This window comes from Dysidea avara, chromosome 2 (assembly GCF_963678975.1).
Source record: "Dysidea avara chromosome 2, odDysAvar1.4, whole genome shotgun sequence".
In the NCBI taxonomy this organism is placed as follows: domain Eukaryota; kingdom Metazoa; phylum Porifera; class Demospongiae; order Dictyoceratida; family Dysideidae; genus Dysidea; species Dysidea avara.
Genome location: NC_089273.1, coordinates 50,764,802 through 50,836,890, shown reverse-complemented (window position 1 = coordinate 50,836,890; position 72,089 = coordinate 50,764,802). Strand labels below are relative to the sequence as shown.

The following is a 72,089-nucleotide window of genomic DNA, read 5'->3' as shown; positions in this document are numbered from 1 at the left end:
ATGTGGAAAGTTTCGTGGCTTTATGAAAAAGTGCACAATATTGCCAATTTTGGGGACTACGCCACTATACTAGTAGACTCTATTATCGCAAGCGAGGGGTCCGCCACGACCTTAAAATCCTGTACGAGATTCCGAATCCCACGAAATTTCAGGCAAGATTCCGGATTCCAAGAAATATTTAAATTACTGAAATCCAATTAACAAAATTAAAATCCTGTACTCAAACAAAATTAATGACACGCTAGCCCTACAGCAATGTGTGGAAAGGTAACAGCTACCTCGAGCTACTCTCTTGGATAGACGATCAGTGCCTCGGACACTCTCCTCGAATGCCGGCGAGCTCAGATAATGCTGCTCAACTTCGTGTTCAAATCGCACCTAACTCGGCACCTAAACTTCATTAGCTACTCATTGTACACTTCGCTGTACCTGGGATAGGTTCTGGATTCGCCTTGTGCTTCGCTGTTAATCGGAGACACAACTACAGACTCGGCAAAACTCGAGACTCGACTATTCAGCAGTTCGACTCTACACTCGTGCTCTGTTGAATCCATAAAAGCTCTTAAACACCTATATAGACACAGTAAGTTTAAAACGAAGTGAAATTAACAGCTCAAGGCAAGTTAGAACAGGCCAACAAGCTTATAGCTGCATCTCGAGCTGCATACCACGAGTTGCACGCTTTAGAATATCCGGAATTATTCTGAAATTCACGGACTTTAATCAACCAAAAGATTCCAGATTCCAAGGCAAGATTCCAGATTTTGTGCGAGATTCCGAGGGATTCCAAATGACTTGTACGGGATTCCAGCCCGTGACGGACCCCTCGATCGCAAGAAAACCAGCCGATTTTGCCGAGCCTAAGCAGAAACAGCCGTGGATGATGTAAGTAATCTGAGTGCCGGAGTAATGTGATTCTAAAGCAGTTATACGGGCACAATGTGGAGTCTGTGAAATTTATAAACCCTCAGGCCATTAGTAGCGCCCTCGCTTCGCTCGTGTGCTACAGCCCAGGCCTTCGGGTTTATAAATTTCATAGACTCCACATTGTGCCTATATAACTATTGTGTATATCCCATTCAGAAATGAATGTCACATGGTACACAGCTCAAATATATCAGGTAACCAGACACTATATGCTGCAGACGAACAAAGTGTATAGCATGCTACAACCCAAACTACATGTACATACAGTAGTGCTTTGAATTTTCAAGTTAAAAAAGCATAAATTACCAGAGCCATTTTTGTTGAATACATAACACTTATACATTGAAAACACATGTCTGCTCATCACAGGAATGTTGCCTTGCTATAAATTTTCAGTAATGATTATCTTTCATAAATTTGTTAACACATGATGTATACAATGAAGGTATCACAATACATCTGGTTTATAAGAGTTCACATTGTATAGATACTAAAACACCCTAGTATCATAACTATGCCAGGTACCCACAATCTGATGGTTATTAATTATAGCAATTGTCCACTGTAAATATATAGCTGTTATGGTGACCAATCATCTTACCCTACTCATGACAGATCTTGACTAATATTGGCTACACTGGAAAGAAAATGGTGTCACTAATTTAAGGAAAAGTACAAGATGAAACAAGCATATCATCTGACCTTACTCTGAAGGGATGCTATGTAAATAAGGCTCTAAGAGAAGAACTAAATTGACAAAGAGAAAATGGCAAGAAAACTGAATATCATAATAAAGGAGGAAAAATTGTATCGAAGAGTATCTTAAGCTGATGAGTAGCAGAATTACAACCCCAATCAAGTATCTATACAACTGTTCATTGAACAACTGTAAAAGTCTTGCGATAGATACAGCCTTTTATAGGTGTACAAAACCACAAATTATAAAATGATTTAACCAAAATAGGGATAATAGGATGTGACTCAGCGCATTGGAATTGGTACAAGTCACAAGGTGCATGCATGATGAAATGCTCAAAATGACTTGAGATGACATTCCCCCCAGTAACCATCACTGGGGAATGGGATTTGCTTGCAGTACTTTCTCTTGGTTTTGACCTCAGGCGACCTTCAGTTACTATTTCTCTTGGGCTCTCCCTTTCCCTCCAGCCTGTTTTCTAGCTTCCAACCCACATCAGCAGCACACCAGATGAAGTGGTGTTGGCCTTCTACTCTCCTAACAAAGTTCGGTGGATAAACTTAAAAATCTTCATACACCTCTCTGCTGTACAGAAAATACAAGCCAGGCTATCTTAAATCTTCTCAGGGTGCTTTATTATTCATACCACTGTGAAGAACGTTTGCATAAGACATTAATCATTTCAGACTCAGCATCTATGTCCTGAATTAATACGTATCTGTTGCCAGCTGAGTGTATGTACGTGTTTCTATTCCCCTAGTGACTAAAGACAATGTGCATAGTACATCACTGGGGTGCTGCTTCTTCGAAGATATTTGGTTTATAATTTTCTTGTTGAAATACACTTAATGTTCTATCTATTGTGTAATCTTTATGGTTACAATTACCTCCTATGATCTCACTCATCAGCTTGTATTTCTGTTTCTCTTATTAATAAGGCAGCCAAGAAATACTACCAACGGGTGCCTTCTTTCATTCTAAATATGAACACCACCTAGAATTGAAGGGGTGAGTGCCATTGGCACCTAACTTTCTGCAAATCAGAAGGTGACTACTATAAGCAGCTGTTACAGTGTTCATTAATTTTGTTTGACATCCACATTTATTACAGAGTACATACTGTGACAAAACGAGGTACAGATCAACAGTGCGCATGCGTCATGTGCAATATAATTAGAACATACGCTTACAATCATTATGGGTGTGCGTGATACATAATCAGTGTGGTGTGTGCATGTGCAAGTTCTCAGTCTATTCCACATCTCCCCTTCTCAAGTATATCGGCGGGGATGCCTAACAGCTGTGCCAGTCATGGAGCGAGTCCTGATTGGAGACCTTGGTGCTTCAAGATGAGGTTCAGCCGCAGGGAGGGCTTCTGGAGAGACAGTGTGCGAAACTGGCGAGTCAAATCTGAAATGTTCATTGCTGTTGTCTTGACAGATCTCAAGCCTGGGTGCTAGATGATGCCGGTTTCTCCGTTTTCTCCCAGTAGCCGTTTCGACGACATATGATCTAGGCGCATTAGCCTTTGCAATTACTTTTCCTGGTTCTTGGTGCTTCCCTGTCCTCACCCACACTGGAATACTTGGGGGCAGTTCCGGCAATGGCCTGGTACGGTGCCTTTGATTGAACTGAACTTGCTGTTTGGACTTGTGGGCACTATCAGCTTGTCGAAAAGCTGCCAGGTAAGGCCAATCTGGTGATAGCTGATCATCCGTTTGTGGTAGGTTTGTGGCAATCTTACGACCAAATAGTAACTCTGCCGGGCTGATTGAGCACCATGGAAGTGGTGTGGCACGATAGCTAAGTAAGGCTAGATGTGGATCAGAATTGTCAGTCAAAAGAGCTTTGACAGTCTTCACAGTCCGTTCAGCTAGCCCATTGCTTTGGGGGTATCGAGGGCTGCTGGTAACTTGCTGAAAATGATACTGGGAGGAAAAGTCCTTGAAAGCTGTTGAGCTGAACTGGGGACCATTGTCAGAAAACAGTACTGATGGGACTCCGTGCCTCGCAAAGATAGCTTTAAGTACTTTGACTACACTAGCTGAGGTAGTTGACTGCAGCTGACATACCTCCGGATACCTGGAGAAGTAGTCTACGACAATGAGGTAGTGACTGCTGTTGAGCTCAAAGATATCTGCAGCTACTCTGTCCCATGGACGACTTGGCAGTGTTGAAGAAATGAGGGGCTCCTTAGGCGGCACATATCTCTTCTGACAATGGGAGCAGTGCTTCACATAGGTTTCCACTGCGTGACTGACACCTGGCCACCAAACCGAAGTCACTACGTGGGCATGGCACCTTTGGATGCCTTGGTGGCCTTGATGGATTTTGGCTAAAGTCTCATTGCGTAGCGTAGATGGGATAACAATGCAGCTACCGTAAAGTAGGAGGTTGTCGTATAAGCTAAGTTGTCCTCGTACAGCCCAATATGGTCTAAGGTTCTCTGGAATTTGGAGCCTGTGGGGCCACCCTGACTGGCAGTAAGTAATCACTTTACTTACAATTGAATCATTGGCTTGTCCTTGGCGATAGGTGTTTAGGCGTGGTTCACTGGCTGGCAAATGGTGTGTCACTGCTTGTATGAAGTACTCAGTTTCAGCTTGTTGGGCCAGGGTACGCTCATCAGGAGTTTGCAGTGGTGACCTGGATAACATATCAGCAGTATAGAGATATTTACCAGGCACATGAACAACATCATAGTCAAACCTCATTAATCTGAGACGGAATCTTAGCACCCGTGGTGGCAGATCATCCAGTTGTTTGTAGGAGAGTATTGGGACCAATGGTTTATGGTCTGTTTCCAGGATGACATGTTTCCCAAGTATGTAGCAACTGAATTTCTCACAAGCCCAGGTAAGTGCCAGGGCCTCCTTTTCTATTTGCGCATAATGCGACTCTGTGTCAGACATCGCGCGTGATGCATATGCAACTGGGTGCCATTTTGAATTGCTTGATTGAAGCAGGACAGCCCCAAGGCCGTATGAGGAGGCATCTGCAGAGATCTTGGTGGGCGCCATAGGATTATAAAAGGTGAGGATTGTTGGAGTTGTCAGATCGGATATCAAGTGTCTGAAGGACGTTTCTTGTTCAGGTCCCCACAGCCATGCCGTCTTGGTACTTAAAAGTTTCCGTAATGGGGCAGAAGTTTCTGCAACATTTGGGGAAAACTTCCCTAATTGATTTACTACCCCCATGAACCTCCGAAGCTCTTTAACGTTTGAAGGAGGTGACATCTGTTTTATGGCTAGTAATTTCTGTGGGTCAGCAGATATGCCTTTCTCATTAATGACGTGACCAAGGAAGGTAATAGAACTTTTCGTAAATTCACACTTACTAGGATTCAAGGTGAGCCCAGCAGAACGGATCTTTGCTAAGACCAATTTCAGTCGAGAGTCATGCTCTTCTGTGTCTTTGCCGTACACTAAAATGTCATCTAGATGACAGAGTACTCCTGGCAACCCTTCTAGGATGGTGCTCATCTGTTTCTGGAACACTTCTGGGGCACTGGAAATTCCGAAGGGAAGTTTGTTAAACCAGTAGCGCCCGAACGGTGTTATGAAGGTTGTGAAATGTCTGCAGCTGGGTGTCAGGGGTATCTGCCAAAACCCACTGTTGGCGTCCAGTTTTGAGAAGATTCTTGCTCCTGCCAGTTGTGCAAGGGTGTCATCGACATGGGGCATTGGGTGGGTCTCACGAAGTACATTTTCGTTTAGTGGCTTCATGTCGACACAAATGCGTACGTTACCAGATTTCTTCTGGACCACCACCATTCCAGCACACCAGTCAGTAGGCTGGCTGACTTTGCTAATAACCCCTGTGGCTTCCATTTGTTTGAGCTCATGCTCCACTTTATCTCTTAATGGGATGGGAATTCGTCGCGCAGTGCTGAGGGCATATGGCTTTGCCTCACCCTTGAGTTTTATCGCATATTCCATCTTCAGTGTGCCCAACCCTTGAAATAAGTCAGGAAATTCTGAAGGGATGGTAGAAGTGGAGCTCAGATCATCCACTCTTGATAGAATGTTTAGAGCTAGTATGGCTGGTAGTCCAAGTAGGTTCTGGTTAAGTGAATCGATAACATAAACGTGGTGACGTAAACTGCGTTGTTTGTATACCAGGTGAACTGTGATGCGACCAAGTACATTCAGTGGTTGCTTATTGGGGCCACAGAGTACCTTGCTCGGGCGTTGTAATTTAGGGTGACCAATGGCCTTGTACACATCCTTGGATATAGCTGTTACCTCGGCACCTGTATCGATTTTGAATACCACTTCTTTGCCATTAACTTTAACACGAATGTGCCAGGTTGTGGTTGTTGCAGACTGGTCGGAGACTGCATCTAGAAAGTGAGAATCTGATGTCTCAGATGAGTCATCTGGGAGGTTCTCCTCTGATACTGTAGCCACTGTCTTGGAAAAACAGTATTTGCCAAAATGGCCACGACGCTGGCATTTATAGCAGGTGATGTCCTTGGCTGGGCACTGGTTCTTCTGGTGAGTCTTGCCGCACCGTGAGCAGTTCGGCAGTGAGCTTCTGTTGGCTTGCCGGCCTAAAGGTCTTTTCCCCACATAATTGAGTGATGAATTCTCTCCTCTTTTAAGGATGGTCTGCTGCTCTCTGACCGCATCTCTCTGTCGAATCAATTTCTTTGCTTTGTCCAATGTCAAGTTTTCATCAGTTTGGAGTCTCTCCGATAAAGCCACATCACGAATTCCCACTACCAATCTGTCTCTGATCATCTCGTTCCTCATCTCGGCATACTGACAATCTTCAGAGAGCTGGTACAAGCTGGCAATAAAATGTTCTACAGTTTCGCCTTCCTCCTGCTCACGCCTGTTGAAGCGTGCCCGCTCAAAAATAACATTCTTACGGACTTTAAAATGGCCGTCAAATTTAGTCATCACCTCAGAACATTTCTTCCTGTCGTCATCTGTAATGTTGGTGGAAGTTAAAATATCGTCGGCTTCCTCCCCCAAGCAATAAAGGAGCGTGCTAACTTGCCGAACATCATCCTCCTTGGATAGACCTGACGCCACGCGGAACTGTTCGAAACGGCGTCGCCACTTGGGCCATTGGTCAGGTTCGTCAAAACAAAATGTAGGAGGAGGTTGAAGCGATACGTTGTAGCTAGTAGCTGCCATATCCCACTTCTGACACCATGTGACAAAACGAGGTACAGATCAACAGTGCGCATGCGTCATGTGCAATATAATTAGAACATACGCTTACAATCATTATGGGTGTGCGTGATACATAATCAGTGTGACGTGTGCATGTGCAAGTTCTCAATCTATTCCACACATACGAGTGATATCAATGAAGAAGTGCAAAGGAAGAAAGTACCAATCAGGGACTGTAATGTTCATAACTTCCATATACTTGTATGCTGTTTATAATGAAGATATTGGTGTAGGGGAATGGAAAGGAAGCACTTGTGGGATTTTGGGTTACGGCACATATACACTGTTAACAATGAAAATAACCACCATGTAAGGAAGATTTAACACCCCTGGTGAGTAACCAACACTCTAAAGAGAATAACCATTACTCTGAAGAGTAAGTGACACCACCTTCAGAGCATGTGTTACTCCTTTAGAGTAATGGTTACTCTTCAGGGGTGTTAAATCCTCCCTATTATGGGAACTCTAAGAGTTGTAGTTACTCTTCATTTTAACAGTATAGGGTTAAAATTATATAATATATATAATAAAACTATATACCGGTAGATAAGACATCCTAACTAGCTATTGCGTTAGTCAGTTTAACTGATAGCTACTATAATGAAGTTTTTTTTTTTAAAGTGACGAAACATGAATTTCAAAAAATATTGCAATGATCCTGGTCCCCTTGCTCACTTCGACGACGTCCTTTCCTTTCTAGCGCTTCTGGTTTTGATGCATCGTAAACTTGAATCTTTAATTTGATGAGACTGTGATACACCTTGAAGAGCTATTTCTTGCAGTGTAAGACGACTGGATCGAAACTCTAGTTTCTCGGCTTCCAATCGTTCACAAGCATCAAGCCAATCAGAGCGTCCATTCAACACCCACGATTCCAGTTGTGCATTCTGTCTTAGCTCTTTCTCCAGAGTAAATACACAACATGCTAGATGTCTCACAGAATACCTTTTGGTGTCATTAACTTCTTCAAGCCATTGCACGCGCTGATGATTATTCCATTGCATAGTTTTGGCATCAGATCGTAGTGATTCCTCAAGTCTTTTCAGACTGCTGTAAAGTTCTTTAAGTGTACTTGGCATTGGTGTACTAAAATCTCGCTTAAATTCCACCCTCTTGATGCTATTCTTCAACTCTTCTATGAGCCACCACAAATTATTAAGCGCTGAACTTGGAATTGACTGAGCATTATTAGAGGTACTTCGGTTACCCATTACTACTGCCTGGGGTATGTATTATCTATGCTACTGCGAGCCTGATTTTGTAGCGTATAACTCACGCTAGACTACAAAACAGGATATGTACCGGAGTCATCTCGACCGCGATACCTTGTCCAGACCCTACTCTCCGCGCGGCGCTTATCGATTGACAATAATAATAAATTGCCTAGCAGCTTATTAGTCTAGCGCGGCCGCCCTTTGCAGAAAGAAGAAGGGTCTAGTCAATCTAGTATTCAAAATTTGTAGCGCGATAACACCAATCAGATTGTGTTATTGGTAACGCACTTGTCAATTTCATGCCCCACCCCCCGGACGTCCCCACACCCCAGGTGGGGATTTAACATTGCTTCTTGTCCCCACCCCTGGGGCAATTGACAATTGTCCAATTAATTGACCGATTTTCGGTAGTTGCACTTCTAAACAATAAAATCGGACTTGCTATAATTTTAATAGCTACAGGGCAGGTTTATTACTAGTCTCATGTATGAAATATGCGCTTAGTCATCCTTGAGATGTTGTCAAATCCCCTGCTATGGGGGTGGGGACATAGTGGGGATTTGACAGCCGATTTTGCCCCAGTAGTGGGGAATTTGACATCGCGACTTGTCAAATCCCCTGTATTCCCCCACCCTCCCCGGGGGTGGGAGGGGGGTGGGGCATGAAATTGACAATGCATAATTAGAAATTTTTTTTCAGACGTCTGTTTTGGAGTTTAGTTACTACCATACTCTAGTCAGTGTTACGCAACGAGAGAAAGCGTTTAGCTATGTTGGAGTGAAGTTTTGTAAAGATGCGATATGATTTAGGCTACTTTTAGTCATCAATAGGGTTTTAATTCAGGCCTGCCAACCCTCACGGATTTACCGTGAGACGCACGATTTCACTACCAAGCTCAAGCAGTAGCTCTAAACTCACAGATTTTTAGTTATGCCTATCAAATATCACGGATCATCATCGTAAAACTCACAATTTCTGTTACTTTCAAGCTCAGGCCAGAGTCAAAGCTCTCAGAATGCCCTTTTCCTAGCCTTTCCAATTCTCACTCAGGGGATTTCCCCGGGTTCGTGGTACAATTAATAATAGAGGCAAGATCACGTGATTATAAAGGTGGGCATAGTGGCAAGGATTCGCCTTCCCATTTCTATTACACTGGAGCAAGATCTGGAGTTGGTTTTATTTTTAAGCAGTCACAAAACTGATCAGAATACCAACCATGAAGCGCTTGGTTTGCGCGTCACACATCTGCACCTATAGTCTTGAACCCTGAACCCAGACCGGTCTGGGTTCAAGACTACTGCACCTGCTTCCTGGATTTGTAGCCTATACAAATGGTATGTAATATGTTTGTGGTTAGTATTTTATTTGCTTTCACCTCTAGGATCTAAGTCATCACGAGATATTATAAGCACTAGTGGCTTATAATATTATCAAGAATGTTCCATAGTCCAATCACGTGTTACAACTTCACAGCAATAAAGAGTAACTGTTTCATCCCAGTGGCTTCTGAGTAAGTACATTTAGCTGGCAAAAAAAGGCTTGTATACACATTTCTAGCTATTCCATGCATAGATTGGTGATGCACAACATGCTTTAAATGCTATATTGATGCCCATATGAAGATGGGTATGAGTATATGTGTTGCATGGTAAAGATAGCCTACCTGCCCATTGAATGGGCATGGGGGCTGTTGCAACTTGCTATAATAACGTGCAGTCCATTCTGGGTGTCAAGACCAAGTCTCAAGGTTTCTCTGTTTCCTAGGTTGGCAGGCCTGGTTTTATGTAAAAGAACAAAGGATGGAAGTTGTTTAACGTGGTAATGCTGCATCTTTGATGGCCATAATTCCATCAACACAGGATTGAGCAGAGTCTGCCTCTTCGCCCACAGTTTGAAAAAAGCCGTTAGTATGTTACCATGCATTATAACTTAGAAAAGATATGACACCAAAAGGTATAAAAAACAAAACAAAAAAAAAGCCACAAAGGGCACTCAAACCACAGACCTCCTGTTTGAAGAGCAGTATTCCCTAACCACTGTACCACTGGTGCTAGCTGCCAGCTCTACTTGTTTTTGCCATATTTAAATGTCACGGATGTAAATCACTATATATCTAACCTTAATCTATAATGTTTTAAAATGTTATCCTAATCTTACTCATGCTTCTTCCTAATCCTAAGGGCACTTTTCCTGCACTGGTCCTAATCCTACTGGTGCTGTTCCTAATTCTAGAGGCGGTTTCCTAACCATAGGGGTGCTGTTACTAATCCTAGGAACAGAGCAAGAGCAAAATTATGCGAAATTATGAAAAAAGGTCAAATGGTACATACTAACATACTGTAAGTAATGGCTAGTCAGTTTGAACGCAAAGACTTTTGAAATGCTGTATTGTGAACTTGTTCTCATGTGAGTGTGTGTGTGTGTGTGTGTGTGTGTGTGTGTGTGTGTGTGTGTGTGTGTGTGTGTGTGTGTGTGTGTGTGTGTGTGTGTGTGTGTGTAGGTGTGTAAGTGAGTGTTAGTAGCCATTATAGTCTATAGTGACTAACCTGTCTATATAGTCTATAGTGACTAACCTGTCTATGTACTGTTAAAAATGAAGTGCTATGGTAGCACCTAAAAGTGCTAAATTTTGACTGCTCCATTCAAAAAATAGCACTTCATTTTTAACAGTGTATAGTCTATAGTGACTAAGCTGTCTATATAGCCTATAGTGACTAACCTGTCTATATAGTCCATAGTGACTGCCCTGTCTATATAGCCTAAAGTGACTAACCTGTCTATACAGTCTATAGTGACTAACCTGTCTATTTAGTCTATAGTGACTACCATGCAGGGGCGGAGGAAGTAGTTGATATGAGGGGGGGGGGCTGGGCTGACCCAGACTTAGTCTCTGGTTTGGTATGGTGAGACCAAAAAAAAGGTCGCAACCAGCTGACAATAGCTGCCCACCTCACCAGCTACACATTCATAGCTGATAAACTACATAAAAATCCTTACATAGCTCGCTACACACTGCTTTAATACTGTGACTGCTCTATTAGAGTATCTCAATCTTTATCGCGGTTTCAGCCCCACTCCAAGAAGGATAACTTTGGCGTGGTATCATTCTGAGGGAGGGCTAAACCCCCCCCCCCCCCCCCCTTTTCCGCCGCCTATGCTACCCTGTCTATATAGTCTATAGTGACTACCCTATCTATATAGTCTACAGTGACTATAGTGACTAACCTGTCTATATAGTCTATAGTGACTACCCTGTCTATATAGTCTATAGTGACTAACCTGTCTATACAGTCTATGGTGACTAACCTGTCTATATAGTGACTAAGCTGTCTATATAGTCTATAGTGACTACTCTGTCTATACAGTTTATAGTCTATAGTGATTAACCTGTCTATATAGTCTATAGTGACTAACCTGTCTATACAGTCTATAGTGACTACCCTGTCTATTATAGAATGTCGTTGTGGACAAAAAACCATTTTTCGGTACTGTATAAATCATTGTTAAGGGTTAATGTTATATGTGTGTGTATGTGCTAGTCCAACTTCTGATAGTTCATCTGCAAATGGTCCAACTTCTGATAGTCCAACTGTTATCTTATAGTCCAACTTTTAATAGTCCAATTGCAAATAGTCTAACTTCTGACAGTCCAACTTCTAATAGTCCGTCTTCTGATAGTCCAACTTTTGATAGTCCAACTTCTAATAATCCATCTTCTGATAGTCCAACTTTTGATAGTCCAACTTCAGATAGTCCAACTTCTGATAGTCCAACTGCTGATAGTCCAACTTCTGATAGTCCAACTTCTGCATGATAGTCCAACTTCTGACAGTCCAACTGCAAATAGTCCAACTGCTGATATCTTAAGTGTTAATAGTCCATCTTTTAACAGTCCAACTGCTAATATTCCAACTTCTGATAGTCCATCTTCAAATAGTCCAACCATTGACAATAAAACATTACAACTATATATTATACAACCCTCTGATCATAAATTATGTAGTCCAAAGTCCAATGTACAGTATGACAGCTCAACATACGTAAATTTTAATAGCTGGCAAGTTCAGTTTTTATTATAGCTCTACACATAGCTCAGCTATTATACAAACTCTATAACTCTCTTGTGTAGCCAACCAGCCATAACACCATAAATATACAGAATGAAATTTTCAATTATTTTTGCTTGTGTGGTTTTGATTTATTAAGTCATAAAATCACTCTAGAGACATTAGCATCTTTCCGATTTGCATGTATAAACCATTTGATAGGAATTTGAACCATATAATTGTAATAAATGTGTTCATTAGATGGCATTTATCTGTATCAATGGCTGATTATTATTATAATTATACTGTAGCTCATTGGGTTAGGAATCAGCTATATAATTATTTTGGTTTGCATGATGAATCAATACAGAAAATGGTATTGTTTCTACAGAACTTTTAAAAATAAAAAGAAAGTGAAATTAATTAAAAGAGCCATTAAGCAAATTGAAATCGAAAACTGTTGCTTCTAGTTGCAAATTAGTACATATAGAGTGGGACTGCAGTTACCCGAGCCTCTAGATACCACGTGATGTTTACCTGCTGTTCAGGTAACTTAAATGTTTATAACTCTGAAGGCTATTTCACACTTTTATTTACAAGCAATAAAAACTTTAAATTATTATTACTACTCTAATACAACTGAAAAGTTGGTTAAGAGTTTGAGTTGAGTTTCAGTATAGTGAGTATTGCACACTCACTATACTGAAGTTACTTTTGATCTCTGATAAACTTGAAGTTCTGAGTGTAGCTCCACTGTACTGAGCAAAACTCTGGGATTTGTTGAATCTCAGTTGCCTTTCAGTTTGTCAGTTACTTTGCTTAGAGCAAATACGTTTGATATACTGTAGTGCACAATGATTGGAAGCTAGCAACTTATAAAAATGAGAAGTGTAGGTGTCACAGTACAGTGATCCAACAAGACACAAGGTTGAGTTGTGGTTTCCATTATACAGTCATTTTGAAGCTGGCTTTGAATTGTGACACAGCCATAAGAAAATTGTTGTGCAGCCTAAAAATCTTTAACCCAAGCAAGCTACCCATTTATAAGCATGTAAAAGTACATGTTTTGAAGTATTCTGCACACACTACAAGACTTTAAGAAATTACAAAACTAGTCATATCATAAGCACTAGCAAAATTTTAAGATTCCATGATGTTTAGCATATTGACAAAGTCCATTCCTTAATTGGAGCTTGGATGATGGAATAGTCACAAGTTTACACAGAACGTATGGTGGGTAGAATGTTACAGCAGCAGAAGCTGCAAGCACAAATGCTACCATAGGATACTTAGAGATTTCTGCATTAGAATTAGTGTTTCTTTACTGTTGTACTAGAGTAAGTCACTACTCTATTAAAATATCTCTTTGAAAAGTGTGAATATCCAATCAAGATAATGTTGAATAAATATGAAATACATACACTAATACCATACCTGTTTCACTGCCCATACAAAAGTCTCAATAGTAGTAGTGAAATTTATCCTGTATTTCACTGGTAGCTGTGAAAAAGTTGTAATTGCAATTTCATTGGCTAGAATTTATGTTAACAATGTAGTGCCAATTAGTGTTGACACGTGTTTAGCACATAGTGACAAATTGCGTACATAGCAACGCTAATGCACAGCATGCGTATATGCAGCGAGTATGGTATTAACTGGGAATAGCATGGGTATAGCAGTGAAATTTGGGATAAATACCACTCTTGTTGTATTGGAAATGGTAAATTTCACTCGGCTTCGCCTCGTGAAACTTATCCCCATTTCCAATACAACACTCGTGGTATTTATCCCAAATTTCACTGCTACCCATGCTATTACTAGTACGTATTAATTGTGGTCAATAGTTATTTACTTTCTTTTACGTGCACACATTGTGCATACGTAATTTAAATAATTGTCCCTATAATGCTGGCATTGTGTTTGAATCGTTTGATGCTTTTGGCCACCTGTTATGCTTTAAATTATTTTTACATAATCAGCTGGTGCCCAACATAATTATTATCTAATCCAAAACAGCCAAGCTGTAAAAAAAACAGTGCGGCCCTAAAAAAGGCTATGGTTAAAAAAAGATGTGAAATCCAAGGTGGCGGCCAAGAAATGGCTGTGATGGTAGGTTAAAAAAAGTTTAATAATGACAATTAAGGTAAATTTTTGTGCCGCTTGGTCTTGGCAAAAAATTCACCTAAATTGCCGTTATTAAAATTTTTACCATTAACCTACCATCACAGCCATTTCTTGGCCGCCACCTTGGATTTCACATCTTTTTTCACCATAGCCTTTTTGAGGGCCGCACTGTTTTTTTACAGCTTGGCTGTTTTGGATTAGATTTCATTTCTTTTTGTATTTGTATACCACAAATAGGCCGGCTTTGGGACTTTTTTAACCTGTCTTTTTTTTCTCTACCACAGGAAGAAGAAAAGATGAAGCAGATGTACTTTAAATATTTCTGATTTTATCAGTAAATGTACAAATTATATAATTATGTAATACATATATTTATTACAGAACTCTCCATGGTGGTTTCTTTGTAACTGAACACTCTACAAGGTGACTTCTTCTTGGTGCCCTCTCTACAGGGTGAATTGTTAGTAGCTGAACAATCTACAAGGTAACTTCTTCTAGCTGATCTCTCTACAGGGTGATTTGTTTGTAGCTGAACTATCTACAAGGTAACTTCTTCTAGCTGCATGATCTCTCTACAGGGTGATTTGTTTGTAGCTGAATTCTGTGCAGGTAATTTGTTTGTAGATGAGCTCTTTACAGAATGGTTTCTTTGTAGCTGAACTCTCTACAAGGTAACTTCTTCCAACTGATCTTTCTACAGGGCAATTTGTTTGTGGCTGAATTTTCTACAGGATGATTTCTTTGAAGCTGAACTCTCTACATGGTGGTTTCTTTATAACTGAACTCTCTACCAGGTAATTTCTTCTAGCTGATCTCTCTACAGGGTGATTTGTTTGTAGCTGAACTCTCTACAGGTGATTTTGTTGCAGCTGAACTCTCTACATGATGGTTTCTTTGTAGCTGAACTCTCCGCTAGGTAACTTCTTCTATCTGATCTCTCTACAGGGAGATTTGTTTGTAACTTAACTCTCTACAGGTGATTTGTTTGCAGCTGAACTCTCTACATGATGGTTCTTTGTAGCTGAACTATCTACAAGGTAACTTCTTCTAGCTGATCTTTCTACAGGGAGATTTGTTTGTAGCTGAACTCTCTACAGGTGATTTGTTTGCAGCTGAACTCTCTACATGATGGTTTCTTTGTAGCAGAACTCTCTACAAGGTAACTGATGTCTCTACAAGGTCACTAGTTTGTAGCTGAACTCTCTATATGGTGGTTTCTTTGTAACTGAACTCTCTACAGGTGATTTGTTTGCAGCTGAACTCTCTACATGATGGTTTCTTTGTAGCAGAACTCTCTACAAGGTAACTGATGTCTCTACAAGGTCACTAGTTTGCAGCTGAACTCTCTACATGATGGTTTCTTTGTAGCTGAACTCTCCACAAGGTAACTTCTTCTATCTGATCTCTCTGCAGGGAGATTTGTTTGTAGCTTAACTCTCTACAGGTGATTTGTTTGCAGCTGAACTCTCTACATGATGGTTCGTTGTAGCTGAACTATCTACAAGGTAACTTCTTCTAGCTGATCTTTCTACAGGGAGATTTGTTTGTAGCTGAACTCTCTACATGTGATTTGTTTGCAGCTGAACTCTCTAAATGATGGTTCTTTGTAGCTGAACTCTCTACAAGGTGACTTCTTCTAGCTGATCTTTCTACAGGGAGATTTGTTTGCAGCTGAACTCTCTACATGATGGTTTCTTTGTAACTGAACTCTCTACAAGGTGACATCTTCTAGCTGATCTTTCTAGAGGGTGATTTGTTTGTAGCTGAATTCTCTACAAGGAAACTTCTTCTAGCCGATCTCTCTACAGGGAGATTTGTTTGTAGCTGAACTCTCTACAGGTGATTTGTTTGCAGCTGAACTCTCTACATGATGGTTTCTTTGTAGCTGAACTCTCTACAATGTAATTCCTGTTAGCTGATGTCTCTACAAGGTCACTAGTTTGTAGCTGAACTCTCTACATGATGATTTCTTTGTAACTGAACTCTCTACAAGGTGACTCCTTCTAGCTGATCTTTCTACAGGGTGATTTGTTTGTAGCTGAACTCTCTACAAGGAAACTTCTTCTAACTGATCTCTCTACAGGGAGATTTGTTTGTAGCTGAACTCTCTACAGGTGATTTGTTTGCAGCTGAACTCTCTACATGATGGTTTCTTTGTAACTGAACTCTCTACAAGGTGACTTCTTCTAGCTGATCTTTCTACAGGGAGATTTATTTGTAGCTGAACTCTCTACAGGTGATTTGTTTGCAGCTGAACTCTCTACATGATGGTTTCTTTGTAGCAGAACTCTCTACAAGGTAACTGATGTCTCTACAAAGTCACTAGTTTGTAGCTGAATTCTCTACATGATGGTTTCTTTGTAACTGAACTCTCTACAAGGTGACTCCTTCTAGCTGATCTTTCTACAGGGTGATTTGTTTGTAGCTGAACTCTCTACAAGGAAACTTCTTCTAGCTGATCTCTCTACAGGGAGATTTGTTTGCAGCTGAACTCTCTACATGATTGTTTCTTTGTAGCTGAACTCTCTACAAGGTAATTTCTTCTAGCTGATCTTTCTACAGGGTGATTTGTTTGTAGTTGAACTCTCTACAAGGAAACTTCGTCTAGCTGATCTCTCTACAGGGAGATTTGCTTGTAGCTGAACTCTCTACATGATAGTTTCTCTGTAGCTGAACTCTCTATAAGGTAACTTCTTCTAGCTGATCTCTCTACAGGGAGATTTGTTTGTAGCTGAACTTTCTACATGATTGTAACTGAACTCTCTGCAAGGTGACTTCTTCTAGCTGATCTCTCTACAGGGTGATTTGTTTGTAGCTGAACTCTCTACAGGTGATTTGTTTGCAGCTAAACTCTCTACATGATGGTTTCTTTATAGCTGAACTCTCTACAAGGTAACCTCTTCTATTGATCTCTCTACAGGGCGATTTGTTTGTAGTTGAACTCTCTACATGGTAGTTTCTTTGTAGCTGAACTCTACAAGGTGATTTCTTCTAGCTGAACTATCCCTTTCCATAGTTGCATGAACTCCCTATAAGGTAAATTTTTCTAGCTGATCTCTCTACAGGGTGAATTGTTTCTAGCTGATCTCTATGCAGGTTACTTGTTTCTAGCTGATCTCTTGAATTCTCTTCAGGATGACTGCTCTATTAGAGTATCTCGATCTCGCACTTGCTGCACCAAGTTGGATTTCGTGTTATAACTCCGTGGCTTTAAGTATGATTCCTCTACACCATTGAAGAGCCTTTCTAAGATGATTACTCCTTCTACACAGCGATTTTCAAAGCATTCGCCCTAGCGGTTTATCTGGTAGGCGTGGCAAGTGGTCGTTTTTTTATTAGCTAATCTCGATTGCGTAATTGTTACACACTGTGGTTTTTTCGTTGTATCTTCCTGGTTTTTAGCTCGATTTCTTTCAAACCACAAAAGGTTTGAGGTTCAATAGTTAACCTATTCACCCACCGATTTTCAGCTTCTTCCCATACGCGGTTTACCCTGTAGGCGTGACAACATATTGGTGTTATTTTTCGTGAATAATCGATCATAACTCTTTTCCTGTTTATCGTATCCTAGCGAAAGTTGGTACAGAGATGCGCCTTTATACCCCTGTTCTGTGTGCCACTTTTCAAGGCAATCGGATATAGCGTTCGCGTTTTATAGCAGTTTTTGTAAGTGTGCGAAAAGAGGAAGAAAAATAAGAAGAAAAAAACGAAGAAACTAAGCCAATTTTTGAAGTCGCATATCTCGGGAACGCACTGCTTGAAGTTTCTTAGTTTACTAGAGTGGCATATCCCCAGTATATGGAACAGTTAATTGATTGGTATTTTAGTAGTTTTTCAGTAAACTTGCATTCACTGATGTTTTACTGAGAGTTTAAAACTTAGTAAAACAATTATGTTCCATATACTTAAAGTTACTGACATTTTACTATCAGTGTAACTACAGTACACCAGCTTAACAAATTAGTAAACTAAGAACCTTCAAGCAGTGACGCTTGAAGCGATTTTGGAATGTGGAGTGCTGAAGGTGGAGGGAGTGTCCACAGCAAAAATCGTCTTGTTTCATCAAGGCAGCACAGAGCTACGGAGGTGCGAAAATTGTGTTTTCTTTCTTCCTGTCAATATACTCACGGGTGTTACGCGCCGGCTTCTTGGGCCGCACGACACACTACCGTGTGTCTTGATGATTGAGAAATGAAACTGCAGTTTTTCTGGGTTCTCTGCTCTAAAGAGTGAAATTAATCCCTTTCTTACTGTGGTAGCTATATTTAATTTACATACATTCATCAAAGTGACAAATCCAGCAATGTAGTATTAGTCTAGGATTAGTATTAGATTATGGAGAAGAAATCATACAATGAAAGTAAATTAGGCCAAAGGCCTTTTAGTCTGTCCATATCCAATTTCGTTCCAATACTGATCAAGATTACTCTTAAACTTATTTAAACTAACTGACAAGATCACATGTTGGGGCTGGGGAGGGAGTTCCACTGATTAACAACTCTATTTGTAAAGAATTTTAGTCTTAGGGTGATTCTACAATATTGCTTAATATTGTGACATTGTTGACAAAAGTGAAATATGGGTCCAGTAAAACACTGTTCAGATGGTTAACCAACTTATGCACATCTATCAAATCATTTTTGTCTCCAGCAGTACAAAGAATATAGGTTGAGGTGTTGTAATCTTGTTTCGTATGATAATTAAGCTAATTTTGGAACCAACTTTGTGACACTTTGTTGTATCCGCTCTAGTTTATTGATGTTCCTTGCTAAATATTGATTCCAAATTGGAACACAATATTCCAAATGTGGACAGATGTAAGTTTTGTACAATTTTAGGAATGATTCTGTAGCCAGGCAAGTAGAAGTCCTTTTTATTAACCCAAGAGATTGCATAGCATTAACAGAAGCTTTGTCACACTGTAGTGTAAAGTCAGGCTTGGATGTTATATCCAGACTAACAACACCAAGCTTAGAATTGGATCGGTTGTGATTCATCTAGTATTCATAAGGTGGAGCTGTAGTACCATACTTTAAATGCTTGGAGTTTGCAATGTTAAACATAATAGCCATTCTTTGGCCCAATCACAAAGTTTATCCAAATCATTCTGGAAAGATAGTGCATTGTTGAAACTTTTTATCTGTGTTACAAATCTTGATATCATCAGCAAACATTTTTACCTTAGGGTGTACTAATTCAGGGATATCATTAACATAATATTATAAGATAAATAACAAAGGCCCAAGCACTGAACTTTGTGGAACACCACTGCCAACAGTAGGGCTGAGTCAAATATACTCAAAATTTTGCCCAAAATGCTTTCAGGAATTTCCCAAAATTTTCACCTATTATGCTCTTCAGTGTTCCCATTATGCTTGCATTATGCTCCTAGTTAGCAACATCTCTTACAATTATCTTGGAACATTTTGATCAGTGGATGCTCTATTAGAGTATTTCATTACAAAGTGACTGTTCTATTAGACAGTATCGATCTAAGGAGCTATGTGCAATACGTTTGAGTGCTCTGTTGTATTCACTGACTGCTCTGTTACTAGTATTAGGGAATATCGATTTATTTTATGATCCATATTTTGCCTAATATGCTAGTATTATGCTGGCATAGCACTCCAGGCTATTATGCTGGCATATTTGACACAGGCCTAGTCAACAGGGAACCACCTGGATGTGTCACCATTAACAACAACTCTCTGATGTCGGCCACATAAAAAGCTACTGATTCAATGTAAACAGTCATTTGTTGTACCATATCTCTTTAGTTTGATTAAGAACCTTTGGTGGGGAACATGCAAACAGTACTGTCAAAGGATTTTTTTAATATCAAGGAATACTACTTCATTGCTATGGCCCAGGTCTGTAGATGTTGTCCAGTGTTCAAATGTTTCGAGCAAGTTAGTGAAACAAAATTTTTGATAAGTGAAGCCATGTTGTTGAGTTGAGAAAACATTCTTATCTGACAAGAATGTAATCATTTAGTCACGAATAATTGATTCATAATGTGATGATGATGTCTTTCAAGGAAACATTTGTCAAGTCTTTTTCTTGAAGATTCCCACAATGTGAACCATGGTGTCAAATGAAATTATATATAGCACATAAAATAATAATGATTGTCTAAAATCAGTATAATATATGTTAATACAAACTATGATTTTGTGAGTCTACATCATGTTACTCTGTACATGTAAGTTACAATACAAAATATAGCTACAGTTTATAGCTTTGCGAAGTGGTCTTTCACCATTAGGCCTGTGGGTTTGTAATGTTTGGTAAGTCACAAAAGTATCCAAAATTACTAGACCGTGTGAACATGTCAACGTTGGTACTGAGAGGGAAAAATGGAACCATAAAATCGTCAGGCTGATGTCCAGTGGTGGTAACTGTAATTGGTATATCATTAGGATACTCTGCATCAGGGTGCAGCTCCAGCCACTTATCAAACATGCAATCTACCATGGCATGGTGAAGAATGAAAAGAGGATCATTTGGTGATGATGATACATCATCCATTTGCCCTCTCTTTTCAGGTGGAAGATTTGCAGTAAGATCACCAGCCCCAGTAATGGTATGAACCTAAATAAGAAAACTTTAAAGTTTCCAAAAACAATGACAAGAATCATACTTACCGCACCATGCATTTGTTGTGTAAGTGCTATTCTCTTAGAGTCTGGTGTGTGGCCACATTCAGGGTCAAAAGAAGGCAGACGCATACACATTCTGTTTTTACTGCACCTTTTTGCTCTATAGTTAACATTGGCATCAACAAAACTACGATAATTTTTTTGTGATACTATGTTATAAGGTGGAGCATCATATCTATTAAATTCCATGGCACGGCTGACATGCTGATTTGTGGGCCAGTCAGGATTGTTTCTAATACATGGATCAGTTCCTGTGAATGGACAACATTGAAGGGGACTGGTGTTAACAGTTGGATCACATTAGCATTGGATCAGATTATCAGATTAGCAGTTGGATTGTTGGATTGGATTGTTGGATCAGTTGGATCAGATTACATTTTTGAATACTACAGTATCTAGGTTTTCCAGATATTTTAGCCAATCAAATATGTAAAAAAAATTTATGTTTGCCACTAAACATGTGATATGTGCTGATTCCATTGGCTAGTTTGCTGCAGTATAATATTAAACCATGTCATGGGAGATTTTTTACAGTACAACTTTTAAAAATATCATTAGGCTTGCACCAGTTATTCCAGCACAATTCAAGCACAAGGCTAGTAAAAGCATCAAGCATTATGCCAGCATAATAGGACAATAATTTCAAATGTGCAATGCGCACACCAAAAATACAGTAGCTAGCTAAAACATGGAAAAAATTGTTGTATTTCATATCAAGAAAAATCTGTAATGTTAATATTTTACTCTTCTTGGCTACTTAGCAGTAATAAGATCTAGTAACTCTAATAGATCAATCACTTATGCTAAAAAGCAGTCAGTTCTCGAGTATAATCTTGATTTTAAAAGCATAATTTGAGCACAGTATGGTAGGCTCATTTCAAGGTAAAGTTGGCTCAAGCCTAAACATCGTACACTCACAGCACTGTGTACTATCAGTAAATACAGATGCAATAGATGCAGAGAAGATGCTTACCTATTGTATTTGAGTCTTTTGCAGCATAATGGTGCATCCACATAATTATAAAAATTATACAGTGATATGTTTGTCATGGAGAGATTTGTGATTCCTGGAACTGCCTCTTCTAATACAACTTTGTACCCTGAGTCAAATGAACGTGACTGAAGAATAAACAACCCAGTCAAATACAAGAAATTAGTTACTCAATCTTATTACCACAAAGTAGCCAAGAAAGGGTAAAAATATTAACATTACATATTTTTCTTGATATGAAATACAACAAAAATTTTCCAAGTCAGTCCCATTGTCAGTCCCAAGTCAGTCCCATTGTAAAGGCTTTCTTGGCCAGATTTTGATATCATGTCTTTTGGTTACTCCATGAACATGTACTTGTGCATTCTTGGCCTTGCCTTTTTTACAGCTGGGCTGTTTTTGGCACAGGTAATCATTTACAGAACAAATAGATTTAATATTATCGGTATTGTAGATACATTTGCAATATTTTCTTGCATATTTTCCTTAACTCCTCTTCCTATTGTAAAATATTAATTTTGAACTTTCTCATTCCTATAGTGGGCCTATATCTACTTATAAAGAATCATCAACTCAACTTTGAGACTTTCTTGCTTTAGTTTAGCATCATAATCATGGTGTGTGAGAAAATAAGATCTAGATTTATAGTATAGTGGTCAAATAGTGCAACAATCATGTGGGGCATGAGACAGTGTGATCATAGCTGGCTTTGATGTTCACCCCAGGTTTTGCATCATCTTAAACTACTATGAACGGCACTACACAGTCACAAAAATGTCATGTGATTTCGACTGTGATGCAAATAACAAAAAGTGATAGTGGAAGGAAACCAACAAATACTTCAGCTAATTCAAAATCGAGTGCCTGTCATCTACTCAGTATTGTGACTGTTACTCGCTTTTTGTCACAAATCATCCATCCATCCACACACCCCACATCACAGTTGGATCTGCAAAAACCTGACATAATTGCACAAGCCTAAATTTTACAGTATTATAGCATTGATTAATCCACGTGGCACATATTAGTTACACCACAAGCAATAATAAATATATTTGTTACATGTCAATTATTCCCTACGGATAACTTGTTTGCAGCTGATCTCTCTACTGGGTGACTTGAAATGTAACTGAAGTCTCCACAGGGTGATTTACTTGTAGATGAACTCTCTACAAGATTCTCTCTACAGGGTGACTTGCTTCTAGCTGAACTCTCTGCAGGGTTATCTGTTTTGTAGTTGAACTCTCTACAGGATGATTTGTTCGTAACTGAAATCTCTACAGGGTGATTTTATTTCTAGCTGAACTCTCTACAAGATGATTTGTTTCTAGCTGATCTCTCTACAGAGTGACTTGTTTCAGCTGATCTCTCCTTTTTTCTATAGCCGATCTCTCCTTTTTTCTATAGCCGATCTCTCTACAGGATAACTTGTTTATACAGTAGCTGAACTCTCTACAGGGTGGTTTCTTTGTAGCTGAACTCTCCACAGGGTGATTTGTTGCTATCTGATCTCTCTACAGAGTTATTTTGTCTGGCTTATCTCTCTATAGAGTGATTTGTTTTTGTAGCTGAACTCTCTACAGGTCACTGGTTTCTAGCTGATCTCTCTACAGGATGACTTGTTTGTAGCTGAACTATCTGCATTGTGATTTGTTCGTAGCTAAACTCTCTACAGGGTGATCCTTCTAGCTGAACTCTCTACATACAAAATGACTTTTTCTAACTGGTCTCTCTACAGGATGACTTGTTTCTAGCTGATCTCTCTGCATGCAGGGTGACTTGTTTCTAGCTGAACTCTACAGGGTGATCTTTTCGTAGCTGAACTCTCTACAGGGTGACTTGTTTGCAGCTGAACTCTCTACATGATGGTTTCTTTGTAGCTGAACTCTCTACAAGGTAACTTCTTCTAGTTGATCTCTCTACAGGATTAATTGTCTTTAGCTGAACTCGGTGATATGTTTGTAGCTGATCTCTATACGGGTTACTTGTTTCTAGCTGATCTCTTGGATTCTCTTCAGAGTGACTGCTCTATTAGGATTACTGCTCTATTAGAGTATCTCGATCTCGCACCTGCTACACCAATTTGGATTTCGTGTTATAACTTTGTGGCTTTAAGTCTGATTCCTCTACACCATTGAAAGTCCTTTCTAAGATGATTACTCCATCTGTACAGCGATTTTCAAAGCATTACTCCAAGCGTTTTTTCTGGTAGGCATGGAAAGTAGTCGTTTTTTTTTATTAACTAATCTCGACTGCATAATTGTTACACACTGTTGGTTTTTCAGCTGTATCTTCGTGGTTTTTAGCTCGATTTCTTTCAAACCACAAAAGGTTTGAGGTTCAATAGTTAACCTATTCACCCACCGATTTTCAGCTTCCCGTCAGTGTTTTACCCTGTAGGCAGTTTACCCTAGTCTCGCGTGGCCAGACCCTTTTCGCGCAGCCGCTTATCGATTGGAAATTATAAGCGCCGCGCTACAAGGGTCTGGAATAGTTCACGTATTTAAAAAAATCTACAATCCCCAGTGGTTGGGGAGTGTAAATTGGTTCACGCGATCCCTTAATCCCCAAAGTAATCTGATTACTGAAGATTGAACTGAAGAAGGCCTCTGGGGATGACGAGTATCGACCCGTGTAGGTTTTTCCTTCTACCTACTACTGAATCTTCAACAAGTACGGCTGAATAAAGACAAACAAGCTCAGTTCATCTCGAGTTACAAGGAAAGTAGGCGAAAGGTTTTAAGCGGATTTGCCGATCAAAACAGACTAAAGATTCAAGGGATCACACGTTGCATTTTGTACCTTTGTATCTTAGGTGTTACCCAATCAATCAATTGTCACCAATACCGTGTCGAAAAATTTCATGTTCATGAACTATTCTAGACCCTCGTAGCGCGGCGCTTATAATTTCCAATCGATAAGCGGTTGCGCGAAAGGGTCTGAGACTAAGTTTACCCGGTTTACCCTGGACGGGTCATTACCCATTATTCCCAGTACTTGCCATTATAGCTAACTATATTGATTGAGTGACTATGTAAACTCTCACTACTCGGCAAAGCCGTTCTTCCGTACTGGAGCTCGTACTGGAGTACACATAGCTGGAGCTCGTACTGGAGTACACATAGCTGGAGCTCGTACTGGAGTACACATAGCTATAATACACAACACATACACAGCAAACAAAACTACACTAAACAAATATACAGTTATAGACTTATTTTCATACCTCTATACACTCCAGGGCCTGATACTCTCTGCATAAGAGACAATTTGCTAACTTAGATTAACTCAACACAGCCAGTTTAGCAACCATATCCCGTTGTCCTTTGTCACGTGATCACAGTTCCACTTGAGGATCAGTAAGCATTACTGCAGTCTAATTTTTCATATATTCTTGGCTACAATGCAAGGTAGCTACTGTGCAGCAGTCTTGAAAACTGAATCGCACGTCTTCAATATTAAGTTAATCAGATGAAATAATGGTTAAATCTTTAATAATGTGGAAATACGTGCGGCAGTAAAACTACATGCGGGCGCTGATGAAAAACATAGCTAACATCACCAAATAGTGACCTTATCGTATTCCAGCCAAACTTGGTACTAAGATGCGCCTTCATACCCCCCTTCTGTGTGCCAAATTTCAAGGCAATCAGATATGGAGTTCGCGTTTTATGATGAAAAAACAACTAAGAAGCTAAGCCAATTTTTGAAGTCTAATATCTTGGGAAAGCTTGAAGCAATTTCGCTCAAATTTGGTGTGTGAAATACTGAAGTTGGCGGGCGTGCCCACAGCAAAAATTATCTTTTTCGTTAAGGCAGCACAGAGCTATGGAGGTGCGAAAATCGCGTTTTCTTTCTTCCTATCAGTACTCGTGCAGGGTGTTGCGCGCCGGCTTCTTGAGCCGCACGACACACTACCGTGTGTCTTATACCATAGGCGGTTGAGACGGGGGGGCCAGGGGGGCAATGGCCCCCCCCACTTTTTGGGACAATGTTTGCAAGAAAATATCGAGATACTCTAATAGAACAGTCAGGATCTGGATACTCTAATAGAGCAGTCACAGTATTCAGAGAAGCAGTGTAGCAAATTCCTTAGCTACGTATGCATGTGTAGTTATAAATAAGGAGATGTAATTGGTGGAGAGCAACTATTGTCAGCAGGCTGTGACCTTTTTTTTTTTTTTCTTTTATTTTGGTCTTCAACTTACAGCTGGCCTGGCCCCCTCACTCTTTGGCCTGCTCTATACCGCCCCTGTCTTATACGGTATGTGAAGTCTATAAAATACCTTAACTCATGAATTTTGGTAGTTATAGTATTACCTTGGTTAAACACCGCACTAACCACACTCGAGTGGTGCCACAATAATATTGATTTTGAAGATAAGGGCTTCAACCCGCCATCATATTACAGGTTTTTGCAATTGAATTCGTCGCCTTTGCAATTGAATTCGTCCCGTTTGCAATTGAATTCGTCGGTATTGCAATTGAATTCGTCGGTATTGCAATTGAATTCGTCGGTATTGCAATTGAATTCGTCGGTTTTGCAATTGAATTCGTCGCTTTTGCAGTTGAATTAGTCGGTTTTGCAATAGAATTCGTCGCGTTTGCATTACAATTCGTCATAAACAAAGCGGCTCCAAGAAACCAACCCGTTCATTAAGAGATGAACTATTTATGCCTTGGAGAGTTACATTTGAGACACTAGAAGGTAATTGAAGCTGGTAGTACGCGAAGTTGATAGCTGTCTGACAAGTTAATTAGCTTGCTCGCGAGTGACCACACCCATCGCGAATGGCGTAGTAGAGTTTGGAATGTTGTTGGAGAGGCTGTAGAGGAAGAATTATTGCCTTATAAAGAGTTGTTTACTACTGTTGTACTTGAACAAGTTCTTGTAGCAGCTGCTACATCATGTTTTCATGTTTGCTCCAGCTGCCATTCTTGTTATGGACGAATTTAACTGCAAAAGCGACGAATTCAATTGCAAAAGCGACGAATTCAATTGCAAACGGGACGAATTCAATTGCAAAACCGACGAATTCAACTGCAAACGGGACGAATTCAATTGCAAACGGGACGAATTCAATTGCAAAAGCGACGAACTCAATTGCAAACGGGACGAATTCAATTGCAAAGTCGCCGAATTCAATTGCAAAAACTTGTAAGCATCAAGTATATAGTGCATGGTCGATTTTGAATAGTTGCTGTGTAGATTTTTGGAACTTAGGTAATAAATGCTGCCGTGGTGCTTAAACAAGGAAATACGATATGTGTAGAAACTTTAACTGGGTTTGAAAGCTTGCTAAAACTATCTTCTCTGTTCTCCTAATGATGAGGGATATCAAAAATAAATAATCAAACAGCTGTAGAGTCTACAATACAATCTGATCAATATATAGATAATACATAGCTGACACTGTTGTTTTTAGAATAAACTGGCTCACTGATGCATGTATAGTTACATAAGAACACTGTAAGTTATTCAGGCACAGTAGCAATTCTAGTATTAATCAAAATGTTGTTAGCAGTGAGGCCTGGTGTTTCATCATGCAAGTCAAACTCAAGCTCTACACCAGGACGAAAAATTAAACAGAAGGTAGAACCACCATAGTGAAACATCCCTGTCTGCTGACCCTTCTGTACCTTCTTTCCTTCAGCAATTGTAATTTCACAAGAGGATACCTCTGCCATGCCAACAGCCATAAAGCACATTAAGTCAATGTAAGGATTAGCAGCTTCAATAAAGATCAATGCTCTCGTCTGCACATTTGTGAGGTAGTCTTGTGAAGCAGTATAGTCATCTGTTTCTGGAAAGAAATAGTAGGTGCCATCTTGCACATATGCCTTAACAATTTTGCCATCGACTGGGCTATGCCAGCGGTGATAGTTGCAGGTATTGAGATAGCTTTGGTATATGGTGCCTCCCACAAATCTGTCTGCAAGCTGGTCATTCGCAAGCATAAACTTTAAATTATATGCCATTCCCTTTATGCAAAATTTGTCATGCTTTGTAACATTGCTTTCGATTCTAAATGGTGCTGCCTCACATGGATTGACAATAACTTTGTTATCATCTGGGTAAGCAACAGGACGAATGTTAGGTTGAAGCTGTCTGGTAAAAAAATCATCCCATGAAGTAAATCCATAGTGTGGCTTGCGAGGGTCACATATAAAATCTCTTTCAAAATTTCCTCCCATGCATTCCATAGCTCTTGTGCTAAACCATCCATTGGTTGTCAGAACATAGCATGACTCTGGTGACTGTAGATATTTTAACCAAACATTCAAGATGTTTTTAATATGATGATTTACTGTAGCATTTAAAAAGGCAGCACGCCCACTGACTGTTCCCATTGTTCTGAACAGTATTGCATAGATAGGAAATGCTGGCATTTGATTATTATTATAATACTCAGGAGCTTTTGTTAGAACATGATCAATTAGTTGAAGCATATGATGGTAATCTTTAACAAAGTTTGGAGCTATGTAGTTGGTTGGCTGTTCTGCAAACATTTGAGTAAAGTGTGTTGTTAGTTCAGCACTACTTTCTATAGCCTCTTTAAAGCTCTGAACAGCTGGGTGTAATCTGTAGTTATCCCCTTGAGGTGGCATGGACTTTAGAATTTCTCCTATCCATTGCTGTACCCATAGGTCATTATTAGAAGGCAGACATTCTTCTAAAGTCAGAGCTGCCATTTTCTAACTATAGGAAGAGAAAACAACATGACATTGTCTGACTGGCTGATGTATCATGCAAAAAAAAAAAAAAAAAAAAAAAAATTCAGAAGATAATTGAAGATGACACACAATTAGTTTTGCATGGCCAAAGAATTTGTCACTGATAAGGTTGTGAGCCCAACGACAAAGAAGTGTTTGTTTAAATGGATTAAACCAACACTTCTTCAATTACTTGAATGGTTCACATGACATTATAGATGTGTGTTCTATTAGGATTTTTTGCAAAAACATGGGTGATCCCTATTATCACACATTACAGTAGTACTGTATACTAAGGACCATTGAAGTTTGCAAAAATCAATGACCAGAAATCAGCCTCACAATTAGGCTTGAGTATATTAGGCTCCAAAATTTGCCTATTATGCTTTTTGGCATTTCCCCAATTTTTGCCTATTATGCTTGTTTTTATGCTATTCAGAAATCCATTGTGCTTTTATTTTGCGTGTATTTTCTTTGTGCAGAGAAGTTCTTCATATGATAGAATGTAAATGGAGAAGTGTCAATTCAACTGCAACATACAAATAATAGCAATAGCTTGAAATTGGGATGTGCTCCAGAGTTAGTTGGCATATTAGAGCAGGGTTGCATGTATCTATAGTCCCTCAAAAGCTATACGGATTTTCTTGTCTAATATCTTTGTAGCTTTGTATGCAAATAATTATGTAGAAAATATTATGCATGGTTTCTGATTGACAGTGTTGGACTGCTACTTTTAAAAAGTAATATATTACTTATTACTCGTTACTGCCACTGCGATGAAATGCGATACAGTTATATACTACTTCAGTTTAAAAGTAATCAGTAATACATATTACATAAAAATTATGTGACTGCCTCTGGGAAAACCGGTCTTATTGCCCATTTAAGAGTATTGAGAAATGTCAGTTTTAAATATTCAGAGTGTTGTAGCTGGCCAATGGTGGCAGCTATGCATACCAAATTTTCACACGTTTCACAACAATTTCTTACCTTCCTGATCATCCACTGAAGAAGTAGTCAACAGCTAAATTTCCCGCCATTTTAGATAGTTTTTAAACCGAGGTTGTCTGTATCAGGCGAGCTCCAGAAGGGTGGGAGGCGGGGGTCCTGAAGGTGGGCAAGATGGTGTTCAAAAATGAAAAGAAACGTGTTGGGATAAATTAGGCCAAGTTATGGGCCATTCAGGGCTCAGAAATGGCTGAAATTTACAGCACAGGCCATTGTCCAGCACCACAGAGCTGTACAGTCACACACAGCCATCTCCTGGTTGGCCAGGGCTCCATCAAGACCCCAGATCACTCGTACGGCTCGCCACTGCGCTTTAAAAAAGCATCCAGCAAAAGCAGACTGCTTCACTCTGGTCGAATGTGGCAGTAAAACTTGATAGTGCATTCATTAAGCTTTGTGTTCGTGTGAAAAAATCAAACTTCCTGTCTTGGGCGATAAGAACGGTTTTCGTAGATCCAGTCACATATTACACAATGTATAAAGATACTTCGTTAGGTAATAATATTACAATAATGTGCAGTTAAGGTTACGGGATACTGTAAACTCCACATGTACACTATCGATCATTTTTCATGATTAGGGGTTTGATTTTTCTTAATGCATTGTTATCAAATATTTATGCATTCTTAACTTCTCATAAATCGACATGAAATTCAAATGTTGTTACGGAAACATGAATTGTCCCCATGCCAAACAGTGAAAACTGTGAACCAAAAATCAGACCAATGAAGAACCATGAGAACTTACTAACAATTCTAAGGTTTGAAGAACATCACTTGTGAGGGACTGACAAGAGGATTTGTGAATAATGTGTATAGTTGCTGAAATATGACTACAATATGGCCTAAAGCAAGACACTGGTCACAAAATTAATTTTTAAATTGATATCACAAGCACTAGAAACATTATTTCTAACAAATGGCTCCGTCAGGACCTAGACAAGAAGCCAGACTAGTAGTCTGTTTATACAAAATGTTAACAACTAGTTTGACAGTCCTGATTTTTGGTTCAGGAAAATATCGCCATTAGTCAGCAAAACTACGCATGCGCTTACAGGTGCGCCAGTTGCTAAGTGTGTTGTATCTATGTTATCTTGTACTGTTACGTGTGTTTTCTTGTACCTTGTAACTGTCCAGTCAGCACGCTATTATTCTCCCAACAATTTAAGCCTGTTACCAGCTGATACAAAACACAACAACACCAAGCCCGCCTTAATTACGTAATAAAATTTTTGTTTGACAGTCGCTCACTATCCCGTAACCTTAAGTAATGCATTAGTACTTCGTTAGGTAATATTATTACAGTAACACGCTAGTTAAGTAACGCATTAGTACTTCGTTAAGTAATAATTATTATTACAGTAACGTGCTGATTAAATAGGATACTTTCCTATCACGATAAAATATCACAATACGATATATATCACGATATGCAACTCATCACTCAGCTAGTGTATTTAAACTGATGACACTTGTAGCAGTGATGTACTAGAAGTACAATACAACATGGTACATGACTAGCATACAACATTGCAAGCTCTTTTATTTTAAAAAGTACAGTGTACAATGACATCTTGGGTACATTTTTCTCTAGTTGTAGCTAAAATCTATACCTAGGCTTATATCACGATATAAAGATTCTATATAATATCACGATATTAAAAAAATTATCACGATATGTGACCGGATTTCACAAAACCAGGCTTCCACACACACAAAATCAAACTTACGATTTTACCAGAAATGGATTGCTGGTCTAATACACTATCATATTTCACACTGTACTTCCTTCAGCACTGACAAGTCTGGTTTCTGTAGCAGCTTTCTTCCGACCCTGTCAAAGCCACGAGTGTGAGATTGGCATGATTAAATGGCCATGGCTTGGTGATAATGGTGTGTAGTGAGCTGGGACTTCACAGAGAGCTCGCCAATAGTGTTCTCAGTCAATTTGGAGTAATTTGAGGGCCATGGAGGGCCATGGAGAGCCCAAACTTGGCCTCTGGATTCCAATCGTCTTCTTACTCCATTTTATACCCGTATATTAAGACCACCATCCACCCCCACCCTCCCACCCTATTACTACCATCTGTGATATTATTACCCGCTCGAAAAAAGCTGCTCAAAACAGGGCAAATTTTGGGTATCAGAAATGTATAGTGAACAGATGAACAATTGGTGCAAATTTTGTTTGCACAGCTGTAGGCACTGGGAAGTTATTACACAATGATTCCTTAAAATCGCCATATCTCCTAACAAAGCTTTGTGCGTCGAAGCCTTGTTTTGTCAAATTCAGTCACATATTTCGATATAGCTATATCACATATTGTACATCACTACACCGCTGATTGATCTTCTGAGTTGTACCAATTTATTCAAAGGACAGCAACTGCTCAGTATAGTACTGTATGTGGCTTGCATTACCAAGTACATATTAGCCTCCTGAAGACAAACACTTAAATGGTTCTCATTCTTTCTGTTGCATGCGATGACTGTTCTATTAGAGTGTTTGACTGACTGTTCTATTAGAGAATCTTGATCATGTTGAAGTATTTTCCTGGTTTGATATTTACCCCAGTCTCACTACAGACCTGCAGAGACTTCACTATTTTCAATGTACAGACATTCACTAGCTATACTGACTTACCACTAACTTTACTATCATCAGAGCTTCTATTGTACATGTATTGTCTTCCAATCAAGCTTCCAATAATCATAATCATCATATCACATTTATTCAAAATCAGATGCTTTATATAATACCAAATACAATGACTGAAGCTCACCTGAACTACTTTGCCATGCCTTGGTACTAGTTGGCACATGGCTACATGTGTCCTATAAAACTCAAACCCACAATGAAAAGCATTCATTCCATCGAGTGCAAACTTGTAGTAGCTAAAACTGTAGTCCATTTTCTAGTCGTTGTCAAGAATCATTTTACCATCCAAAACAGGTTAGCCATTGAATTTGTGACTGTTACAGCAGAAGTTATACTTAGTGTGGTGGAAATTTTCCCATTATGCTCTTAATTATGCTTCATTATGCCAGCATTATGTTTTTCATCCCCTATTATGCCAAAAATTATGCCAGCATAATCGAAACAAGCCTACTCACAATACCTTCATAGTGCCTACAAAAAGTAAGACTAATTTAATTGCATGGGAATTTTAAGAATCATTGAAATAAAACAACTGATGAAAAAGGGAGGTAGCCTACTCCAGATATACCAGTGAAAATTAATTCCTACCTACGTATAGCCATGGCTGAAGTAGGAATTAAAATTGATGTTCACTGGTACAAGTACAATTAGGAATTTTAAGTTTGATCATAGAAGGAAACAAGGGAGGTTGCCTACAGCTGCAGATATACTAGTGAACATTTAATTCCTACTTCAGTCTATACCCATAACTGAATTAGGGATTAAATGTTCACTACTATACCTGCAGGTGTAGGCGACCTCCCTACTTTTTTTTCTTGATCAATAATCAAACTTAAAATTCCTAATTTTCTTTGTACTTGTTTGTTAACATTTTTGTAACATTATTTGACTGGTGAACTGACGCATACCACATCAAAAGAAAGGATAGTGCCAGAGTTAATGTTTTCGTCTGAACATAGACCTCAATTCAATTACTGACTCAAAAGTGAAATGGTTGCTTTCAGCTATGTTCAGCTCGTTACACAGCACTATAAATGAAGAACAGCAGAAGCGCCTCTGCAATCAAACTAGTCACCACAAAAAAATACTGAAGATTCACGCACCCCAACTATCAATTACTGACTCGAAAGTGAAGTGGCCATTATGCTTTGCTTTTGCCTATTTTCAGCCTATTATATAGCATTACAAACAAAGAACAGTTTTAGAAGCGCCTTTGCAATCAATCCAGTCACCACATAAATACAAAAAATTCACATTTACAAACAAAGGGAAGCCATGCATCATGCTACTGCGAATTGACATTATTGGCTAAAAGAAATGGGACACAAGGGAGCCATGATTCATGTATTGTATGTACTGAGGTATGCCAAAAGGAACGCCTCGGGACGAATCGACGTCAAACTGTGACAAAATCAAGCCTGTAGCCTTAGCTGTTATCACGTTATGCATGCCTGGTTCGCAATGGTTGAAACAACACCACAAAATGAATCATTCTTAACAGTACCACCGTAGCTGCTGGCAACCTTTACAACTATATACAGACACTCAACAATCAATTCCTTGTTATCCAATAGCAGCCGGTAGCAGTAGTGATTGCAAAAATTCAAAAGATGAGCCACCATATGAGCTTTATGGATTTCCCTCATATCTTTTGTAACCATAATTAAGCCAGCTCCTTTCTCGTTATTCTTAACATCTTGTTCAGATGCTCTAACCATGGTATCCAAAGCATCTACAGCTGTCCATTGCCTTACAGGCCACAACAACAATGCTGCCCAATTGTACTGTATGTCTACAGTTGTCCCTTTATTTTCTGTCACTTCAAACTCTTCTTCATCAGGATCAATACTGTCAACTGGTATAGCTATAGATGTGTAAAACAAACTTTAACCCATTCACCGCTATAGACACCATATGGCGCATTAGTTTTATAAACGCCCCTTGTGTTAATTTTTAGGCACTCTGTGGCTTTCATCATGTATTGTACAGTGGATCCTCGCTTATCCGAACTTCGGTTATCCGAACGCCAAATGTGACTGTTCTATTAGAGTATTTTGCCATCAGTGTGCATTATATTAGAGTAAATGACTGTTCTATTAGAGTAGTTCAACGAAGCTCTGTATATAAATCAATGGGCTTCAGTTATCCGAACAAATTCACTTATCTGAACACTTTTGGCAAACTATAAGAACAAAGCTGTTCGGATAACTGAGGATCCACTGTAGCAGCTAATGCGCTTATATTGAAATGGTCACATCCCAGGAACAGGGATAAACGGATCTCTCGTGCACTGTTATGTAATCATTGGATTTGTGGTCACCTGTAATTACCGTTCTGGTGGTTACTTCGAAGCGATACTGGTGTTATGAGTGAAAGGAAAGGGTAAGGAGATAGATTAGATACGTTTTAACACTCTACTGGTTGATTTACACGTAACGGATTGGTGGCCTCGTGGGTTTATGCACATGCATAGTTGGTAAAACACCTGAAAACCAGACTTCCAGTGAATCACTTCAGTTATTTATGGGCTGACTATCTTCATTGTGTCATTATAAACACTTTAAGACTGTTTATGTGTGTTAATTTACTGACTAAGGTTTGTTGGCCGATTTTTTAACTTTGTGGTTATGTAACTGTGTAGGAGTTACTGTTAAACTAACCACAATGCCAAAAATGGATTCGCTCGTTAATGGTGATTAATATTATGTATAGTTTTATGGGATTATGTTGTATGGTTTGTGAGATATGGTAGTTTAAAACACACTGATTGGAGTCTCCCAGAAATTTAGCGATGAAGGGGCTAAGTATTTGTAAGTATTTCACTCATTACGGATGGCATTCTATACTGCAAAATTAGGCTTGCACAAACAAGTTAGATTCTTGCTTATCATATCATGTTCACATGTTTTCCATATAATAAACCACCTCTTTGGATCAAGATAACTGCATACAAAATCAATTTATAGCTTGAGCCACTGTTGTATTCCACCTACCAACGTCTGTGTCTATTTTGTAGGACATGGTGGTTGAGAAGAAGCTCTGTTCATCTCAGTGCTTCCAATCAAAACCCCATCGTTTCCCTGCTGTCAACAAGTGATTTGACACTGGTGTTCATGCATACGTAGTTGTAGCAGAAAGAACATGGTTGTCCATCTGACCAGACATCTGATCCCAGAGAACATACGTATGAATAGCTTCCAATGTATCTGGAAAAAGAAACAAGAAGAAACTGGACCTCCCTACATGATGGAATACATAAGAAAGATTGTTTTTCAATATTTCCCATCCCAGCAAACTGATACCACTAAGGAGTGGGGGGAGTGTGTTGTGGCAATTGATGAGAGCTGTAGAAGGCTGACCTACTAGAAGGCAATCTCTTTGAACCATGGTATTTAAACTTATTTACTGATTTAGGCATACAATGATTTAGGTATCCAAGTATAAAAACTTTGGTACAGACATTACAAGTTTTGTAGAAAATTTTTGATGCAATCACATTTTATATGAATCTCAATCATACAGTAACTGTGTAACTAATGGTGTACAAGTAGTGGTATTGAAATACAGTCTCAGTATCCGCTGGGATCGCCATTAACCTGAACTACCTTTGGTATGACTTTGTTAAAGTGATTAATGTACTTGCGACACACAGCAGGTGTTAAAGTTTGTCAAAAATTTAAAACTTCTTGTTTCAGTTCCTCTAAGGTTTTCGGTTTGTGTGTGGAACACAAATACTGCTTCAGTGTCCCCCACAAAGAGGTCAGGGCTATCGGGTGGTCTAAGCCACCAGTTAATGTTGCGGTCATCAAAATAACTTTCAATGTATGAGCTATGATGCTTGGGATCATTGTCCATTTGATAGCGATGTCCATCAGGGAAGTAGTCAGCAATGAAAGCTACAAGCGATGCATCTATAATAGCACCATAACGAACGGCATCCATTATTCCTGAGAACATGACTACTGGGCAGCTCATCTAGAGGAAATAGCACCCCAAACTTTTAGCTTGGCTGGGTGTTTTGGTCTTGGCTTCAATTTCTTTGGCTCCTTTTTCATTCTAAAACATAGGCAGCCATGGTGTTCTACTTGAATGGTGCACTCATCAGAAAATAATTATGATGTTGCCAAAACGCTCATTGACTCGTAGCTGTTCCCTGCACCACACTAACCTTTTGGTTTTGTTTAACCCTCTAATGAACTGACAATAGTGGGGCCTAGTGCTAGAGTTCTACAATGGTATTTAATTGTAGATATACTCACTTCTAAATCAGGGTATTTCTTAACCAAAATTTTCCTTAATTCACTAGCAGTAGCTTTGTCATTTTCTTTAAGCGTGTTATCTATGATAGCCAGCATTTCAGGGGAAAGCTTTTTATCTCGCTCCTGCCTTGGCAGGTCAGTGTATACCCCAGTGTCCTTGAATTTCTTCACTAGGTGGTACAGACTCCTTGTAGTAGTAAAAACATTCTCCTCTTCCAGTCTCTTCTGTATAGTTCCAACTTTATACCCAGCATTTAACATACTAATAGAGTTTTGCCTAGCTGGCAATGATAGCCTCACCATGGTTGAAACTGTTCGATGTTTACTCTGGAGTTCTACTTGAATGGTGCACTCATCAGAAAATATGATGTTGCCAAAATGCTCATTGACTCGTAGCTGTTCCCTGCACCACACTAACCTTTTGGTTTTGTTTAACCCTCTAAAGAACTGACAATAGTGGGGCCTAGTGCTTACCCACCCTAGAGTTCTACGACGGTATTTAAGTAATAGTTGTATCATGTACCCGACTGATTTGCCTGATATGTACACCCACGCTCTCGGGCCATCGCTCTCGGGCCGTTAGTCCAGAGAGCGTGGGTGTACATATCAGGCAAATCACGAGGGCACGTGATACAACTGTTATGTACCATGTAGGCTAATAGCCTACTGTGGTGGGCGATTAATCACCCAAGCCAATACGAGGTAACACGCTGGATTTATTATATAGACAGTCTTGTAAAATTCGATTATGGGTCAGCAGCAAGTAACGTTGCAGTTACGTTTGTTAACATAAATGGGAAAATCCTATGAATATAACGGAAACACTCAATTTTGCGATTTAACAAGTGTTTCAAAGTTGCTACATCGTTTAACCACTGTTTACAACGTTTTCTAAACATCCAGAGGGGTAAGCTTTGCTGTAGAGTGGTTACCTCGTGATATACGAAAAGTGGGCGTGGTACGTAATCAAACACGTGGATGCTCGATTGTAAGTTAACCATGACACTAGTTCTCACCTTAAACTTCCGTTTGTCAACTCATAGGGTGGTAAGGGTGTCGAATCGCCTCTGTCTGAGTGCTGTAGAATGCAAAATCGGGTTCATGGTTTTCATCACGTGAGCAATAATAAACTCACACAATCGAATACTGCCAGGATTCTTATAAAGACAAACAACATTACCTCATCAGATATCAAGGCCATGGTACATTTAAGTTGTACCAGGGTTTATGAGATATGTACCCTGGAATTCTCCTTTGAAGTTAGGTGGTTTCATGGTACATTTGTAGATATACACTCACTTGTAGGAGCACTCACTCTCACCTCGTGAGAAAGGATTTTCAGTCGCTTTTCTTACTTTCGATCTTGCATAGCTGAATTTGAGCTGATTCAGCGCCACAACACACAGTGTCTGTAATTTTTTTTGGTGATAAAAATATTTTTTGGTGCCTGTGTATTGGAAAATCAAGGTTCACCTTTCTAGAAGTGTAGAGGATGACTAATCTCATGAGGTGAGTTTCCTTATACATGCAGTACCACTGAAATTCAGCGTCATCGGGCGTAGAACCTGTTTCATTTGCCAGTAGAAATGGGTGCCACGCCCTTTAATTAGTTAGCGAGTTTTAAAAATTGCTTGTACTCGCACGAGACAATGAGGAATACCATACGCAGGGAGCACTCATGATTCAACTTGCTATGAAACTCTCGAAACTCGTGCTATGGTGAGCAATTGCTCCCGAGTCTTACGCTCGCAAGTGTGATGTTGCATTAAATCTGTACCGTAATTTTGTTTGTTTATTTTTTGTAGGCACTATGAAGGTATTGTGAAGCTGATTTTTGATCAATGACTTTTCAATAATTGATTACTGTGATGTTGTGTGGGTTCCCACTAATAGTGACCATCTGAAAAGACTAGAGAGAGAGTTCACTCACGTTTTGTATCATCAATTGATACCACTTGTTCTTTTGTGTTTAAACTTCCTTTAGCTGAGCATCACAGATTCCACACCCTATTCAAATCTATAAAATTTTGACTAGAAGGTCACCATAATATTAACACAGCACAGTCCGAACTGCTCTGTCTGTGACAGGCTGTGCTGGGCACAATATTCACCATCTATATGTTCCTGCTATACATTTGAACAGAGTTTGTACTATCATGGGACAACCATTTGGAACAGCCTATCCACCTTATTAACTGAAAGCAGGATCACTATACAGTTTTAAAATGAATTATTTAGCCATGTTTTATATTTACGTATGCATGTATGTTGTATATTGCATGTTTTTGTCCAGGACACAGCAGAAAAACAGCTTTGCTGATGCTGTATCCCTGTTGAAATAACTATTGAAATAAAAATGAACATCTCACTGTAATGGTGGAATGAAATCTTTAAAAAGAGTCTGTCAATATCCATTTATTACATGATGAATTCTTGAGCCAGCACAACAAATTCATCTGCCAAAGTGACAAATTCAATCAGGGGTGGAGAACAATACTCCAAATTGAAAGGGGGAACAAGTTATGATGGGATGGTTCTCAGGTACAAAATAATATTTTTAAATCATTAATAAAGAGGTACAAGTAATAGTTGTAACACACCCATGAGGTTTGTATCTGATTTGTAAACACCACACCCAAGGGTGGAGTCGTTTACAAATCAGATACAAACTGAATGGGTATGTGTTCTAACTGATTTGTGGTATGGGGCATGTGCAGATCAAAGGTACCAATTTGTATCACAGAAGGAACAAGAAGCAAGGCTAATATTGGCTACCGCTGAGTGCTGTGTACAAGCAACGATTTTACTCACTAATTACTGTCTTGATGGTTAGATAATTCATTGTTAGCTAGTTTATTCATTGGCAGCGCATTTTCCGTGCACAAGCAGGAGGTTCCATCATCAATGCCAATCATTCCAGTCATTGTACTGCTTCGCATCACTTAGACAGGTGTAGCTGATGTGTCTGATATTCATTGTTGAGTGGTGCAGCCTTGATTAGCTTAATTTATTGGCAAACGAACATGTGGTATAGATACCAACTCAGCCCAGTGGTTGTACTGCTTCCCTTCGTTCAGACGAGTGCAATGTTGTGTGTTTATTCGTTCCAGAGCGATTTAACACCCTTGTCAGTCCTTGATTTATTAGCCTTGCATTGTGACTTCCTGTGTTGGTCTGGTGTTTAGTTTCATTTGATGTCTTCGAACTAATTAGTGACCAGACTGTGTGGCCAAAAGGAGGTACTTAGCCATGTTACAATTATTTGTAAACTGGTTTACAACTGATTTGTAACACTGGCGGCAGCTTTTGATCTGCCCACATACCATACTACAATAGTTGCTGTACTTTGGCAGGAAAAAGCACTGCACCTCCATTCGTCAAAGTGGTGGGACAATTGCCCCTATTTTTCCACCCCTCAGTTCAATTGAGGGTAGGTAGCAACCTGAAATTTTTAAGATCATCTCTAAAGTTATTATTAAGTATTTCCTGAAAGTTGTACACAAATTGAATTAACCACCTACTTTCCCGTTCAGTTCGTAAATCTGTCAGTCCGCAAGTTCATGCAGTCGGCAGGCCATTGCCAAATGTGATCCAGTCTGGGAAAACCAGTCTTATCACCCATGTCAGCAGATTTGATTTTTCACCCAGAACACAAAGCTACATGAATAAACTATCTAATTTCACAATCAAAATCAGTTAGACTTGAGTAGTCTGGTTTTGCTGGCTGATTTTCCCAAGCCCAGTGGTGATCCATACTTGCAATATGGGACCTTAATGGAGCTCTGATCAGCCTGGGGATGGCTGTATGTGGCTGTACAGCCCCGTGGTGTTGAATAAATACCTCTGCTATGAATTTCCTTTCATTTTATATAGCCAGTTTTGAGAGCTGAATGGCCCGTAACTTGGCCTAATTCATCCCTACGCCTTCCTTTTCAATATTTTGAACAGTCTCTTGCCCTCCATCCAGCCCCCCCCTCCCTCCCCTTTTTGAGTTTGCCTGATAGTCAACCACAATTTAAAAACTTTCTAAAATGGTGGGAAGCTTAGTTGTTGGCTACTTGCACAGTGGATGCTCTCGAAGGTAAGCAATTGGTGTAAAACGTGTGAAAATTTGGTACACATAGCTTCAACCATTGGCAAGCTTCAACCATTGGCAAGCTTCAACTATTGGCAAGCTACAACACACTAAATACTTAAAACCAACATTTCTCGATACTTTTAAATAGGCGATATGACCGGTTTTCCCAGACTGGGTTACAAATAGGAAATCAGCAATAAAAGTTACTTATGTGTATATAGAGTCAACTATCAATTATCAGGCGATATGGTTTTTGAACAGCTGCTACTCACTTCATGGAAATCTAACAGCTTGGGTTATTGTACCACAAAGTAGCTTACACTAAGCAGCAATTATCCTCCAACAATCGGGTATGTAGGATTAATAGCATGAGAACTGCAGCTAATAGTATGCAAGGTTCGATAAATTCCAGGTTCGAACAGAACTATCCATTTACAAACATTGCGTTTACTACCAGAAAACAATGCCCAATTTTTAAAAAATATTTATGTATAATATGGCTGTATTCATTAGCTACCAATTACCAGAATATGGTTTCGACATCTTTAGCATAGAGGGAGTACAAGCCTTACGATATTTGGTGGTATTTTCGGATGCCTTTTATTTTTTATTTAGCCATGCCCACCAGTAGATTTTATGCTTCTGCAAGAAACGCACCAGTGCTAAAGTACAGAAACTGGTAAATAAGCACCTTGCATGTATAGAACTGTATTGTGAAGTTTATATCAAGGATATTTTCGTTATTTCACTGCATTTTCAGCTCCTACATGAAGGAGATGCAAACAAGTGAAAAAACAAAGTAACGAGAAGCAACCTCCTGACCATCCGTCTAGGTGGCCCACGACAATACAACCATAAAATTTAAACTTTATCTACTTTATATGGGTGCGTAAAGTAGCAAAATTTCAGCAATAGCGTGCATCTTTATGCACCCATATAAGGTAGAAAAAAAGAAAGCCACTCATTTTTTATGATGGTATTTGTGGTGGGCCACCTAGACTAACATATAGGGATGGTCAGGAGGTTGCTTCTCGTTACTTAATTTTTTCATTTTTTTGCATCTCCTTCATGTAGGAGCTAAAAATGCAGTGCAATAATGAAAATTCATTGTATCAACTTCGCAGTACAGTTCTATACATGCAAGGTATTTATTTACCAGTTTCTGTACTTTAGCACTGGTGCATTTCTTGCAGAAGCATAAAATCTACTGGTGGGCATGGCTAAATAAAAAATAAAAGGTGTCCGAAAATACCACCAAATATCGTAAGGCTCGTACTCCCTCTATGCTACAGATGTCAAAACCATTTTCTGGTCATTGGTAGCTAATGAACACAGGTACATTATACACAGATTTGAAAAAATATTGGGCACTGTTTTTGGGTAGCAAAACGCAATGTTCGTAAATGATTAGTTTTGTTCGACCTGGAAATTACTGAACTTTGCATACTATTAGCTGCAGCTCTCACGCTATTAATCCTACATACTTACCTGATTATTGGAGGATGATTGCTGTTTAGTGTAGGTTACTTTGTGGTATATACAATAACCTGAGCTGTTAGATTTTCATGAAGTGAGTGGCAGCTGTTCGAAAACCATATTATCCAATAATTGATAGGGCCATACCTATTGGATTTTATGTTGCACGAGCCTGGCCGACTGTCTTTTTTTCATGAGCTGAAATGATAATGATAATTATGTGATATAGGATCACGTGTGCCAAGATGGTCAATCTCGTGTGTGCGAGTGAAAATCAGCTATTGGGATAACTCCTCTGGGGATTAAACTCTTAAAAGTCAAGCTTTAATGGTGAAGATATTCCAAACGAAGTAGTTCCTTAGTACTCAAGAGGTTACATTGTACAGTAATAAGTTATGGTGATGCAGAATACCCTATATGGTTCATGCAAAGATTTTTGTAGTTGTGGCTCTTTTTGTATGGTAAATTTCACCAATAATACTTGAAATTTCTATTTAAATATGTACTAATTATTATTATCATTGCCTACCCAAATTTTCTGAGGTTTTTCCCAAGCAACATAAGGTATGGCCTAGTCTTGTGCCACCCACCCCTATAACAAGAATAGGGTCTGGTGAAACTGTGTACAAAAATGTTAGCATTCCTGGAATGTTGGTGGCACCAATCAGATCACTTCGTTTCTAATTAGCGAACTTGTAGGATTACTTCACACATTCTCTATGACCAGAAGCCACTAAGCTGTGTCAACTGAAGCTCTTTATTAGCTAGAGCCGGCAAGCTACTCTTTGTTATCGATCCACGCTTAACAGTGAGCATTGACGTAGCAATGTTAACGTCATGCAATTAAACTTTCAGCATTCAAGATTTTGTACACAGTTTCACCAGACCCCATTCTTGGTATAGGGGCAGGCAGCGTGAGACTATGTATGGCCTTGTTAAGGTGGCGCTAAAGCAATAACGTGCATTCTCGACAACAATCTGCTGTGTCTTATCATTCACTCAATTTTTAAGACATATTGAAAGCTAGTACTCAATTTTGCATGCAAATAAACTACACATACAGGAATCTATCATTTGTAGAGGGTATAAAGTGTAGAACTGCTCTCAAAGCAAGAAATCAGTGGTACTTAGTGGACCACAGAAGACACGTTATTTCTCAATAACCTCAAGCTTTAGCTCCAATACTTCACATGATGAAAGTATACTATTACAAGAATCATTCTACGTATCAATAAGTGGAAGCGATTTACAAGTCGAAATATATGGAATTTACAAGCAGATGACAGCCTTGTTCCACCGTTCGCACCAAACAAAGAAGCCATAAAATGGATATATGATATACTGATATGTAGAATTATTCAGACACTATTGCGTACCACAAAGTTTCGTAGCTGTACAACCCGTATATACATAGAAAAGGCCATGTTTGTAACAGGCTCTGTAAGGAGACGAAACAAAAAATAATTATTAATGACACTTTTTTTTCACATTGTTAATTTGTTGTTAAGGTGAGTTACATTCCACCTGAACTGTGTAACACCAGCTGCTTGTTGTTTTTGCTAACAACTCGCCTTTTACTCATGGCTGTTTTTTTTACATTTGGTAAGTTTATTATGCTGTAGCGCCTAATTGGTAAGTTTATTATGCTGTAGTGCCTAATTAGCCCCGCTTGATTTACCACAAAGTGGGTACTAAATGGTATGTAACATGGTATGTATTTGCTATGGCTTCTTGTCCGCATCATTGCTTTATCACCACCTTAAGGGGGCAAGCAACTATGTCCTATGGCTTCCGCCAATCAAATTATGTGTTTTATATGAAGCTGTAAAACCAATACATATACTGTTCTCCACCTGATGAATAACACATGTTGTAGTTAAGACAATGAACTTCTGTTTAGTTCAAATCTGAGTGAAACCCTTTGAAGTATGTACAAATTATGGCGTGGTTACAAACACTGTAATTTTAGTGCTAAAATCAATTTTCCTCCCACAGCTAATTGTGAAACTCCCCAAAAATTCTTAGTGGCTTGTGATAGCAATATCTTTAAAAGTATGGAAACAGATTTTTAGGAATGACTACTATGGCTTCAATAAAGATCACTGTTTTTCATAGAAAATTTAGAGAGTTCAATAGCTCAATTGATAAAATACTTTAAAAATTACTTACATACTTTTGTTACAAACATACTTAGATAGCAGATGGCAAAGTTTAAGAAGCGTAGAATTAAAACTGTGAGACTAGATGCAAATTTTGTAGAATTATCATTCTTTAGGTCTAAAATACTAAACTGAGTCTTAAAGTCAGTACTTCTAACTGGAGATGGTGATTTTTAATTATCACAAACACATCTGATACAAAAGGGGATGGAAAGCAAGCACAGATCAATGAAAACCAAGATTTTGCATGTGAAGCCATAGGAATTAGTAGCATGCCCCCTTAACTCCATATATTATCGTAATGATAATCATCTCTTAAACTCGCGGACACAGATTATTGAGATTAACATACCACAAATGAACTGCTGGCGTCCAGCGTTAAACACAAAACACACAAAAGTAGCACACGGTATTAGTAGCCTTGTTAGTAGCTTACAAATGATTCATCTCAATTCCGCGACAATCGAAGACTCCTGCGTGTAGGCGAACAAACATAAACCCTATATATGGGGTGTACTATAATAAGTAACTTTTAAAATTTCCTGATTAGGATATTATGCGGAGGCGCATGCTCGAGTACGCCACGTTTCCGCTGCGACGAAGAGAAGCTATGGCAATGAATTTCAATGGCAGGACAGATGAATAGTAGCACATGCTTAGCAGGACAGTCTTTCTGCAGTCACTAATCACGTTATCAGTGGAAAGATTGGCAGACTTCGCTACTCTATTAAATTTTATAAGACTGGTTGCCTTTTTAAGGCGTGGTCGTTTTACCGTAACTCTACCGCATACTTTCCGAGTTTGCTAAGTCAAAAATGTATTATGGCCAATGGGGAAAACAAACTTTTTGCGGGTTAATTTTAACATGTTAGTACTAGCCAGCTTTTAGAACAGAAAGTATGTTATAGTATTAGGTTCGAGCCATAACATATTCAGCGCGTAAGGTTAAGGATGAAAGAGAAGGTGATTTCCTCTCAATCTCGGGTTTTAGGAAAGAAAATTACCGGCAACATACACATGTGAGCTAAAACAATAATTATACAGCAGGCCTGCCAACCTAGGAAACAGAAAAACTTTGAGACTTGGTCTTGGCATCCAGAATGGACTGTTGTATCTGCACATTATTATAGGCAGACCACAGCAAGTTGCAACAGCCCCCACGCCCATACATTGGGCAGGTAGGCCACCTTTAGGCCAATGAAACTTGATTAGCAGTTTCGCGTCATCGCCCGCATGCTTTTGATACACCCGCATGGAATTTCATTATTGGTATTTCAGATCGAAATACTCTAATAGAGCAGTCACTTTTACTCTAATAGAGCAATCAGCTATACTCTAATGGAAAAATCACTCGTTATATGGATTAGTAACGTACTTTAGCTATTTATGCAAGAGTAATCAATGTAGATCTCACTGTTTTTGGCAGAAATCTTCATGTTTGGGATGTGCGTTGTGCTTTTGGAAAATAATGAATAATGATTAATAACTGCCCGCCCGCATTAAATTTTCAAAATTCTGAGCAAGAAACTGGCAATCAAGTTTCATTGGCCTTACCATGCAACACACATACACATGCCCATCTTCATATGGGCATCAATATAGTACTTAGAACATGTTGTGCATCACTAGCTAATCTATGCATGGAATAGCTAGACCTACAGTAAATGTGTGCACGAGTCTTATTTCACCAGCTAGCTACTCGGAAGCCACTGTGTTGAAACAGTTATTCTTTTATTGCTGTGAAGTTGCAACACGTAACTGGACTATAAACATTCTTGATATAAGCCACTAGGTGCTTATAATATCACGTGATGACTTAGAGTTGTGTCAATTTCATCCTAGAGGCTGAAAGCAAATACATTACTCCAAACACATACCATTTGTATAGGCTACAAAACCCAGGAAAGCAGGTGCTCTTGTATGGAGCCTCTTGTGCAGACCTCTCAAGTCTCATGGTTTCACCTCAAGTTTTTGGGCCTCTTCTCAAAGTCTCATGGTCAGGTGCTAATTTCTCAAGGTCACGCTCCAGATCTTAAGAATTCTCAAGGTTTTCACCTGTAAACAAAACCCAAACCCACAATTGAAAACTTTTTGTAAATTCACTATAAGAAATGGTGCTCACGTGATAATATTTAAATTTTATGGTGCTCAAATCTATGAAAGACTGGAGCCAACTTGTAACCAAATGCTGTATTACCAGGGGCGGATCCAGACTTTCAAAAAGGGGGGTTCCACTTTGAAATGCAACTTCAGCCTAGCGGTATAAGTTGAAGACCAAAAAAAAAAAAAAGGTCATCACCTGCTGACAATAGCTGCCACCTCACCAACTATATTTCCTTCCTTATTTATAACTAGATATATAGCTTGCTACACGCTCCTCAAAAGACTACTGTGACTGCTCTATTAGAGTATTTCGATTTGACTGCTCTATTAGAATATCTCGAGTGAGAGAGGCTTTCAAAAGGGGGGTTCGATCCGCTCCTGATTACAACATGGTAAGGTGACTTTCTCGTTCCGCTTTGTTTAGTACTAATTAATTTTTTTCTAGCATTAATCAGCTGTGAATGGACTTGGTTACGGAAGTAGACAGCGGGAAATATATCACGTGCCAGAGCAGAGACCAGATTCGGACCTAGTGAAAGGATTAGTGATACCTACAATCATCACAAAGATGGGCATAAAGCTGAATAAGCAGACTTATGATTCACATGATGCTATACCATGCTTGGAATTCCAGGTTGCTTAGATTCTATGTGTAGATTAACACCATAGAGCAGAAATAAGCTGCAAATAACAGCAGTATGCATGCAGTATAGCTGGTTCATGCTTGTTGACATTCTTTATTAAAATGTGTGTGTGTGCGTGAGCCCCACTATTGCATGAGGCCATGCTTTTGGGGTGTTATCTCTAGTTCCAAGTTGAGAGGTCTGTTTGTGTGACGCGCAAACCAAGTGCTTCAGGGTCGGTATTCTGATCAGAGTTCTGACCACTTAAAATCAACTCCAGATCTTGCTCCAAATACTCTCCAATGTATTGCTATTGAATAGAAGGCTGAAGGAGAATCCTTGCCACAATGCCCGCCTTTATAATCACGTGATCTTGCCTCTATTACTAGTTGTGCCACAATTACGTACCTGGGGAAATCCCCTGAGAACTGAAAAAGGTTAGGAAAGGGCATTCTGAGAGCTCTGGCTCTGGCCTGAGCTTGAAAGTGAAAGAAATCTGGTGAGTTTTACGGTGATGATCCATGAGAATTGGTAGGCTTAACTAAATATCCGTGAGTTTAGAGCTACTGCTTGTGAGGCCTTGAGCTTGGTAGTAAAATTGTGAGTCTCACGGTAAATCTGTGAGGGTTGGCAGGCCTGATACAGTCAAGTTGGAAGGGTGACGCTGGGAATAGTGGGAAAGGATGAATACAGGGTAAAGGGGGAAGTGGGAACAGGTAGGTACTAGTGGATTAAATGAATGGATGCATGGTAATCATTGGAATAGTGTGTAGCATTAAAATCAGAAGACAGCTTTTAAACAGATATATCTGGTCCGGAAAGTGCTAAAGGTCTACTACTAACTGTGGGCGGATGATAAAGGGGCAATTCTAACGGGTAGTGAGCTCGATAACTAGAGTACCTCAAATCATGTGGTTGCCTATCGCACAGAGTTTCAGAAGCAATTCCATCAGCAACAACTAAAGGAGAGTTCACAGTATCTAGGGATGCTGAAGTTACCAAATGTGAAGTCTTCTGCTCTGCAACAGCAGCAATGGCCTCCTCAAGCAACTCAAAATCAGTTTGCCCAATGTTCTCAGTTGTAACAGCTCCTTGAGATGACACAAAAATGTAAACTGAATGTGTGAACCTTCAATACCAACGTCTTGAGGAACCGCATCTTCAGGGTCCAATGAAGCATATTCAACAGAGAGCGATGAAAACCTATTGGTGACAGGAAACGCAGAAGGAAAGTTATTATCAGGCACTGTGTTGTCCCTGCAGCATGCAGATGATAATTCTGTCCAACTCTGTTCACTCACATTGGCACAGGGCTGACTGCCATCTCCCTCAACAACATCTTGGGGCAAATCTGCATCCTCCTCCACCAAACAACACTGCAACCAATCATCCTCAGAGTGGGGGTGAAGAGCCCAAAAATGTAAAATGTGACTGGATCTACGAAAACCGTTCTTATCGCCTAAGACAGGAAGTTTGATTTTTTCACACAAACACAAAGCTTAATGAATGCACTATCAAGTTTCACTGCCACATTCGCCAAGAGTGAAGCGGTCTGCTTTTGCTGGCTGCTCTTTTAAAGCACAGTGGCGAGCCGTACGAGTGATCTGGAGTCTTGATGGAGCCCTGGCCAATCAGGAGATGGCTGTGTGTGGCTGTACAGCTCCGTGGTGTTGGACAATGACCTGTGCTGTAAATTTCCTTTCATTTTAGCCAGTTCTGAGCCCTGAATGGCCTATAACTTGGCCTAATTCATCCCAACACGTTTCTTTTCAATTTTTGAACACCATCTTGCCCGCCTTACAGGGCCCCCGCCTCCCACCCTTCTGGAGCTCGCCTCCCACCCTTCTGGAACTCGCCTCCCACCCTTCTGGAGCTCGCCTCCCACCCTTCTGGAGCTCGCCTCCCACCCTTCTGGAGCTCGCCTCCCACCCTTCTGGAGCTCGCCTCCCACCCTTCTGGAGCTCGCCTGATACAGACAACCTCAGTTTAAAAACTATCTAAAATTGCGGGAAACTTAGCTGTTTACTACTTCAGTGGGTGATCAGGAAGGTAAGAAATTGTTGTGAAACGTGTGAAAATTTGGTATGCGTAGCTACCACCATTGGCCAGCTACAACACTCTGAATGTTTAAAACCGACGTTTCTCGATACTTTTAAATGGGCGATAAGACCGGTTTTCCCAGAGACAGTCACAAATCATTTTGGCATTATAACGGTATAATTGAACACTCAGTCGTTCAACAAGGTGGCAAAAAGTCTTGCCTGTGGACAGCCCATTCCGCACAGTGGAAATCCGAGCAATTGAATAAAGAATCTCTACACTTTAAGGTGTCCAAATACCAAAGTTATCCACTACTAAGGGTAAAAATTCACCTCCTGTTGCTTCTACCAGCGCCTTGTGCCTAGCATCTTTCTTCATCTCTCCTCTGAGAGCTGCGAACCCAGGAGTGATGGCTGAATGTGGCAGAACCCCAGAATGGAGGGCACTTCGAACCAGAAGAATCTGATAAAACTAGTGAATGACCCCTATTACGTATACTCTGTTGAAGCAAAACTTCAGAGTAAAAATGCTCATCACGATGTAACTGCAGATCTTTTTGTGAAGCAGGGGAGAAGCTGAAAGTGGATGGAAGTAGACCAATCAAATTTTGCTGTGCCGTAGCTTCTCCCACCAACTTCATATCAAACAATTAAGCGACTTTAAAAATTTTTTTTTTCGTTTACAAGATACACGCGTCTACACTGGAAGCAGGTTTTCAAGGCTCTGCCATGGAGCATCAGATAACTTTTAAACCTTTCCCCGGTTCTAGCAGGAATGGCCAAGATGACATCTACTTTCACGTAAAACGCAACAGCTTAATACGGCCTTTTTCATGGTACAAAGTAGGAGGTTTAACATTATACATAAAACCATTGCATTGGCAATGAAAATATTGGCTCACCCCAACAATCCAGGCGTGAACTTTTTAACGAATTCCGGTGATACAAGGCTAGATCGCTCCTTGCTTGAATACTTCAGCTAGTTATACCGTTCGTGACGAACGTTATACATGATACAAATAATTTTATAAAAGTCACCATCTCAATCCAATAGTCGCATACCCCGGCTGAGCACTAATCATTAGTGACGCGCGCGCTATATTGCGTGGGCGAGTTGCAATGGAGAAGCATTCCTTTCGTGAATGTTTAATTCATCAACTTTTCAATGGTCAATAGCCCTTGTACATCATGCTAATAACACGTTAAACTATTTTGATCACATGATCCAACTTTGTAAATGTAATCAAATAAATATTAATTTAAAAAAAAATGGTCAATATAAAACTTTCAAGTTAGCTGTTTGCAGATCCCCAGCATGTAAACCTGTGGTAAAAACGGTCACATTTTATTTGGTGAATTTAAAAAAATCTTTATCACACACACACACACAAACAAACACACTCACACACACACACACACACACACACACACACACACACACACACACACACACACGCACACACACACACGCACACTACACTACACTACACTACATATTCACATAAAAATAAAACACTACAAGGTATGGTAAGGGTTGTTTACATTAATTTTGTGGTCCACCACATATAGCAACAAGGGAAATGTGTATCTGTGATCAAGAATTTAATTTAGATTCTAATATCATAATTAGATGGTCAGACTACCTTTGTCAACTAGAGATGAACTGACTTTTGGTAAAAAGCGAGGGGTAGCCAATGCCTTGGGACTCTTGTACACTATGTGAGAAATCCAATCAGAAATACACAAATATTTTAGAAACCAAATCCTAAATCCAAAATCACGTAAAAATAATGGAGAAAGTGAGTTTAACAAAGTAGACAATGATCGATCACGAATAGCTAAAACAAGATGTAGATCAACAACTGTACAGGTAGTTACTAGTTAGCAATCTCACTAAATGCTTTTAAAATACATAAAAATTGGGACTCTCGTACACACCATTTGGGTGCTTTGCGTGGGCATTGGCAACCCCTCTGATACACCATTTCGGTGTTTTGCATGGACATTGGCTACCCCTCAAAAAAACAAAAACAAAAAGACTATACAGAAGATGAGCCTGTACAGAAGATGAGCCCTGCACAGCTACGTGGGCTTCTTTGTACAAAGCATACACTCACCTTATTTGCACAGTGCCCAATCGTCATCATGGATGCTTCCACCTCCCACCGTGCACTAAAGTAATAGAAACATCATTAAAATAATAATATAAGCATTAATATTATTATAGCATAACACAGCAGCTCAACATTACAGCATGATAAACAAACCAAAGTATTTATACAGAAAACTACATCCTAGACATTTAATCGTCTTTGAGCAAGGCCGTTTTAACGAAGGCGCAAATTGTGCGTAGGCGGGAAATTCATTACATTCTGTTCGCTGTTTATAACTATCACTGGCAAACTAATGTATATACAATATCAAAGAACGTATATATTTAAACAGTTGCATGATACTTATAGACTGTTTTTTCACTGTCAACTATTTCTTGTGCGTGGGCGACCTACCACCCCTCCCCTCCGCACCCTCCCACCCACCCATCCCCTATATGATATATGTGCTATACAGGTGAGCATATAAAAGTTGCTAAAATTAACAGGTTTCTGTAGAATCACTTTTTTTTAAAAATTCTAATTGAACAAACAGTACATTTTCATACTATAGCTGAATGACATTAAAATATATTGAATTGTTCTGATATGACATGAAATCGCTATCTCTCTGGATGCCCAATAATTGACGAACTAAGTCCTTGAAGTCTGGACAACTGCCAAGGTAAGCTGCCTGAGGCTTGACGAATGCCCAAACCTCCCAACCTAATAGGAAGAGTAGCTTGTTGTCAAGTGAGATCTGAAAGTGAATGGCGAACAACACGAGAAAGGCTAGAACGAAGTTGGTTGTCAACATCTGAAAGGTCGCTCAGCAAATGTGGAGGCACTGTGCGAAGAATATGAACAATTTTACAACAACTTAGACACTGACGCAGAAGTTGAAGCTCCACGCGAGGGTCTTCCAACCTAGGTACAGTAGTAACTCTTGTAATCAACAAACCTTGTCAAAAAGAGAATCAGTAAAATCATCAAAGAACTTGGAACTGCCGAAAATAGGGGATCCTGGCAGCTCAACACCATCCGAAATTTGCAATGGACGGCTTACCTCCTGCAGAAATGTAGGAAAAGATGGATCTCCACTTGGCCAAAAAACTTCGCATTTTTTCAGGTTAAGAGTGAGTCCAAAGGATGGGCCTTGTGTTGCTAAGAGGTCCAATAAATCTGCTACAGCAGAACGTGACCCTGCAAAAGTTCCATCATTAAGATACCATAATTGAACAGAAATATAACAGGGAACTCCATCAAATCTAACAAAACTAGGGAGAACAATAAGGGGCCTAGAAGATCCCCTTGTTGTACACTTCTGCTGCATTGAAAGGCCAGAGGACCCAATTGCAGATTAGAAGGATGCTGATAACACCATCTCACCCAACAGTAGATTCCAGGAAAGTGATGCTTGACTTGCCGAAGAAAACGATAAAACTCACTGAAAACATTCTTGGTAAGACTTCACTATTAGTCAGAATGATAGACTGAGTAGTTTTAAAACGTTTTGTATCTTTAAAGAACCCATACCGTTTGCTAAGCTATCTTTGATGATGGATTTTTGTTGACTTCTTGACCAACATTAATTCGTAACATGGAAACATGCGTTACACAAGGACATACCTTAAAAAGGCAACCCGTCTATACATTCTCTTCAAACACAATATGAATTAAAGTTGTGGCGTGTAGCCTTATTAGTAATTCTAATGAATCAATGAGCTACATAATTTAAACATTTGACATAGCTAATACTGAAGCTGCTAAATGAATTATTTTAAATGGTTATCTTCTTGCAAGCCAAAAGTTATTTTTATCTATATAGCTACAGAAATGGCAAAACTGTTAGTTAAACATGAAAGTTGAGGCAAAAAGTTTGAGCATAATTGTGAGCATAACTCATAGATAAACTTTTTGAGCACTGCAGTATAACATAATAGATTAATGGAAAGCATAATAGGCTGTTGGTGCTTAAGAGGAGGACAGTCTATTTTTTGGCAAACCATGTGGGGAAGCACCCTTGTGCAGGTGTAGTCTTTTGATGCCACCCCTTCCTCTTTGATAAATCAGATAATAAATAAAAAATAAACCCAAAATAAATGTAAATCACGTGATCTCTTAAAAAGAGTGCTAATCTAATCCAAAACATCCAAGCTGTAAAGAAAGAGTGCGGCCCTGAGAAAGGCTATGGTGAAAAAAGATGTGAAATCCAAGGTGGCGGCCAAGAAATGGCTGTGATGATAGGTTAATGATAAAAATTTTAATAATGACAATTCAGGTGAATTTTATGCCGCTTGATTGGTCTTGGCACCAAATTCACCTGAATTGTCGTTATTAAAATTTTCACCATTAACCTACCATCACAGCCATTTCTTGGCCACCACCTTGGATTTCACATCTTTTTTTCACCATAGCCTTTCTCAGGGCCGCACTCTTTTTTTTACAGCTTGGCTGTTTTGGATTAGATTTCACTTCTTTTTATATTTGTATAACCTATCTCTCTACAGGGTAACTTGTTTGTAGCTGAACTATCTGCAGGGTGATTTGTTTGCTCTCTACAAGGTGATCCTTCTAGCTGATCCCTCTACAGGGTGATTTGTTTGTAGCTAAATTCTCTACAGGGTGATTTGTTTGAGGCTGAACTCTCTACAAGGAGGTTTCTTTGTAGTTGAACTCTCTACAAGGTGACTTCTTCTAGCTGAACTCTCTACAGAGTGATTTGTTTGCAGCTGAACTCTCTACATGATGGTTTCTTTGTAGCTGAACTCTCTACAAGGTGGCTTTTTCTAGCTGAACTCTCTACAGGGTGATTTGTTTGCAGCTGAACTCTTTACATGATGGTTTCTTTGTAGCTGAACTCTCTACATGATGGTTTCTTTGTACCTGAACTCTCTACAAGGTAGATTCTTCTAGCTGATCCCTCTACAGGGAAATTTGTTTGTAGCTGAATTCTCTACAGGGTGATTTGTTTGCAGCTGAACTCTCTACATGGTGGTTTCTTTGTAGCTGAACTCTCTACAAGGTGACTTCATCTAGTTGAACTCTCTACAGGGTGGTCTTTTCGTAGCTGAACTCTCTACAGGGTGATATGTTTGCAGCTGAACTCTCTACATGATGGTTTCTTTGTAGCCGAACTCTCTGCAGGGTGATTTGTTTGTAGCTGAACTCTCTACATGGTGGTTTCTTTGTAGCTAAACTCTCCACAGGATGGTTTCTTGTAGCTGAACTCTCTGCAAGGTGACTTGCTTGTAGCTGAACTGTCTAAAATATTAACTGGTTGCTGCTGAACTCCCTACAGCATAACTTGCAATGTAATAGAAATCTATAATGGTAAGTCATGAGCTAGGTGAATGCTCTATTAGGGTGACTGTTCTATTACGATCTCGCATTTGCTTCACGGAGTTGGCTATGGAATCATAAGTCAGTGGTTTGTAAACCGATTGTTCTGTACTACTGCAAGGACTTTCTACGATGACCATTCCAGCTACATATCAATTTTCAGCTCACTGCTCTAAGCGGTTTGCCTGGTAGGCGTGACAATTATTGGTATTTTTATTCACGAATCTCGATCGCGCAATTGTCACCCACATCGTTTTATCCTACCAAACTCATCCACCTATTCATGCCAACAGAGCTTTTTCTCCAGATAAATTAAGGATTGGAACCATCTTCCATCATTGAGAGTAACAATATTGACTCTTTTTCAGCGGAACTACAAACATTGTATGGAACTCAATAAGGCCAATGAAACTTGATTACCAGTTTCTCGCTCAGATTTTTGAAAATTTGATGCGGGCGGGCGGTTATTATTCATTATTCATTATTTCCAAAAGGCACAATACACATCCCAAACATGAAGATTTCTGCCAAAAAAGTGAGTCTACATTGATTACTCCTGCATTAATTAGCTAAAATACGTTACTAATCCATATAACAAGTGATTTTTCCATTAGAGTATAGCTCATTGCTCCATTAGAGTAAAAGTGACTGCTCTATTAGAGTATTTCAATCTGAAATACCAATAATGAAATTCCATGCGGGTGTATCAAAAGCATGCGGGCAATGACGCGAAACTGCTAATCAAATTTCATTGGCCTAACTGTAATATTTGTAACTACGTAGCTAAATTCATTTGTGACCGGGCCTGCGAAAATAGGGCATGTGGGCACATGATTTTTGCCTACTTTTTCAAACTTCAATCACTCGTAACCATAGGCGGCGGAAAGGGGGGGGGGGGGCTAGGGGGCTAAAGCCCCCCTTAGGTCTGCTGAGGGGGGGCTTAGCCCCCCCTCAGAATGATATCACACCGAAATTATCTTTCTTGAAGACCGTGATAAAGATCGAGATACTCTAATAGAGCAGTCACTCTAATAAAGTAGTCGGTGTGCAGCGAGCTATGTAAGGATTTTTACGTAGTTTATCAGTAGAAATGGTAGCTGGTGAGGTGGAAAACTCTTGTCAGTTGGTTGTGACCTTTTTTTTTTTTTTTGGTCTCACCTTACCAAACTATAGAAATAAGTCTGGGTCAGCCCAGCGGAGCCCCCCCTCATATCAACTACTTTCTCCGCCACTGCTCGTAACGTTTTGTACGCGATTATGCTATAGCAATGTAATGTTCAGCTCTTAGTAAGTATTTGATTGGTTTTATGATACAAGTTACAGAGTTCAATTATATTGTTTCAGTACTGAGATATGACCTGTAGAATGACAGGATGTAGTTTGTGCCCACATGCCCTATTTTCGCAGGCCCGGTCACATTTTATGATTGCTTTTTTTCCTGAGCATATCAGCTGTGCTGTCTGCTCAGTAACAATAATAATAATAAAAGGAAAAATGGCACCATAAAACCAAAAAAGCAGTTCTTGCACTTAATACAAACAATATGATTTCAGACTATGTTTGATGATATTTTATGATACTAAAAGTGAAAAACAACAATAATTAACACATCTATAACTCAAAAGTTAGCTAAAATGTCTACATGATACAGCAAGAATTAACAGCACTAGTTATGAAACTATCTCTAAATCCCCAAAATCAACATCCTCATGCAAGTTTAGAGTTAAAATCAAGACACACGGTAGTGTGTAGTGCGGCCCAAGAGGCCGGCGCGCCACACCGTGAGTATATTAACAGGAAGAAAGAAAACGCAATTTTCACATATATGTAGCTCTGTGATCCCTTATCCGATTGGAACCAAATTTTCTAGAGACGTGCCGGCCAGTTAGGGTAGTCTACATACCACATTTGAAGAAAATCGCTCCAGCCATTTCCGAGATACGAGCGAACAAAATGTCGTTGTAATTTCTTCGTTTTTTTCTTCATTTCGCACACTTTGCAAAATCCGCCATAAAACACGAATGCGTGCTCGGATCGTGCCGCAATTTGGCACACTTAACGGGCTCATTAAGGCGGATCTCAATACCAACTTTTGTAGGAATCCGATGGACATTCACGGAGTTATGAACAATTATTCGCATAAAATAAGGTCGAAGGTCTGTCACGCCTACAGGGTAAACCCCTTGGAAGAATGAGTTGAAAATTTATATGTAGATGGAGTAACCATCGTAGGAGTACCTTTTTGTGGTTTGAAAGGAATCGATATAAAGACCATGGAGACATAGGCGGCGGAAAGGGGGGTCTAGGCCCCCTCTCGGTCTGCTGAGGGGGGGCTTAGCCCCCCCTCAGAATGATATCGCACCGAAATTACCTTTCTTGGAGTGGGGCTGAAAACCGTGATAAAGATCGAGATACTCTAATAGAGCAGTCACTCTTATAAAGTAGTCAGTGTGTAGCGAGCTATGTAAGGATTTTTATGTAGTTTATCAGCTAGAAATGGTAGCTGGTGAGGTGGAAAGCTCTTGTCAGTTGGCTGTGACCTTTTATTATTATTATTATTTATTTATTTTTTTTTTTTGGTCTCACCTTACCAAACTATAGAAATAAGTCTGGGTCAGTCCAGCCCCCCCCCTCATATCAACTACTTCCTCCGCCGCTGCATGGAAATATGACACAAAACCCAACCTGTGTCAAAATTACGCGATCGATTTTTATGAATAAAAAACTATTAGTTTTCACGTCTACCAGGCAAACCGCTTAGAGCAATGAGCTGAAAATCAGTATGTAGCTGGAATAATCATCATAGAAAGTCCTTGCAGTAGTACAGAAGAATCTGATTACAAACCACTGAGCTATGATTCGAAAGGCAACTACGTGTAGCAAATGCGAGATCGAGATACTCTAATAGAACAGTCACCCTAATAGAGCATTCAGCTACGTTTATAACTTACTCCATTATAGAATTATATTACATTGCAAGTTATTCGGTAGGGAATGCAGCTATAAACAATTAATCTGATAGACAATTCAGCTACAAACAGTTAATCTGATAGACAATTCAGCTACAGGCAAGTCACCATGTAGAGAGTTCACCTATAAACAAGTCACCCTATAGAGAGATCAGCTAGAAGAAGTAACCTTGTAGAGAGTTCAGCTACAAAGAAACTACCATGTAGAGAGTTCAGCTAGAAGAAGTCACCTTGTAGAGAGTTCAACTACAAAGAAACCACCATTTAGAGAGTTCAGTTACGAACAGATCACCCTGTAGAGAGTTCAGCTATAGATACAAGTCATCCTGTACAGAGTTCAGCTGCAAACAAATCACCCTGTAGAGAGTTCAGTTACGAACAGATCACCCTGTAGAGAGTTTAGCTACAAACAATTCACCCTGTAGAAAGATCAGCTAGAAGAAGGTACCTTGTAGAGAGTTCAGCTACAAAGAAACCATCATGTAGAGAGTTCAGCTGCAATCAAATCACCCTGTAGAGAGTTCAACTAGAAGAAGTCACATTGTAGAGAGTTCAGCTACAAAGAAACTACCACGTAGAGAGTTCAGCTGCAAACAAATCACCCTGTAGAGAATTCAGCTACAAACAAATCGCCCTGTAGAAAGATCAGCTAGAAGAAGTTACCTTGTAGAGAGTTCAGCTACAAACAAATCACCCTGTGACCCGGTCTACGAAAAGGGCTCTTATCGCCCAAATTTTGGAAACTGACTTTTTTGGCTAAAAACAGTTATAAGGTAAGTATAAACTCAGTTGCAAAGTTTCAGCGCTCTGCAGCAATCCATTCATCAATTATTCACGGATCATGAATTCGTCCGATTCCGTCAAAGTTGAACAAGCATGAATTCCAGTGAATTAAATGAAACACCGCTTTTTATCGCATACTTATTGTAAACAAACAGCTGGACAAATCGCGACAAATCTTTTCCCGGTTATGCTTATTAACGTTAGTATAATATCGTGTATGCTTGTGGTGTGAAAAGAAAGAAACTAGAAGCTATGACATGCCACTGAAACTGCTTAGAACAACGCAGTACTGGAATGATCGTGAAGGTGAGGAAGAACGTTGACACATTCGTGATGTAAGGTACGCAAAATGTTAGCTAGGAGTCCCTTTTAGTGGGCACGTGGTTGGGCCGTCTTCAAACACATCCTAAAAGCTGCCCTTTCTAGCATTCACGGGACTGTTTCATGCTTGTTTTAGCGGAATCCATAGTTTCTTGGACTACTCAAGCTAAACGTAACTTGTGTTCTAGTTAATGCCAATCCATGTTAAAATTGTATAATGCTTATAACTTAAATGTGTGAAAGTTTAAATGCCTGCAGGCCTTGGACATACACTGTCTCTCTTTTCTGCAGGGCAGAATTCTCTTATCTTTTCAAAAAGATACGTCTGTCGTTCTGTGGAGAGGCCAGGAGGTGTTAGCAATGGGGGTAATTGTTGAGGAGAAATCTCAGAAGAACTATCTTTCAGGAGCATGATCTCCCTTTCAGTAGAATTACTAGTGTCTTCCACAAACACTGATCCAGGTGCATCAGCAGTAAAGCGGAAGTGGTGCATATGACTAATGCCCTTCAAAGCAGTCTTAATGGTATACTGCTCAAAAAATCCACTCCAATTATACATGGGGACAAATACAGTACCATCCAATGAACCAATCAATTGTGGAACATTGACGCAAGATGACCGGCTCACACAATTGGCAATATCATCCAAGTCTCCCACTTTTGTACGCCGGAATTTCTGCTTCATCAAGCCAAAACACCAGTCGGGAGCAAACTTCGTATGCCCCACTGGAAGGAAAGATATTTTTATCTCGTTATGTAGACCGATCAGCACCCTCCACATCAGGTAATACATCATAAACCTGTTCTTATTTTGTCCAGCACAGTTATCAGCGTGGAGGTGTGCTGATGTTTCACCAAGCCCGTGAGCCTCAAAGAAGTGATGGAGCATTGATACAATGGAGTTAGCCCCCTTGCCAATATTAAAGGCTTCATCAATGAGGTATGTTACCTAAAAGTATAGTACCAGGTAATTATGAGGATGTACGCATCATATACAATCATATTTACCTGCCTTGGTATTGCTTCACAGCAAATGCCAAAAATACCGCACTTCCGTGGTGTCAAAAAATAGATGGGCCCTGGCTGAAAAGGATCACTAGGGTAGTGAACCTGTTTCAACAAATTATAACTTGGTTATCTATCTTATCGCACATTTTTATGTACCTGCTGGGCTATATCAAAGCTGTAATGAACAGTGATTTGGTGGCAAGTGAGATGCTGGTGAAGGGGGCTGGAACTCATCTGACACAGTAAAGGTAGACTTCAGTTTCTCTCGACTTAACTTGCAGGCTTCCCGGTAAGTAGACCTCTCGAGTGACACTGCCTCTAAATGTGTCTTAGCTTCGTCAATGATCTAAAAACAGGACAATACATTAGAGATGTAACAAAAATGATAGTCTTTTTGTATTATGAACATTTTTTATTTCACATTACAGACAAAAATGACTACTTGAACTTGGAACATAATGGGCAGATACTAAGACATCCTTTGGTATAGGGAAATTGTGAAGGATTTTGTAATTGAGCGTGACAGAGAATTACTGAACGTACAGTGAAAGTAAAAGAATAGTGGCACAGAACAAATACATCAGCTGGTTGTATTAGTTTTTAACTACGATACAATACCACACAAAGTAAGTTGTGCCTTTTCCTTCTGTTGGTCTGATGTATTAGCCATCTTTGTAATTGCCATGCTATTCTGTTGGCAGGTCCAACAGAGATCAGTTCGGGGTCTTCCAATCACCACATGCCGCAACTGTAGACGCCAGTATCTACAAAAGGTTCTATAGGACACAGGCTGCAGCTCACTGTCTTCACTTTGCCCACAAGCTACAACATACTGGTTGTAAATTTTCTGGAAAAGATACACATGCAGTAAGTATGTTGTTGTATTCCATGGAAATGAGACTAGTGCCTTCAGTATGATTAAAGTGTACAAAGTGTGAGTAGACAGGAGGATTTTTCTATGGGAAGAGGGAATTTTATCCCGCCCTGGAAATAATTTTGCCTCCTTGAATTATGCCTCAACTGGCTCAATGATGAAAATTAATAAATTTTAATAATGATAATTCTGTTAACTAAATTTTGGATGACTGAAGTTCTGCCTCTTCCCCCCCATGTACTTCAAAAACCAGGAATAGCCCTTCCTAAATTTATTGTCTAGGAAAATCCCTGGTAGATTTAAACAGGAGCCCATAAGCAGGTGTAACGGTGCTTATGGGTTCCTGATTTAGCCACATTAAACAACATTTCGATGTAGTTGTATTGTTTCACTTAGAGTGATATCACCTGTTTACTATCTGATGTTGGGAGTGCTGAAACATCATCTCTCTTGAATCCAGGAATGCGGCCTGGTAAAAGGATGGCATGCTTTTCAGCATGGTTTTCAATGAACTTCAAGATGTTTGTGATCCTGGCGAAAGTAAGTGCATTGTGAGGACGATTTTTGGTATTGCCATGTTCCCGTTCCACCAAACCATTTTCTAAAAAATGTTCTTTGATATTGTGTACCTTTCTTTTGCCAACACTATGTAAGAAATTGTAAGTATTTTGGCACACCTGGTATCCTTTGTGCATGTATTGAATAGTTGTTCTTTGCCTTTTGGCAGGCCTATGCCCACTACGCACCCCAACGTCATCATCTTCGCACACAGTAGCTGCAATTGATCCAATTAATGCCATGTCCAGTAACTCCTTGGAGAGGAAAAGGGCCTGGGCCCTATACTGCTGATAGTATTCTGATGAGAACATACTGCTACAAGGTCCTCCACCAGCAAGTTGTAAGAACAAATTCTTCACATATGACCGGCTCAGCTTCCCTTTCCACTTCACCATGTTTGATTCTAGCAAGGGTGGCAGCTGACAAACGTTTATAAGATGGTTTCTTCCTAGATGGAGTAGCAGCATCTGACTGTAGCTGTGAAGTGGTAGCCCTTGACTGCAAACTTGTAACCCGTGGCTGTGAACTGGTTACCCGAGATGTTGGAGTGGAAGCCCGTGATGTAGGAGTGGAAGTCCGAGACGTTGGAGTCGTAGCCGGTGACATTGCATTAGTAGCCAGTGATGTTGCACTGGTACCCCGTGAGTTGGGAGTACAAACACTTAACTGTGGAGAACTCTCTAGAAGTGGACTCAGAATTCCAAGCGTTATTGTGGATTCTTCTACAAGAGTTAAAACTAAGTTTATATCCTCAAGTCTACATTTACCTTCATCCTGAATACTGTCATCAATACCAGCAGATGGCTGTGATTCATAGTCTATAAAAAGTCCACCATTTATATGTTTTAATTGTTATTGAATGCATTAGTAACCTTCATAACTGTCTACATAGTTTGTAAGCTGTTGTTCTGCATAAGAAAAAAAAGATAGTAGTATGTGTGATGTGTATTTTTATTTAACCGTTCATTTATTAGTGTTATTAATTATTACCTTCATTTCTGTGGTCGCATTCCTCTTCGCTTTCGTCATCACTTCTGTGGTCGTCTTCGTCATCGTCATCAGTTGGGGCATCGAAGTAGTCGCTAATAAGCGCCTCTACTTGGTTGCTCTCAACTCCATCCCAGTAATAACTGACGCCTTCTCCGGTGAGAAAGTTAAGAGCAGAGAGAACTCTATCTTTACTGGACATTTCGCGCAGATATAGCCCGCTAAAATTTGCAGCTGTGTTGACAAAGTGGTGATTTGTAAAGGTCCGTTTTTGCAACGCGAAGAGGAGATACAGGGTCGGAGAGAATGAGTAATAAGTCATCTTCAAGATACGTTGTGAAGCTGAAACTTTGTGGGAGAGTGCAGAAAGGGTATGTCTATATATACATGCAATAATCTCGTGTTGCCCTAAATACTTCTTCATGCCTCCTGAAAAATATTTGATTCGGCGATAAGAGCCCTTTTCGTAGACCGGGTCACAACCCTGTAGAGAGTTCAGCTAGAAACAGTCATCCTGTAGAGAGATCAGCTAGAAGGATCACCTTGTAGAGAGTTCAGCTACAAACAAATCACCTGTAGAGAGTTCAGCTAGAAGAAGTCACCTTGTAGAGAGTTCAGCTACAAAGAAATCACCATGTAGAGAGTTCAGCTGCAAACAAATCACCTGTAGAGAGTTCAACTAGAAACAAGTCACCCTGTAGAGAGATAAGCTAGAAGAAGTCACATTGTAGAGAGTTCAGCTACAAAGAAACTACCATGTAGAGAGTTCAGCTGCAAACAAATCACCCTGTAGAGAATTCAGCTACAAACAAATCACCCTGTAGAAAGATCAGCTAGAAGAAGTTACCTTGTAGAGAGTTCAGCTACAAACAAGTCACCCTGTAGAGAGTTCAGCTAGAAGAAGTTACATTGTAGAGAGTTCAGCTACAAAGAAACTACCATGTAGAGAGTTCAGCTGCAAACAAATTGCCCTGTAGAGAATTCAGCTACAAACAAATTACCCCGTAGAAAGATCAGCTAGAAGAAGTTACCTTGTAGAGAGTTCAGCTACAAACAAATCACCCTGTAGAGAGTTCAGCTAGAAACAAGTCATCCTGTAGAGAGATCAGCTAGAAGGATCACATTGTAGAGTGTTCAGCTACAAACAAATCACCCTGCAGATACATGTAGTTCAGCTACAAACAAGTCATCCTGTAGAGAGATCAGCTAGAAGGATCACCCTATAGTGAGTTCAGCTACAAAAACAAATCATCCTTTAGAGACAAAGTAACCCTGTAGAGAAACAGATCACCTTGCAGAGAGTTCAGCTACAAACAAAATCACCCTGTAGAGAGTTCAATTTCAAACAAATCAACCTGTAGAGAGTTCAACTACAAACAGATAACCCTGCAGAGAGTTCAGCTAGAAACAAGTCACCCTGTAGAGAGAATCCTGTAGAGAGTTCATCTACAAGCAAATCACCCTGTAGAGTTCAGCTACATTTCAAGTCACCCATGTAGAGAGATCAGCTGTAAACCAGTTATCTGTAGGGAATAATTTCACATGTAATAAATGTATGGATTATATATATAATTTGTACATTTACTGATAAAATTAAATCTCCTTCATCTTTTTCTTCTACCTGTGGTAAAGAAAAAAAGATACAGTAGGTTTAAAAAGCCCTAAAGCCAGTCTATAGTTGTTAGAAAGAAAGTTGAGCCATATACAGAATCCGATATAATAAATGGCGCCACATAATACTCAATTCCTTGCAACCCAGTGAATAACAAACCCAATCCGACAGTATATCCTAAAGCCTTTAGTGCTAACATTCGATCTCCCTTTGTAATACTATGATGCGCCCAAGTCACCATAGCCCCAGAACTTAATAAAATTGCAGTATCATGTACCACGGTAGTGGTACATAATAGGGATCAGGCAGAAATTTTTCAAAACACTCTAATAGAACGCACGCCAAAAGCAGCCTTCCGGGCTTTAAATTTTATTTCTAAAACATTCTAGACCTTTCTTTTGTGTTTACAACACTAGCCAACAAGTATTAAAAGTAAGGGAAATGGTTTTAGGTGTTTTTTAAAATTTTGAAAATGGTTAGATTCTCCATCTTCTTCTTTCTTTCTTCTTTCTTTCTTGTTCGCGCGCCTACAGCTCGTAGGAAGTAGATATCAGCCCTAAAAACGTATGGCGTATTTAAAAACATTCGTACCCAGGTCTGTGTGGTATTAAAATCTTCCCTCTCTAATACGATTGCGAGATATAGAGCAAGAATCACTCTTCGAGACGCCATTCGATCGAGAAGCCATACAGATGATAATATAGAATTGTTTAAAATTCCATTGCTTTAGCTCACAGGACTAAAATGCATCAAGTTGTATCACACTAAACATTAAACATAACTATTGTTCACTGAAACTCGGGTTTTAGACTTCCTTCATTACGAGACAGTGAAGGGGGTGTGGCCCGCACCTCGTCACTTAAACTATTACTGTACGCCTTTCGTGTATACTTTCTATTATATTCTTCAGCTGTTTACCAGCTAAGAGTCGACATAACAAGGCTTGTAAGCTATTGGAACACACTGGTAAATTTCGAATTGAAAAGGGGTGTGTCCCTTCCGTACGCGATTGAAAAATAAAAAGCGGGATACTCCGTATACTCAGCACTTTAATTGGAGTCGACCACGTTTTGTCAAGCGTGTGTTTTACTCGTGTTGAGATTTCGCACCGCTTCGTTGCAGTAAACGGTCACACTAGTGGATTTATCTACTCGTCAAAGGAAAGTGGTATTGTTTACTGTATTGTTAACTGTATTGTTAACTAATTGTTTATTAAACTTATTTATGTAATTGTTTATTGCCAGTTGATATTACAATGGGTTTCTTTATTAAACAATCATGTACTGTTGAACGTATATTTAAGAAGTAGTCCATGTGCATGGACATGAAAAAAATCATGAAACTAGTGGGGCAAAAAAATTATTAATTTTCAACAAGTAGAATAGGGATCAAAGATTTGATTTTGAAAAAAACTGCGTAAACAAGAAGTAATAGGGATGATAATCCACAAAATTCTATGCATCATCAGTTCAAAGCAAGTTATTTGAATAGTGTACACTCAATTTGCGATTCCTATTTCAACTTGTGGTTAAATTTTGTTAAAATGTTGAAATAGGAATCGCAAATTGAGTGTACACTATTCAAATAACTTGCTTTGAACTGATGATGCATAGAATTTTGTGGATTATCATCCCTATTACTTCTTGTTTACGCAGTTTTTTTCAAAATCAAATCTTTGATCCCTATTCTACTTGTTGAAAATTAAAAATTTTTTTGTCCCACTAGTTCAATAAAGGAATGGCCTTAAAATTCAAAGGATCAACTCCCGTAGGTGGTCGAACACCTCCAACTTCTATTACAGCACTTAAACTACTACGGAAAAATGCCCCCCCCCCCCTAAAAAATAATAAACAAACTTCTGAAAAAACCATCCCATACTTTATCCCCCACTTAACCACCAAGGTATGTTTCCCTTGATATGTTGACTCTCTTATTACATCCCGCCACCAAACAATCATTATAAATACTATTATACTTAATCCCACTACTAATCCCTCTATTAGATTATAATGAAAATAGATTACCACCCCCAATACTGTAAAAAAAATACCCAAACCCCCCCCCAATAAATGGTCAAGGACTTGGGTCTACTAAATGATATGGCCTATAATATTTCATTCTAAATTCTTCACAAAATATGATTTTAATCCTGATTCCAAAATTAAATATAAATTTTATTTTTGGAACAAATACAAAAAGAAGTGAAATCTAATCCAAAACAGCCAAGCTGTAAAAAAAGAGTGCAGCCCTCAGAAAGGCTATGGTGAAAAAAGATGTGAAATCCAAGGTGGCGGCCAAGAAATGGCTGTGATGGTAGGTTAATGGTAAAAATTTTAATAACAACAATTCAGGTGAATTTTGTGCCAAGACTAAGCGGCACTAAATTCACCTGAATTGTCGTTATTAAAATCTTTACCATTAACCTACCATCAAAGCCATTTCTTGGCTGCCACCTTGGATTTCACATCTTTTTTCACCATAGCCTTTCTGAGGGCCGCACTCTTTTTTTACAGCTTGGCTGTTTTGAATTAGATATCTTCTTCTCCTTCATATTGTACATTGTACCCCTCTTCTGTACCTACAACTTTGCTTAAAATTTTACCACAATACCACTGTTCAATTCCATTCTCATCCCGCCACTTGTGCTTGATATTCTTACCGACAAGGGATTCTTGTGCATAGTTAGCCTTTCCTTGCACTGGCCTTTCATCATTTATCAGCTTTGTAAGATTTTCAATCAGCTTACCAGCTGAATACTGTTTTCCATTTTTGGAAAACAGAAACAGGTCTTTGTCAGCAAAGCTTTTCTGGTCCAAAACTTGTTTTCTAAAGTTCAGTTGTGTCTTGAGTGCAGTGACCTTGGCTGTGTTAGATTTCTGCTTGGCTACCCCACTAGTGATTTCTTCCTTAGTTTGCTACAAACCATAACGAATTATATCTTCTGTTAACTTTTCTTTTTGTTTCAATCCTCACTTACAGGCAGCATCCAAGGCACATTGCTTTTCATAAAGTGCTTTGATACGTCCTCCTGTCTTTGTTGCTTAAAACGCTTCTTAAACTCTGAAGCTTTTTTTCTGGCTGTCTGAAGCAGATGCTCTACTTCTTCTTCCAATTTTGAATTAAGCCATTTCATTGTTTTATTACTGGAAATAACACCATTGCTTCTAAAGACATTGTAGTGGCATTTGGCTTCTCACATAATAGACAATCAAGTTTGCCAAAATCTCGCTCGCTCACTACATTGGTTTTAGGCACTGATGTAGTCTCAACAGTAAGCTGAGTACTAGGAACATAATGTACACCACCAGGCAAATGGTCTTGTACCAATCAGGAGAGCAGAGCTGAAAAGGCATGACACAATACCTCTAGCACTTCTTGAGTAGTGGAATCATACTCAGTGGGTACTATCAAACGATTCCAAATCTCATCCTTCTTTGGTGGGTAATCTGTGTATAGCTCAACATGCCCCTGTAATAATACACTCGCATCTTGTGACCATATAACAAGCTTTGTTATTAAAGTATTGAAGTACGAGTTCATTTCCAGAATGGTCACATTTGAACATTCAAGAACACGCCAAAGTGGACCAGTTATAACCTTGTTAATCAGCCCCAATGCACGACATCCAGCTACAAGTTCAGGAACTTGTATATCACTGTACACAGCCTTAAGCAATTGAATAGGAGTCTGCCACACCTCTTTGAAAAAATATGCAACATATTCAGCAATGTAATATAAAGCTCCAGCATCATAAAATACAATGTTGAAACGATTACCTCGGAAAGAAACCAAAGGATTCTTCTTTATTCCTTTTGATGCCAAAAACACGGAAAATGGTTGATATACATCGCTCTGTTCACTTGCATGTTTACAGAGGGCCTTACATGCTATTCTGACAAGGCAATTGATACCAGATTCAGATCTTCTAAAGGCATTTGAAAGAGGTGCTGCACCAACACTTTCTTCAAAGTATGTCTGCTCCCACTGCAGCAAGGTAGATGATGCTGTATCTGCCATTCCCACAAGCAGATGTAAACCACAAAAGAAGTTGTTCAGTGTGCTAATGCTCTGCTGCTCATCAGTGCTCATTTCAGTCCAGTTATCAATCACACTCGGCAAAACTTCTACACGATACCCTTCCAGCAAAGCATTAAAGTTTTTCTCAACAACGTGCTGATCTGACATTGTGTTCTTGATTTTTAACAAGATGATATTACCTGACCCTGATTGTGCTACTAATTCCACGTCAGACAAAATTTGCTGAAAAATACTCAATACCTGAGTAGCTGTTCCGTTGAGCATTTCTGCTAAACCGAGAGGGTATGTAGTGTCTGAAGTAGACTCTTGAAAAGAATAGTAATGCTGACCAAACTTAGAGGTCCTGTCACTATCGAGAGTGAGATTACCTCCTTTCTGTAACTCTTCACTCAACTGTTGGCAAGCTAATCCTTTCATTTCAGTATACATTCAAGTAAGAGTTGAAATCTGCAGCAATTCTTTAATTTCAAAAGCTGTAACATGTTTAAGAACACACCTGATGACAGGGTCAACATTTTTGATCCCAAAATTTAGGCTCAGAAGTTCAATGCAACACTGTCTAACATTGTCTAAATATTTCTTTGGTGTTCTTTTGACTCAAACATATGAGATTCTAGCTCTTGTAGTCTCTTGAGCATACAAAAATATTTGTTCTCTGAATCATGTAATGACCCTTTGAACGTTTCTACCTCTTTGTTAAGGTCTTTAGCAACCACCTGTAAATGATCACATTTCTGAGTGATGGTGTCATACTGATTTTTGGCAATAGATCTATTCTGATAAGATCCAACATGTGCTTTAGCCTGATCTAAACTAAGGTATAGTTTCTCCTGATCTTTAATCTGCTCTTTTAATTCGACAATCTTTTCATCTCTGTGTTTCAACTTCTTATTGGTGTTACACACACTCAACTTGCTTAAGTTTGCAGTGAGATCATCTGTTTTTGCTACTTCCTGCTCTAATTCATTTTGAACTTTCGACAGTTCACAAGCTAGTGCTTTATTAACAGTTGTTAATACCTCGGAATCATACCTGTCATCACACGTCTTCACTTTTGGTAAGGTTCTCTGATTGGTGCTAGTTAAAGAATTACTGTGAACTTCACCATCTGCTTCAAGAGAGCTATAGGACTCATCATTGTGCTCTGCGGTTGTAATGAATGGCTTATTTGTTAGTAAATTTACATCATCATTATGGTGGTTTCGTTTCAACTGCTTCACTTTACTTTCTATCCTGTATATAGATGATTTCATCACTGCTAATGATGGCAAGGTGGATCTTGGACACAACGCAGTCATCCAAGCATGGAAATTATTCCAAGAGAAGTTATTACTTTTCCGAAACTGATTCAGCTCGAGTACAACACCTTTAGTAATTCTTCTTTGATCAACAATTGGCATCAATGCAATTGTATTAAATGCCAGCATCTCCCCATACAGGCCAATCTCTTTACAAAGTGGTCCAGGGCTACTGACATCCACGCTGTGAGAAAAAGCATGCAAGCTGCAGTTACACTTACTGTAGTGCTAGCAATAGGCAAGCAAATTGCAAAGGTCAGATGCACTAATTAAAGCAATACAGCACTTTCCTACATCACTATCTCACTGATATCTGATATGGGAAGAGTTATAAACACATATTTTGTATAATCATTACATTCCATAGCTAAACCTACATAAAAATTACAATATAGAAATGCAGAGTACGTACGCATTTTTATCAGGCTTTAAGCGACATGAACAAGTTAAAGACATTCTAATGAAGCTGAAACATTTAGAATATAGCTACAGTCGTACTTGCCTCATAACACTAAAAACCGGTGCTTTTGCCTGGCAAACTAACCATACCTTAGATTTTAGGCTTGTACAGTTGCCAGATTCGAATTCAGCGATATCAGAAACCCACGGCTAATCCACTCAAACTTCAGCTGTAAAGCTCCGGAAACACAAAGTCTCAATTGGCCTACATTACAACACCGTCGTAAAAGGATGCATCTTACCTTGCTGTACAAATCTATTAATGGCCTTTTAGCTCTAAAAATTCCCAATTATTTCACTGCGATTTCCACAAATTCAAGAATTCATCATCATCAATCCTACTATTTTACACATATCAGAACAGATGCCTACATGAACAGTTTCTTCCCTAAAACAATAAGAGAATGGAATGATCTCCCTCAACATGTTATTGATTCTAACTCACTAGATTTATTTCAGGAACAATTAGATATTAATTTTATCTTAATACTACTTTATTGTAGTTATTGATTTTTTTGTAATTGTTTAGGACAGACCTTGTCCCCTGGGCACAATCAGCTGGTGCTGTCTGCCCAGTATATATAATAATAATAATAATAATAAATGCCAATCACTTCAACATGTGTCAGATGCCATGACGATAATACAAAATTGTGACCGGGCCTGCAAAAATAGGGCATGAGGGCACAAACTACACCCAATCACTCTACAGGTCATATCTCAGTACTGGAAAAAAGTATTTCCATTCTGTAACTTGCATCATGATGCCAATTAAATGCTTACTACGTGCTAAACATTGCAGTGCCATAGTAAAATGGTACAAAAAGTTAAGAGTGATGAAAGTGTGAAAAAGTAGGCAAAAATCATGTGCCCACATGCTCTATTATCGCAGGCCCAGTCACAATTTTTAATTCGTATTTTTGAAATCCCATCACTTTTGAAATACAAAACGGAATTACGTGTAATAAACTTTGTTTGATTCAGCAAACATCGTAGATTAACTGTAGAATATAGGAAACCAGTGAACAGAACGAAATTGGAACTACACAAGATTACATCTAGGGTGTGCTGAAATTAGGAGGTTGGTAATCGCTACCAATAGCTTTTTACATGTTAAGATCGAGATACTCTGATACAGCAGTCATATATAGCTATCGACATGGTGATTTGTCGACATGGTGGCTTGACTTTCATCCGCCATAATGAACTTCGAGACTTAACAGCAGAATGGTTACAAGAAGTGTGTCATGATGTTACTGTTGAACCTCCATTACTGCCACTTAATGGGGAACTAATTACACCATCTTCAGCTAACTGCAGTAATACCGCAAGAGCTGACATCCATGCAAGGGGCTTCTGGGGCAGACGACAAGGTGCATTGTTTGACGTCAGGGTTTTCCATCCCAACGCACCAAGTTATCGTCAGACCCGGGTTGCTTCCCTTTTTCGTCGACATGAGCTCGAGAAGAAGCGAGAATATGGGGATCGTATACGCAGTGTTGACTGTGGATCTTTCACCCCGCTAGTTTTTTCAACTTTTGTTGGTTTGGGCAAGGAGACTACTGTTTTCTACAACCGTTTGGCATATCTTTTATCACAGAAGCACAATATGTCTTACAACCAGACACTCTCCTGGATGCGCTGTGCTTTATCATTTTCCCTATTACGTTCCGCTGTACTGGCCATCCGTGGGAGCAGAAAGCTGCAATCAACCGAGCTCCCCACTGTTTCCACTGAGCTGCGCCTAGTGGAGAGCCGTATTCTTACTGATTAGAACAATTGTTTTTATGTGTTGTTAAAACGTGTTCATTAATAATAAATTTGTTTCCAGTCATATAGCTATTAAAACTCTAACAAAACAGTCAGAAATGGTTTACATTTTATCATAGATACATTATACCAAAGGGATTGGAAATGGAAGTAACTCACGTGACGTGTCTGTACAAATTCCCAATGTGACGTAACGAGCTCGAAGAAACATCCGTGTTTCGCTTGCGCTAGTTAGTCGCCATAGGTACTGTATGTAGTTACGAGCGCGAGATTATTTCTAATGGCTTTATTTGTCAATTAGTAGCAATTTGTCGGCTTTTAACTTGACGAATTTGTTAACCTAGCCTTGTACACAATAACAGGAATGTGTGTGAGACCACAAGAGGCTGTTGCGAGGGGTCCGCAACCAAGCGTAAATCTCGTACGCTACAGTAAAAATCTAAGTATAAATCTTTGTAAATCTTAAATCTTCGAATGAAAATTATCCGCAATCTTCCGTAAATTTACGTAAACGCATCGCACGTGATTAATGCGTCACAAGTTTTCGAAAGTGTTACCGTGTGCTAGCTACAGCTGCAAGTGCAAGATTGATAGAAGGTTTGTGCCTCGTGCTTTTGTAATTACACTCTCACTTCGTATTCAGTTGCGGTTGTCTATGAAATGGAGAAGAAAGATTTATCTCAAGATTTATGCTCGAGGAAACAAATAGCAGCATCAAGCGAGGCATCAAGTGAATGCATAGATTCAACAAAGCTATTTCCTGCTCGATCATCTGGGGGTGAAGGCGTGGACGATCCTAGGGACAAGTCGATAGAAGCAGCGAGGGATGGAGTGAATTGCAATGAAAGTGACACCTCTAGTGACCCAACGAGTAACACTGAGACACTCAGCCGAGCTTGCAGCAACTTCCGCGCTGATGTAGCCTTGGATTTAACAGATCGCAAAAATTCCCGAAGTATTTCTGAGAGAGATCCAATAGTAGACGAAGATTTAAAGAGTAATGAACAAGGTGATGAAGGGAC

The 72,089-nt window shown here is 39.4% G+C and overlaps 4 protein-coding genes and 1 long non-coding RNA gene across 10 annotated transcripts; 1 reads left to right on the top strand and 4 right to left on the bottom strand.

Annotated features, from left to right (window-relative positions):
• Positions 1–20,452: 20,452 nt before the first annotated feature.
• Positions 20,453–20,925, bottom strand: LOC136248210 (tyrosinase-like). Its single transcript, XM_066040021.1, has 2 exons — positions 20,836–20,925; positions 20,453–20,782 (listed from the first exon to the last, which is right to left on the bottom strand). Exons 1-2 carry the CDS (start codon positions 20,923–20,925, stop codon positions 20,453–20,455), a joined length of 420 nt encoding a protein of 139 aa, XP_065896093.1.
• Positions 20,926–27,204: 6,279 nt separating this feature from the next.
• Positions 27,205–44,719, bottom strand: LOC136247586 (uncharacterized). 2 transcript variants are annotated; one of them, XM_066039347.1, is made up of 2 exons: positions 44,630–44,719; positions 27,205–28,541 (listed from the first exon to the last, which is right to left on the bottom strand). In XM_066039347.1, exon 2 carries the CDS (start codon positions 28,532–28,534, stop codon positions 27,317–27,319), a length of 1,218 nt encoding a protein of 405 aa, XP_065895419.1. In that variant the 5' UTR covers positions 28,535–28,541; positions 44,630–44,719; the 3' UTR covers positions 27,205–27,316. The 2 variants fall into 2 exon arrangements, with proteins under 2 accessions (XP_065895419.1, XP_065895418.1); XM_066039346.1 differs by having other exon boundaries at positions 44,546–44,687.
• Positions 44,720–58,214: 13,495 nt separating this feature from the next.
• Positions 58,215–61,237, bottom strand: LOC136247583 (uncharacterized). Of its 2 annotated transcripts, XM_066039344.1 has the most exons (4): positions 60,109–61,237; positions 59,628–59,817; positions 59,472–59,573; positions 58,215–59,412 (listed from the first exon to the last, which is right to left on the bottom strand). In XM_066039344.1, exons 2-4 carry the CDS (start codon positions 59,703–59,705, stop codon positions 58,708–58,710), a joined length of 885 nt encoding a protein of 294 aa, XP_065895416.1. In that variant the 5' UTR covers positions 59,706–59,817; positions 60,109–61,237; the 3' UTR covers positions 58,215–58,707. The 2 variants fall into 2 exon arrangements, with proteins under 2 accessions (XP_065895416.1, XP_065895417.1); XM_066039345.1 differs by having other exon boundaries at positions 59,628–61,237.
• LOC136247584 (uncharacterized) lies at positions 58,312–61,898 on the top strand. 4 transcript variants are annotated; one of them, XR_010697661.1, is made up of 7 exons: positions 58,312–58,448; positions 58,755–59,403; positions 59,494–59,760; positions 59,900–60,097; positions 60,173–60,338; positions 60,742–60,885; positions 61,073–61,898. It is a non-coding gene; the product is annotated as an uncharacterized lncRNA (long non-coding RNA). The 4 variants fall into 4 exon arrangements; XR_010697660.1 differs by lacking the exon at positions 59,494–59,760 and having other exon boundaries at positions 61,356–61,898; XR_010697658.1 differs by lacking the exon at positions 59,494–59,760.
• Positions 61,899–63,551: 1,653 nt separating this feature from the next.
• LOC136248209 (cytochrome c oxidase subunit 3-like) lies at positions 63,552–65,620 on the bottom strand. Its single transcript, XM_066040020.1, is given in 3 exon segments — positions 63,552–63,772; positions 65,229–65,565; positions 65,567–65,620. Coding segments are annotated over 3 exon segments (612 nt in total).
• Between the last annotated feature and the right edge of the window lie 6,469 nt (positions 65,621–72,089).

What these genes read in the sequence shown, in the direction of transcription:
- LOC136248210 (XM_066040021.1), bottom strand. Translation starts at nt 20,925, where the DNA reads ATGTGTATGCGTCTGCCTTCTTTTGACCCTGAATGTGGCCACACACCA. An exon ending in CACAACAAATGCATGGTGCG is followed by an intron (nt 20,783 to 20,835) that starts GTAAGTATGATT and finishes TTTCTTATTTAG; the next exon opens with GTTCATACCATTACTGGGGC.
- LOC136247586 (XM_066039347.1), bottom strand. Translation starts at nt 28,534, where the DNA reads ATGGCAGCTCTGACTTTAGAAGAATGTCTGCCTTCTAATAATGACCTA.
- LOC136247583 (XM_066039345.1), bottom strand. Translation starts at nt 59,705, where the DNA reads ATGAGTTCCAGCCCCCTTCACCAGCATCTCACTTGCCACCAAATCACT. An exon ending in GCTTTGATATAGCCCAGCAG is followed by an intron (nt 59,574 to 59,627) that starts GTACATAAAAAT and finishes TTGTTGAAACAG; the next exon opens with GTTCACTACCCTAGTGATCC. An exon ending in GTGAAGCAATACCAAGGCAG is followed by an intron (nt 59,413 to 59,471) that starts GTAAATATGATT and finishes CTATACTTTTAG; the next exon opens with GTAACATACCTCATTGATGA.